Raw genomic sequence first — 72,089 nt, 5'->3', positions numbered from 1 at the left:
TGATCATCTGTATATAACCTGTGTGAACAGGGTTCAGAGAGGAAAAATCCATGTGTGCATACAGGGTAGAACAGCTTTTGTGCAGATAGCCCAAGAGGAGTGGTGGAACTCCCCAGTCTTGTAGACACAAGAGAACAATTATGGAAACAGGAACACATGGGCTACTTGCACAGTGAACAAGTCTGTATGATCATGTTCACACACCACCAAGAAACCTGAAGACACAAAAGAGAATAGTAAAACCAAAAACACTCAGTTTGAAAAAATGTTGCAGTAATCCGCAAGTGCTAGTAAAAGATGTAAAAAACAGGGTATTTGGTTGATACGTTTTTTGCAAAAAATGTATACTAAGATGCTCTACCAATCTTCACGGTATACCCTTATCAGAGCAGTCCTAACTAATGTATGCAATCCCTATCTGATGTATTTAAAAACCTGATCATCTGTATATAACCTGTGTGAACAGGGTTCAGAGAGGAAAAATCCATGTGTGCATACAGGGTAGAACAGCTTTTGTGCAGATAGCCCAAGAGGAGTGGTGGAACTCCCCAGTCTTGTAGACACAAGAGAACAATTATGGAAACAGGAACACATGGGCTACTTGCACAGTGAACAAGTCTGTATGATCATGTTCACACACCACCAAGAAACCTGAAGACACAAAAGAGAATAGTAAAACCAAAAACACTCAGTTTGAAAAAATGTTGCAGTAATCCGCAAGTGCTAGTAAAAGATGTAAAAAACAGGGTATTTGGTTGATACGTTTTTTGCAAAAAATGTATACTAAGCTGCTCTACCAATCTTCACGGTATACCCTTATCAGAGCAGTCCTAACTAATGTATGCAATCCCTATCTGATGTATTTAAAAACCTGATCATCTGTATATAACCTGTGTGAACAGGGTTCAGAGAGGAAAAATCCATGTGTGCATACAGGGTAGAACAGCTTTTGTGCAGATAGCCCAAGAGGAGTGGAGGAACTCCCCAGTCTTGTAGACACAAGAGAACAATTATGGAAACAGGAACACATGGGCTACTTGCACAGTGAACAAGTCTGTATGATCATGTTCACACACCACCAAGAAACCTGAAGACACAAAAGAGAATAGTAAAACCAAAAACACTCAGTTTGAAAAAATGTTGCAGTAATCCGCAAGTGCTAGTAAAAGATGTAAAAAACAGGGTATTTGGTTGATACGTTTTTTGCAAAAAATGTATACTAAGCTGCTCTACCAATCTTCACGGTATACCCTTATCAGAGCAGTCCTAACTAATGTATGCAATCCCTATCTGATGTATTTAAAAACCTGATCATCTGTATATAACCTGTGTGAACAGGGTTCAGAGAGGAAAAATCCATGTGTGCATACAGGGTAGAACAGCTTTTGTGCAGATAGCCCAAGAGGAGTGGTGGAACTCCCCAGTCTTGTAGACACAAGAGAACAATTATTTGGAAACAGGAACACATGGGCTACTTGCACAGTGAACAAGTCTGTATGATCATGTTCACACACCACCAAGAAACCTGAAGACACGGGTAAAGAGCCCTCCCTACTTCCTCTTGTCGTCAGGACCCGTTGAAGTGCTGTGTGCACGAAACAGCCGTCATCCGTTTGTATCCCTCTCTGCTGTACCACGTCATGTCCAAATAAAAGTTTGACACTTCAACACCGGTGAGTGCGCTCCATTTTTTTGCTTTTTTCATGTACTGTTGTTAATCTTCATATGGATGCAGCACCCGGGATGTGGGGGAAATATCATTGCGGCTACACAGTAAAGTAGGGTCAGAGGCCTTAGGGTCTAACGAATTGCAGCGGTGTGGAGGTGTTTTTTTCCTTTCTTTTTTGCTTCATAATGCGCCAGCTGTTTTTCAGAATTTTATCAACCATGTATTTTCTGATTTTATTGGGCGCTTTATGGTGGTGTATTTAGATGGTATCCTTGTGTTTTCATCAAACAAGTTCACATGGATCATGTACGTGTGGTTCTCCAGAGGTACAGGAGAACTCGCTCTTTGCGAAACCTGAAAAATGCACATTTTTTGTCCAAGAATTGACCTGTCACGATCTTTGTTTGGATCTGTGGCAGATCTGGTTTCCTTCAGATTAAAGCGTTTTTTCCTTTCTGGTCATTGGGGGTTAATGCAGTTTTCTCCCCCCGGTGGCCGCTGGTGATATTGCATTGCATTGCATTGCTGTTGGGTCAGCTGATGTTTGTTACCACTCCCACCTTCCTTTAAAAGGTCACCTGGTGCATCAGCTGACTGTTGGTTATACAGGTCCTTTGGATACCAACCTTTCTGGAATTGCTGCTTGCTAAGTGCTTCGGTTCTGCAGCTGAATCTTCATTCTTGGTGCCTTACTCTGCTGCGCGGTGCATTGCAGCAGAGAAAGCTAAGTGTGCTGTTATTGTGTCGTCCCTTTGTTGTGTAACTCTCCTTGTGTTGTATTAGTGCAGCGGTGGGACCAGTGCTCTCACCTGCCAGTTCCCTACATAGTGATTGGAGCAGGGCAAGTGAGGGACAAGGTATCCTGGTCGGCGACGGGTTGAAAGAACCCGTATAGGGACGGTAGTAAGATCAGGGCACAGCCTCAGGTGAGTGCAGGAGGTGCCCATTCCCCGTTCCCTACCGTCAGGGCCCACCGTTGTTAAAGTGTCCCCGGTGTACCCTTGTGTGTTCCGTTTCGTATGGACCCTGGGAAGGTACGGGCTATTGTGGATTGGGTGCAACACAGATTTAAAGGGTCTTCAATGTTTTCTGGGGTTTACAAACTATTATAGGAAATTCATTAAGGGGTTTTCACAGGTGGTCTAGCCACTCTCGTATCTGACTTGTAAGGGGGCTGATCTAAAAAACTGGTCAGCTCCGGCTGTGGAGGCGTTTGTTCTATTAAAGAAATGCTTTTTGTCTGCCTCTGTTTTGGTCCTGCCTGATCCATCTCAACCGTTCATCGTTGAGGTGGATGCGTCGGAGGTGGGGTGGGGGCGGTGTTGTCCCAAGGACCCGCCACTTTGCCCAACTTGAGGCCCTGTGCTTTCTTCTCGAAAAAATTCTCCCCGGCTGAGAGGAATTATGATGTTGGGAATTGGGAGCTTTTAGCTATCAAGTTGGCCTTTGAAGAATTAAGGCACTTTTTAGAGGGGACTGTTCATCGGATCACAGTGATTACGGACCACAAGAATCTGTCTTATATTGAGTCGGCCAAGCGTTTGACTCCCAGACGGGCTAGTTGGTCGCTTTTTTCACGATTTAATTTTTCTATCACTTTTCAGCCTGGTTTCAAGAATGTCAAGACGGATGCCTTATCGCGCAGCTTGGATCCGATATCACCTCCTGAACCTCCTTCCTCCATTCTTCAGCACGGGGTGATGGTGGTAGTGGTGTCCTCAGAATTGGAGCAGGAGATTCATGAGGCTCAGTCTCTTGCTTCTCCAGCATTGACTGACAACAAGTTCTTTGTTACGGTCCAGTACAAGTTGAGAGTGCTCCAGGAGTTCCACGATTCTGCTCTTAGTGGGCATCCTGGAATCTCGGCCACTCGTAGAGCTATGGCTAGGCTAATTTGGTGGTCTTCTATGTGTAGCACAACAGGGTCCTGGTCATCACAGTGGTATTGCTTTCCTCTTGGCGAGAGTGATGCTACGTTTGGAGGCAAGAAAGGATATCTGCATCCAAGGATCACAAACATGCAACGCATTTCATACTCCAGGCCACCAGGGGGAATTTTTGCTCCTATTTATTAGGTCACTCCTCATATATATGACTGGAAGTTTGTAGGGAAAGTTAGTTCCTGACAGAGCTCCAGACAGGAGTTCTGTAGAAGTCAGTTCCAGACAGAAGTTAGTTGCTGGCCGAGCTCAGCTCAGTGAGTTCCAGACCGGAGTCTGAGAAAGACAGAAGGTTAATGGAGCTGTGCATGCCCTCAGAGCTGCAGCTCCCAGAAAGAGACATTGAAAGGCAGAATTGCATTGCAGTGAGCGTGAAGGAAGTTGAAGCAAAGGAGAGGATACCAGAAGGGGACCAGCCCCGCTCAGGCTGCCTCCTTCTGAGGCGCAGAATCCCGGAAGCCGGACCACTGAGGGAATAAGGACCTCTACGCCTTATTTCAGAGACCGGCAGGACAGCTAATTGCAGGTTACCAGTCCGCACCTACACCCAAGAGGCACGGTGACACCTACAGAGCCGGATTATCTAAGAGACACTATAAAACAAGCTCAAGTCACCAGTCATATGGGTTTTGTCCTAAATGGGGGACAGACAGAGCACATCTGTGAGACCCTTATGTGAAGCCATAGGCAGTAAGGGACTACACCACCGCAGTGCAAGGGAAGGCTACTGATTTCCACCTGGACAAGGGAACTCTGGACTTGCCTCCAAACCATCTGGACTCTGCCTGCCCTGTGATCTGGTGCCCTGGACTGTGGATGCTGAAGTCTTCAGTAAAGGTAAAGAGACTGCAACTTGACCGAATACCACAGGTGGCGTCATGAACATAAATTTTATCCCTTTAAAGACCTTTCCCTTTTATATGGACATCCCAGGGCCATGGACCGGGTCAGCCACCGTGACATCCCCCAGTGAACATCTGACCCGGTACCGAGTACTCCACGGCCCTTGGGGGGGGGGGCGATGCAACTTGGCGTCATGAACAGGATCTACTAAACCCAGTAAATTGGGTCATGTGCGCCTAGAGACTGTACCAGAACTGTGTCTGAACCGTACTTTATTGTGAGACTGTGTATTGCAAAAAGACCACCAAAATTGCCACCAAACCCGCCGCCATTACAGCGCCACGAGGAGCACTGGAGAAGAAGGGCGTGCCATCGTGGGTGGGAACTAACTGAGAAGCACGAAAAATAGTGGCCGCCCAGTATCTCTGTACCCTGAGGACATGTCCGTCAGCAACAGAGATTAGCCTTCTGCTCCTAAATGGCGGGAGGAGACCAAGAAGAAGAAACCGGCCCTGAAGGAGAGAGCGGGAAAGAGACCAGGATGGAGGGAGCAGTGTGGAGGACGCCATGGTCAGCAGCCTGGAACCAGAGCGTAGGGTAGAAGCGGAGGACTCCCCCTGCCACCGGGAAAGGAGCCGCGGCCAGATCCCACCAGTCGGCCCTGAATTCCTGCAGTCCGGAGTGGAAGCTCTTATCGACCAGCTCCTACAGATGCAGCTGGGTGCCAAATCCAGACTGCACCCACAGAGGATTTTCAAGAGTCCTCCGACACCGATGGAGAAGACCGGCACCAGAGATACCGCAGCGGCAGGTAAGGACGCCAACCCTGCCCCAGTAGCCGATGAACTTTTGATAGGGAGGTGGCACTGCAACGGGGCCTATGGGTCCAGCCGGATCCAAAACTTGGGGCAATGGGAGCAGCCTATGGGGCTGGAGCAGTTCCTTAAGGCCCCAATTCAACCCACCAACCAACCTTGGGAGGTATACGCGGAAAAGACTGTTTACCGCTGGGTCAATCCCGGACCTGATCTCATGGAGTTCCCTGGGAGGAGGAAGAGCGAGGGGGAAACTCTGGAAGTCCTAAGCTGGGAAGAGTACCAATGCCGACTCACCAGTAAATGGGAGACAGAAGAAGAGGAATACCAGGCCCAGCGTAGAGCCTTTGACAAGCGGGACCTGCAAACTAAGGCCCAGAGCCGAAAAGACTATCAGGCAAACCAGGCCCCACTGAAGCAGGGCACTGTGATAGCTTTCAGACTACAAAAAGGCTGGGGGTTTATAAAGGAATCCGGTCTCTATGCCGAAATCTTTGTCAACAGGAGGGACCTGGAGTCCCACCTTTGGTAAGGACACCCAGAAAGGGATCTTTACCCCAGAGACCGTGTCATGTACACTTGGCACTTTGGCGCAAAAGGGTGGTACGCTTTAAACGTACATAAGTGTAAAGACTCTACGTCAAAGCCGTCCAGCTCAAAGACACCAGCCATGCCACCTCGTGCTGTAACAGCGCCCCCTTGTGTCAAAGCGGCCACAAGCACTACCACACCCACAGTAACTCCTGTTACTCCCACCACAGCAACCAAGGTGTGCACCATTACCACTACAGGTACGGTAGTGATATCCTTACCCGCTCCTATGCGTACTCGGTGTACCCAAACCAAACTAGTTACCACGAGCAGTTGCACACAGACCCGCATAGTAGGAACTGATAAAATTTACATCATCCCTGGAATCAGACTAGAACCTGATATGCACAAGCGCAGCGTTCAGGTGCTACTCCAAGAGCCATAAGAAAAGAAACTTTGAACAAAATGACTGTACATAGTTAACTGTTTGCCTTTTGCTGCTTAAACCTGACCAGGGTTATTCCTTAAAGGGGTCCTCAGTTTTTAAGAGGATCCTATGTTTGCACAAGTTGCCTTAAAGAACTGTGAACCATGAACTGAGAATCATCAAAAACTTTCCACTGTATATAGTTTGCAGTATATGAAAACGTGGAAACTCCAGCTCCAATAAAATGGCAAAATTCTTTATTAGTCCAACTTCATTAAAACGGACATCCTTACAGAGTAAACAGGGCGCAGGTGGTTACATGAATATAGGCAACGCGTTTCGATCACACAGGATCTTATTCATGCCCATATAAAACCCACATTCTGTCTTGCTTATATAGAAAAAATGGACCTATCACACACTCTATCAGAATCACATGATAAATTGTAGCAATAAGAGCTTTACAATTTCACCTTACTGAATATGGAGAATATTCTCAGAATTTGATTGATTTTTGTTTGCAGGTTATATCTTTTCTTATGAAACACAATGTTTTCACGTTTGAGGATGAGATATATGTACAGACATCGGGAGTTCCTATGGGGGCTAAATATTCCCCATCCTTGGCAAACCTTACTATGGCCTTTTGGGAACAAGAATATATTTATTCGGCCAATAACCCATTTATTGATTGCATCTCCTGGTATGGCAGATACATCGATGACACCCTCATTATTTGGGGGGGCGATGTGTCTGCCATACCGGGATTTGTGGAGTATATCAATGCTAATGATTTCGGTATAAAATTTACACATGTCTGGGACCCACAAAATATTTCTTTTTTGGATCTTGATCTCTCTGGCACAAAGGATGAATTTATTGCAAGTAAAACGCATATTAAACCGGTAAGTGGGAACACCATCTTACATGCTGCTAGCAGTCATCCAGCCCACACAATAAAAGCCATACCGGTTGGTGAATTTATTAGATCCAAACGCAATTGTAGCAAGGAGGAAGATAGATTAAGGGAATTTAGGGAATTGAAGAAAAAGTTTAGTGCCCGTAAATATCCACATTGGTCGTTAAATAGAGCCACAGAAATAGTGAATAAAAAATGTAGAGATGATTTACTGACATCAAATAGAAACAACCTTTCTGCGAGACGTAATTATAATAATAAGCCTCATGTGTGTCTCCAGTATAGTTCCCAGTTTGGACAAATTAGGAATATTATCAAAAAAAGATTACCCATCTTGTATGAGGAGGATCATATTCTTATGGATATCTTAAAAGATGGGGTCAATGTGGTAGCCAGAAAAGCTCAAACTATTGGGGACATTATTGCTCCAAATACAATCACAGCTAAACCAAAAATGAACACATGGTTAGAATATAAGGGTTTCTTTAAATGTGGCACTACAGCGTGCAGTACGTGTGCACATTCTCTAACTGGGAACACTTTCACCAACTCAGAAAAAAATAAAAATTATAAAATAAACAATTTTATTAATTGTCATACAAAAAATGTAGTATACAAAGTAGAATGTGTCATGATCTAGTTCTGAGATTATGTTCAGCTCTCTTGTCTCTGGACTGGTCATGTGGGAGTTAATCCTCTCTGCCTCACCCTGGAGCTGGCTGAACTATTTAAGTCCTCTGCAGCCATTGGGCCAGTGTCAGCTATAGTTCATGCTGCACGGTTTGAGCTCCTGACCTGATCCCTGTTATTGTGTTCCTGTTTGCCTCTGACTGCCTACACCCGTTTATGACTTGTTCTGACCTCTGGCCTGTACCCCGACTCCGTCTCCGTCTCACGTTTTGGTTACCACGTTCCCGGTAGGTTCTGACGTCTTGCTTGTCCCCGACGATTCTCTGCTCGCCCCTTCTGTACCGCGCTGCTATCTCCGTGTATGACCTTGGCTTGTTTCATGTCCCTTTCATTACCTGTGACACCTGTGTTGTTGTTCAGTGTTGCTGCGCTGTGTGTGCAACCTCCTTTCCTTAGCCAGCACCCCCTGGTGGAGATTGCTCTATACTGCACTGCAGCAGCACATCACAGAATGTACAGCCTGTCAACTATCGTATATAGGCTGTACAACACGTAAATTAAAAACGCGCATCACAGAACATATTAGGGATGCTAATATTGCTAACTTTACTACTAGGAATGTATCCATGGTTTCTAAACATTTTAGTACAGTACATAGGGGGGATATCACAACCTTAAAAGTTCAGGGTATTGAGAAAGTTTACTCACATAGTCGTGGGGGTGATATAAAAAGGCGGTTATTAACCAGAGAAGCCTTTTGGATGTACAATTTAAACACCCGTTTCCCTGTAGGTTTGAACAAAAGGAATGAAATTTCATACCACTATTGCTGATATCTTTCATATGTATTTTCTAAATGTAATTTTAGTGCATCTTTCCATTCTGTTGTGCGATAAAATGCATGCAGTCGCGATCTGTAGGACCTTTTCATTTATCATGTGACTCTGCCAGATTGGCTGTATACCTGTTTTTTTTGTTTTTTTCTGAAGGTTAGAACAAAATGAATGACATTTCATATCACTACGTTTGATATTTTATATAAGTATTCTTTATATGTATTTTTATTGTACCTTTCCATTCTGTCTTGTGATAAAATGCATGTAGTTGCGATCTGTAGGAATTTTCTATTTATCATGTGATTCTGATAGAGTGTGTGATAGGTCCATTTTTTCTATATAAGCAAGACAGAATGTGGGTTTTATATGGGCATGAATAAGATCCTGTGTGATAGAAACGCGTTGCCTATATTCATGTAACCACCTGCGCCCTGTTTACTCTGTAAGGATGTCCATTTTAATGAAGTCCTGGTCATCACAGTGGTATTGCTTTCCTCTCAGGGAGAGGGATGCTACGTTTGGAGGCAAGAAAGGATAACTGCATCCAGGTATCACAAACATGCAACACATTTCATACTCTAGGCCACCAGGGGGAGCTTTTGCTCCTATTTATTAGGTCACTCCTCATATATATGACTGGTAGTCTGTAGGGAAAGTTAGTTAGTTAGTTCCTGACAGAGCTCCAGACAGGTGTTCTGTAGAAGTCAGTTCCAGACAGAAATTAGTTGCTGGTTGAGCTCAGCGAGTTCCAGACCGGAGTCTGAGGAAGACAGAAGGTTAACGGAGCTATGCATGCCCTCTGAGCTGCAGCTCCCAGAAAGAGACATTGGGAAGCCTACTGATTTGCACCTGGACAAGGGAACTCTGGACTTGCCTCCAAACCGGCTGGACTCTGCTTGCCCTGTGATCTGGTGCTCTGGACTGTGGATGCTGAAGTCTTCAGTAAAGGTAAAGACTGCAACCTTGTGTCCTCGTTCTTCTCTGCACCTCTCACCATACCACCATCTACACACCGGGAAGCCCTGGGAACATTCTTCACCTGTGGGAAGGTATATACCATCTAGCTGCCATAACATCACCCCAGCAGACCTCTTAAAGCAGCGTCGGTCACCCTGACCGAATACCACAGGTGGCGTCATGAACATAAACGTTATCCCTCCGACACGAGAGGTGGTGTTACCATCCACCTCTCGTGTCTCCCCTTTTCCTCATAGTTTGTAAGCTTACGAGCAGGGCCCTCACTCCTCTTGATATCTGTTTTGAACTGTATTTCTGTTATGCTGTAATGTCTATTGTATGTACAAGTCCCCTCTATAATTTGTAAAGCGCTGCGGAATATGTTGGCGCTATATAAATAAAAATTATTATTATTATATTATCCCTTTAAAGACCTTTCCCTTTTATATGGACGTCCCGGGGCCATGGACTGGGTAAGCCACCATGACATCCCCCAGTGAACATCGGACCTGGTACCGAGTACCCCACGGCCCTTGGGGGGCAATCCATATGGCTTCCGATGTCACCGTGTTTGTGTCTTCCCAGGATACTTGTGCCCATGCTAAAAGCTCTCATAACTGGCCGGCCAGGGAATTGGTGCCATTGCCAATTCCGGATAGACCTTCGACTCATTTATCCATGGACTTTATCACTAATCTCCCTCCTTCCAATGGCAAAACTGTGGCCTAAGTAGTGGTGGATAGATTCAGTAAACAGGTGCATTTTCTACCTTTGGTGGGACTACCTAATGCTGAAGCACTTTCTAGGTTGTTTGTTGAGCATGCAGTGTGACTGCATGGTATGCCTTTGAATGTGGTTTTAGATGGGGGCACAATTTGTGTCCAAATTCTAGAGGGCTTTTTGTCAAAGGTTAGTTATTACTTTGGCCTTCTCCTCGGCCAATCATCCCAAAACTAATGGTCAGACGGAGAGGACCAATCATTCTCTTGAACAAATTTTGCGGTGTCTTGCCACATCCCAGCAGGACAATTGGTGTTCTTTGATACCAGTGGCTGAGTTTGCCTTTAATAATCATATTAATCAGCCCACGGGCACCTCTCTGTTCTTTTGTAATTATGGCTTTGATCCCCATTTTGGCGAGTTTTCCAGGATAGACTCGGGGTGTCCAGGGGCTGATTTGGCCATTCAGCAGCTGGGGGAGGTGTGGGGCAAGGTTCAGAGGAACATTGGGAAGCTCAAGACAAACAGTTTGCGGATAAGCGACAATCTACAGGACCCATATTCTTGGTGGGCGATAAAGTATGGTTGTCTACCAAAAACATTCGGCTGAAAGTTCCTTTCGTTAAGCTAGGTCCCAGGTTTATAGGTCCATATGAGGTAATTGAAGTTGTCAATCTAGTTGCCTTTTGCTTATGTTTACTTCCGTCTCTTCGGATCCCCAATGAGTTCCATAAATCTCTCCTAAAGCCATTTGTACCTTCCTCTGATGGGTCTCCATCCCCTCCACCTTCGGTTTCTGTCAATGGGCAGATGGAGTATGAGGTGAAACAGATTGTGGATTCACGCATGGTACACAGTTAGCTGCAGTATTTGGTCCATTGGAGGGGTTACGGTCCTGAGGAGCGATCCTGGGTCCCAGCACGATCGGTTCATGCCGAATGATTGGTTTGGACGATTGGATTGTGCTCTTTTATGATGATGATCGGTTGCGCTCTGTTATGATGACTGTCGGTTGTGCTCTTTTATGACTGTCGGTTGTCCTCTGTTATGATGACTGTCGGTTGCGCTCTGTTATGGTGACTGTTGGTTGTGCTCTGATATGATGACTGTCTGTTGTGCTCTTTTATGATGACTCTTTTGGTTGCGCTTTTTTATGATGACTGTTGGTTGCGCTCTGATATGATGAATGTCGGTTGTGCTCTGATATGATGACTGTCGGTTACACTCTTTTATAATGACCGTCGGTTGTGCTCTGTTATGATGACTGTTGGTTGCACTCTGTTATGATGACTGTCGGTTGCCCTCTTTCTCCTAATGAAGCTCTGCCCACTCCTCAGTTTCAGCTTCGGATATGATGATGACAGATGGGAGATGTCACATTCTGGTGACACTGAACAATCAGCGCTGAGCGTAATTATTTATATTACAAAAAGTGACAATAAAAATGTTACGTTTTATAAATCAGGAAAAAAAAAGAGTTTTACCCAAATACATAAAATATAGAACAGTGTAAAGAATCTTCCTGTCTGACCTGTGAGGTTTGCTCCATTAAAACCTTGAGAATTCCATAACAAATCCATTAAAAAAAAAAAAAACCGAAGAGGGGACTAGAATGGAGTCTGTATGAGGAGCTCAAGGAATCCACTCCAATTGAGTAACTTCAGTACTGAACCGTCTACAGTGGAGTGGCTAAAATGAGGATCACAAAAAATCCCCTCCGATCTAGACGCAACCAAACTAAAATCTCTACTCAACACTAGATATATGACTGTTCTGTGCGCACAGGACCTGTGGTGATGTCACAGTCATGTGATCAGTCACATGGAGAGGAGGAGCCAGTCTCCATTTTGCAGGAAGTGTAGGACGCAGCTTCTTGTGAGAGAAGAGGTCTGCAGGGTTCAGCGTTCAGTGCAGCGCCTATCCGCCCCGCTGAGCTGCGTTAAGGTCCGGAGAGGAGCGGCGCTTCGCTTGTGTGCCTTTTATGTAGTGAATAGGAGAGATTGTGGGTAGATTACAAGAATACCCATGCGACAGCATCTGCCTCTTCTTCATTGGAACATATCCAGGTGAAGTGTCACTGGATGCGCTGCTGATAATAGAATTAAAGATAAAGCTATGACCACCGACCCAAAATAAGTGAAAAAAGCAGGGTGGGACCAATAAGGTAAAATTTAACTTTTTAATAATTGTATTTAAAAATGGTGTTCTCCACTTGCCAGAATGATTGCGATGCCACTCATTAGATGCAGATTTTATCCATATGATATGGAAATGCCCTATTATTCTTCATTACTGGAAAGAGGTGACGACATTATTAACATCTCTGTTGTCAATCCCTGTCCCTCTTGAGCCACTGACCTGCTTATTCAGAGTGTGGGATGCGGAGACCTGGGACCACTATACTGGGATTTTTTTTTACGAGAGACACTCTTTATGGCACGGAAGGTATTGGCACTATGGTGGTTGGGTGGTTCTTGCCTATCTCTTAGAGCTTGGGTTGAACTTGTGAATTCAGTTATCCTGTATGAATGTACATTGTATTAAAATAGAGGATGTCCAGGCAAATTTGGGAAGATCTGGGGTAGATGGAACTCCTCTTACAATTCTCTATAGATCCATACTAATTAGATATTAGTACAGGAAGCTGGATTTATGGTTTAGGGGGCATCGCATGAAGGACAAATAATGCGGAGTTTTCTTTTAAGCGGCGCACTAGTAGTTATTGTTAGGGTTGAGCGACTTTTCTTTTTATAGGATTGGGTCGGGTTTCAAGAAACCCGACTTTTTCAAAACTCGGGTCGAGTGAAATCGGCTGATCCTATAGAAAATGTCGGGGTCGGGGTCGGCCGAAACACGAAACCCAATGCAGTGCATTGGGTTTCTAATGGATCCCAGGGTCTGAAGGAGAGGAAACTCTCCTTCAGGCCCTGGGATCCATATTTAAGTGTAAAATAAAGAATCAAAATAAAAAATATTGATATACTCGCCCTCGGACGCGCCCTGGTTCTCACCGGCAGCCTTCCTTCCTAAGAATGAGCGCCTGAAGGACCTTCGATGACGTTGTGGCTTGTGATTGGTCGCGTGAGCGGTCACATGGGCGTCACGCGACCAATCACAAGCCGCGACGTCATCTAAGGTCCTTCAGGCGCTGATTCTTAGGAAGGAAGGCTGCGGGTTAGAACCAGGGCGCGTCCGAGGGTGAGTTTATACCTATTAGGAATATATTCACCCTCGGACGCGCCCTCGGACGCTTCCTTCCTAAGAATTAGCGCCTGAAGGACCTTAGATGACGTTTTGGAAAAGGACCACTGAAACACCCATTGGGTCCGCACATATGTATTAACCCCCAGTCTGGCAAGGATCTCAACTTTCAGCTTCCCATAGTCCAGGGCATTGTCCCGACTGAGGTCCAGGTAGGCCTGTGCCTTTCCCGTCAAGAAGTTGGACACCACTTCAGCCCACTGAGTCACCGGCAAGCTCTCTCGCTCTGCAGTGCTCTCGAAGATGATGAGGAAGGCCTCCATGTCGTCTTCAGGCATCATCCTCCTCAGCGCTGACCGGACTTTGTACTAAGCCTCTGACCGGTATGCTGTCGCTTGTGGACCTGCCTCTCGCATAGCCACAATCTGCTGCATCAACAATTCAGTTGTCTGCTGCTGTTGCTGCCGTTGCTGCTGCTCCAGCTGTTGCAGCTGCAACTGCAGCACCTCCTGCTGTTGTGCTTGAGACACGGCCAACTGTCTTAGTATTTCCTCCATCTTGTCCCCAGGCTTAAGGTGCAGTGTTGCTGGCCTAACCAACAACATGTAGCTCACTTTGTGGTATGCCTCAGTTCACACTGCTCCGCATTCTCCAACTATATGTAGTGCAACGGTGTCCACGCTGCACAGTGTCGAGGCAGTGACCTAAGCAAGTTCAAAACAAAACGTGTTTAATGTCCAAAAACTCACACCGTACACAGCATGCTGTATCCTCCGGATCGAAGCCGGGAAAACAAAAGACAGTCCGGGACCCATTGCTGTGAGCATCCACGCTGCCGGGTGCTAGACCCTTTGGCTCCTCTGACCCTGTGTTACCTCACCTGACACACCCCAACTATTCCTGCAGGATTTTTTTTCCTTTAGCTCCACTCTGTGGCTATGGGACACTTATAAGATCTGGGCTGGAGTAAATGGACTGGACACCACTACCTTCCAGCAGTTCATTTAAAAAATAAAAGCCCATACTGGTTTTCCTGAACAAGCTCCTTGGTCAAAAATAACTTGACCAGGTTGAAACTTACTTTTATTCTGCCTTGTGACCCACAGACACACTGCTGTGACCACAAGGCACTCCAGCGGATCTAATAAGCTTCTCAGCGCATCCTGGGGGACACATAGCGACCCTCACATATGACTCCGGTCACTGCCTCACAATCCATAGACTTGTATGGGTTAGTCTCATCCGATTTATAGAAGAAACTGGTTCATGATGACATTTATGGTATTTCACACGCAACTTCGGTCAGTGAAAAAAGTCACTCATCTGCACTGCCCAATTGAATAACATTGGTCTGAGTGTTGTCCATTTTTTTTCACGGACATCACTCGCACCAAAAATACTGTTGTGTGAACAAGCACCTAGGGCTTGTCCAGACAGCATTTTCAGTCAAGTGTGATGCAACAAAACATCGGATCACACTCAGATCAATGTTACAATGTTATTCTATAGGCCGATTTTTTTTTTCCTCGGATTGAGTGATTCAAGGAAAAAAATTGCAGCGTCCACGATTTTTTCCCTTCACCCATGACAGCAGACCTGAGAGAGAAGGATCCGCCTAGTCAGGACAGGAAACCTACTGAAAATAAAAGTGCGGTACCTCTCCATCGCTTCAGTTGGGTTTCTTGTCCTGACGGGGACCATTGTGCTGAAAACTCGGTGGTTTGAAGATTTTCTTATCCACTCACCCACGCCTGTCCCGGCAATGGAAGAAAAGGCAGAGTGCCTGTATGCCGGCCTTCAGGTGGTAGAAGCGCTGTCCACAGGTCCTGTGGAGCCTCGACGTATGTATGGGTGCGGAGCTGTGCACTCATGGGCCCAGAGACCTGTTATGACCTGGTGGTTAGGACAAGAATGGACCTGATGGTCAAGAGCACCCGGAAAGACCTGATAGCTACAAAAATACAGGACAAGCTTTGGGAAGTGGAAACTCTGCTGACCGCAATCCCTAATCCTATCACACACACTAGAAATAGCCGTGGATTGCTCCTAATACTCCCTATGCAACTCGTCACAGCCTCAGAACTAGCTAGCCCTAAAGATAGGAAAATAAAGCCTACCTTGCCTCAGAGAAATTCCCCAAAGGAAAAGGCAGCCCCCACATATATTGACTGTGAGTAAGATGAAATCACAAACACAGAGATGAAATAGATTTAGCAAAGAGAGGCCCGACTTACTGAACAGACAGAGGATAGGAAAGGTAACTTTGCGGTCAGCACAACAACCTACAAAAAGCCACGCAGAGTGAGCAGGGAAAAAAAACCTTCCGCACCGACTCACGGTGCGGAGGCGCCCCTCTGCGTCCCAGAGCTTCCAGCAAGCAAGGCAATATTCACAATAGCAAGCTGGACAGAAAAAATAGCAAACAAGAAAATAGCAAAGAGGAACTTAGCTTCTGCTGGTATAAACAGGTAACCAGAATGATCCAGGAGCGAACTAGACCAATAGTACATCATTGACAGCTGGCATGGGGCAAAGATCTAAGTGGAGTTAAGCAGCCCACTAACGACTTAGCCTCGTCACCTGTGGAAGGAAACTCAGAAACACCCACAGCCACCAGAGGAAGTCCATGGACAGAACCAGCCGAAGTACCATTCATGACCACAGGAGGGAGCCCGACAACAGAATTCACAACAGAGACCCTTCTGTGGCCGCTGTGCCACTCTCACTCCTTTGCCTACTGACCGCTACTCTATAGTGAGCTGGGCTTCCGGGGGCACGCATCGCTGACGTTGCATGAGAAACATGCTGGGAATGGGCATGCCCGTGTGATGTCAGGGGGGTTGTGCCGGGGCCAAGTTGGCGGCGCCCATGTTGAAGAAGTCATCCGGGACGCGTAGATACTGGGCGCGTCCCGGCAAGGCGGCTGAAGGGGGAGGGGCGTAGATCATACCGGAGAAGGCGGGAAGTGTAGTGGATCCCTCTTATAGGGAGGGATGGCTCGTTGCTCGGGTCCAGCACCCGAACACTCTAATTTGCTCGACCCAAACAATGAGCATCCGAGCATTTTAGTGCTCGCCCATCACTAGAAAGCACCCCTTTAAGTTTGGAATCAGTCTGTTAAAGAGGTCATTACCGTGCTATTTGAGTGTCAGTGGTTACTGTAGTTTTGTCATTGTATTCATGAACCAGCAGGCTCAGACTGGAAAGAGACAGAGGTATAGGGGAGTGTGTGTTGTAAAACAGGGAATTATATGACCGAATAAAACTGAATCTATAGTAACTGATATAACAATACCTATACTGTGTCTGGGGCTCTCATCTATGGAAGTCCTGGCTGGAGGGGTCATTCTGTGACTCCCATGCCTGTATTCTTTATCATTTGCGTTCCGAAAATCTTGGCAAACGTAATTGAGCTATTCTTCAACCTCTTGGCTATCGGGTTATAAGTAGCATGCAATGAATTAACTCTTAAAACTTTCTGCTCTGTCATCTCCCAGTGGGGGAGATAGTAAGGTCAGTGCAAGCGGACTCAGGAATATCCAAGGTGAGGAAGGTGTGTGAGAAAGAGCAATCAAAAGTTTGCACCTCACTGTGGGATCTTATCTTCTTTGATACCTGACTACAATTTCCCCACAGCAAATCCACAAACTGATAAGTAAAGGTGAAGGAACAGAGCAAGGAGCATTGTGGATTAGGTATTACTGTAGTGTGGTGGCAGTGAGTGTTGCACAGAGTAATTTGTATCTATCAGTCATTCTCCTCATTAAGCTAATCCTAGACATGCATCCTGCCCAGATGCAGAAAAACAGGCCCAAGCACGGATACTTCTTTTTCCAAACATAACACTTTTCATTTAAACTAGAAAGCTCCATTTTGGTCTCTTCTGTCTATAAAACTTTGTTCCAGTTATGGCTTGTCCAGATGATCTTTAGCAAACTGTTGATGGGCAGCAATAATCTTAAAGAGAGCAGTGGCTTTCTCTTTGCTATCCTACCGTGCACAACATTGTTATTCAGTATCTTTCTTATAGTGGGTTTGTAAGCATTACCATTAGCTAATGGGAGAGAGGCCTTTAGTTGCTTAGAGGTTACCTTGGGTTTCTTTATGAAATCACCAAGTGTTACGCACATTGCTTTTTTGTTGATTTTTGTTGATTGACCACTCTGGGGTAGGGTAAAAATGACCTTGAATTTCCTCATTCATAGATAATCTAAACTGGTTAAAGATGGTTCGGTGACCTTCTACAACTTGATGAGCCTCAACAATTCTTCTGAGAAATCTCCTATATTTGTGTCATGATACATTTCCACAAACTTGTATTGTGAAAGTAAGACTCCGATACAGTTGATCCCTGTCCTTTCAGTATAACAGGTCCATCACTTACACCTGATTGTCATCTCATTGATTGAAATCAACAGAATCTAATTTGAGTTGGGACTTGTGACTCTTGCAATAAGTAATGGCAGCTTTGTGTGTGTTTAATGTGTGGAATGGTTGAGGGTGCATCCTGTGTTCAGTCTGTAGCCTGAGTGAGGGGCGAGTGTGAAAATGAGCTGTAGAGTGACGTAGGTCCAATGCCACGCTACGGCAGAGGTTGAGTGAAGGCCTGACTGCGATAGTGACTATAATCTGATTGTGTGTTATATTGTGGGCAGAATGGTTCAAGTGACTGGATGTAGTGATCATGTGAAGCAGATAACATATTCTGGAGATTTCTTACATGGGATCTTTATATCTGCTCATCTTATCTCCATTCAGGTCATTAAAATATTGGAAGTTATCAGTAGAGATTTTCAACATAACAACATTTTCCTGATTGACCTGTCAAGAATGGATACGGACAGGGACAAGACGGCAGACATGATATTACACCTCACCCTAGAGATACTCTTCCAGCTTACTGGAGAGGTGAGAGATTCTGATGACGTCACTTTACATCATTCTGATCTATAGGAATAACAGATGGACAGAGCTGGAGAGGTGAGGACTCTGGAAATGTCTGTAGTGAGAGTTATTAATGTGTCTTTCTATAACCAGGATTACTCAGTAGTGAAGAAGACCTCTAATGAGCTCTATCGGGATCCTGTGTCTGAGGGCTGGGGAAGACCCCCGAGTGCCATCATGGGACCTCCACTTTACCCCCTGATATATGAAGACATCAATGACCGGAAGATCCTAGAACTCACCTACAAGATGATTGAGCTGCTGACTGGAGAGGTGACACTGCTGGGAATGCTGGGACATTATACAGTAACGCTATGAAGGAATCAGGGGGATGACAATATCATTGTATGTGTCAGGTTCCTATAAGGTGTCAGGATGTCACCGTCTATTTCTCCATGGAGGAGTGGGAGTATTTAGAAGGACACAAAGATCTGTACAAGGACGTTGTGATGGAGGTTCCCCAGAACCTGACCTCACTGGGTAATAGACAGGACTAAATGCAAAACTCTTATGATTATCTGCATGTGAAGGATGAATTCAATCACTGTATGTTTCCTCCAGATCTATCCAGTGAGAGGACAACACCAGAGAGATGTCCCCATCCCCTTCTACTGGACTGTAAACCAGAAAATCCCAATGTTCCTCAAGATTATCAGGTAGATGAAGAGAAGGTGTCATGAAATCTTCCCTATGATGTGTAGATGTCTGTGAAGATCGTTTGTTCAGTCTTGTTTTATCCACCAATACAATATATTGAAAGGCCGATTTAATTAGAAACACCGGTCTTTTCTAAACTGAAACTTATTAGACATATGACCTTGGCGTACAGTATGAAATTTAATGATTCGTTTTGAGAACGTGAAGAATACGCAATCTGAATAGCTTCACACAAGGTTATCATTGCTAGATTGTTTTTTGTTTGTTTTTTTACATACAATGATGTCAAGAGTATACTGAGATTAGTGTGATAATAGAAAAGCATCCACTAATATTAGATCTCGAGGATAAAAGCAACTCATCAACAAAGATATTGAGAATTGTTCTTAGAACAGGTGGTGCACGGTCATGCAAATTACAGATGAATACTAATCTGTCCGGATGCAATCATCGTTCCTGAGCACAATTAGGCTGTAGCAGATGACCAGTTCCAGTGCCATTGCTTTCCAACAACACAGAAACAAAAGAACTGCATTGGGCAAAAGAAAGTAACAGTGATTTTCCAGAGCAGTGGAAAGTGTTGTCCGCTTGGATGAGATTTCTGTTGCAACATGCTGATGGGAGGGTCAGAATTTCATGTTCTCTTGTCAGATGTCAACATGGCTGGCTGGTGTAGGTGGAGCAATTGTGTGGAGAATATTCCCTGAACACATCCTCTGCTATATGTGGATGGTTGTCTGGACACTACGGCTTACCTAAATATTGTGTCTGACCAAGTTCATCTCTTCATGTTAGTTGTTGACTACAGTATAAGTACAATGACCCAAGTCACAAGGGTCATGTAACCATGGATTGCTTTTAGTATAAGGGTCACATGGACCAAGGTGTTGCACTGTGACTCTAAACACCAATAAAATGTGTTCCTCATGGTATGTTTTGATAAGTTGTGCAGAAGTTTTCCTATGTGGCTACATATAATCAGGTGACACAGACACTCCAGATGTAATCTATAGACAAACTATTGCTTTAATGTTATGAAAATAAACTCAATCCTACTGAAGAACTCGATGTAACAGATACAATATAGAAAGCACGTACAGAACTTGTCACTCACATCTGTTTCCAATAGAGACACATACTTATTAGTTTACCGTGGCAACAAATATCTTATATATCCTATATCATGATACAGAAGAACGAGACTTTGATGAAGACAGAATTTTTCAGTGAATCAGAACCAGACTTTGATCTAGACTTAATATTTCAGGGAATAAAAATACCAAACTATTTTGGAACAACTATAGAAAAAAACAAGTGAAAAACACTGATTATTGGACGATGAACTCGGGCTCAGATTCCAGTATTAAAGAGGTTTTCCCACGATGTGGATATTAATATTATGAATATTGATCAAAATTTTAATAAATAGAATAATAATTTCCACAATTGGATGTGTTCCAGTTCCTGTGCTGAGATAATCTTATAAATGTGCCCCTGCTGTGTACTGTGTAATGGCCGTGTCTGACCATGCTGGAACATGGTCTGATCATACCACAGCTCCTGGGCAGGGGAGGAGGCAAAAGAAACTATAAAGACATTTAAGCAGGGGATCGCAGATTATGCTTTCTTTGAGGTAAAACATTGCTTAAAAGCAGGCAGTGAAATGTTTTTGCCTCACAAAAAGAATAATTAGCAATCCCGTGATGTAATGTCAGTATACTCTTTGCTTCCTCCCCTGCCCCGCAGATGTGGTATGATCAGACCATGTTCCTGCACGGTGAGACACAGCCATTACACAGTACATAGCAGAGGCACATATACTGTACGTCAGGGCCGTATTTAGAGTTTCTGCTGCCCTAGGCACTTTTAGCGCTGCCTCCCCCTCTGGTGAGTATGACACTATCGGCAGTGACTTTGGGAAGAATCACTGATGTGAAAGTTGCCGTTTGCAGCAGATCAGGCAGTTTTTCTGCATCTGACACGTAACGGATCACTTACGGCAACACTGCGTTTGGTTTCATTCATTCCTTATGGGATTTGCGGTACTTGATGTGATCTGGGAAATGCGGTGCCACACCTCCCAACTTTTGAAGGGAAAAAGGTCTAAAGGTTGCGGCGCACTATGTGCGCCGCGGCAAATTTTAGGCCACGCCTCTGACCACACCCATTTCACAACTAATCACACCCATATCCAAGTCCCAACCACACCCATTTAGCACTGCTGATCACACTGTTTCATATACATTAAAACAAAAAAAAAATATGGCCACGCAGTGCTTCATACTGTACAATGGCTATGCAGTGCTCCACATACTGTATAATGGCCCTACATGATGTTCCATACTGTATAATGGCCACACAGTGCTCCATACTGTATAATGGCCACGTCTGTCCTGTGTCCTTGTGTGTACCACATTGAGAATGGAGAAAAGAAAGAAGACCAAAGAACTGTCTGAGGACTTGAGAAACCAAATTGTGAGGAAGCATGAGCAATCTCAAGGCTACAAGTCCATCTCCAAAGACCTGAATGTTCCTGTGTCTACCATGCGCAGTGTCATCAAGAAGTTTAAAGCCCATGGCACTGTGGCTAACCTCCCTAGATGTGGATGGAAAAGAAAAATTGACAAGAGATTTCAACGCAAGATTGTGCGGATGTTGGATAAAGAACCTCGACTAACATCCAAACAAGTTCTAGCTGCCCTGCAGTCCGAGGGTACAACAGTGTCAACCCGTACTATCCGTCGGCGTCTGAATGAAAAGGGACTGTATGGTAGGAGACCCAGGAAGACCCCACTTCTTACCCCGAGACATAAAAAAGCCAGGCTGGAGTTTGCCAAAACTTACCTAAAAAAGCCTAAAACGTTTTGGAAGAATGTTCTCTGGTCAGATGAGACAAAAGTAGAGCTTTTTGGGCAAAGGCATCAACATAGAGTTTACAGGAGAAAAAAAGAGGCATTCAAAGAGAAGAACACGGTCCCTACAGTCAAACATGGCGGAAGTTCCCTGATGTTTTGGGGGTGCTTTGCTGCCTCTGGCACTGGACTGCTTGACCGTGTGCATGGCATTATGAAGTCTGAAGACTACCAACAAATTTTGCAGCAGAATGTAGGGCCCAGTGTGAGAAAGCTGGGTCTCCCTCAAAGGTCATGGGTCTTCCAGCAGGACAATGACCCAAAACACACTTCAAAAAGCACTAGAAAATGGTTTGAGAGGAAGCACTGGAGACTTCTAAGGTGGCCAGCAATGAGTCCAGACCTGAATCCCATAGGACACCTGCGGAGAGATCTAAAAATGGCAGTTTGGAGAAGGCACCCTTCAAATATCAGGGACCTGGAGCAGTTTGCCAAAGAAGAATGGTCTAAAATTCCAGCAGAGCATTGGAAGCAACTCATTGATGGTTACCGGAAGCGGTTGGTCGCAGTTATTTTGGCTAAAGGTTGTGCAACCAAGTATTAGGCTGAGAGTGCCAATACTTTTGTCTGGCCCAATTTTGGAGTTTTGTGTGAAATGATCAATGTTTTGCTTTTTGCTTCATTCTCTTTTGTGTTTCTTCATTTAAGACAAATTAAATGAAGATAATAATACCAAAGAATTTGTGTTTGCAATCATTTTCAGGAAGAAACTGAGTATTATCTGACAGAATTGCAGGGGTGTCAATACTTTTGACCATGACTGTACTGAGCCCGAGTGACGGGCGAGACACCCCATGTACTGAGCCCGGGTGACACTGTAATATGTAAGTAACATCAGACTGTATTGTGGGGACCATTCACTTCTATGGGAGGGTGTTAAAGGGAACCTGTCACCCCCAAAATCGCGGGTGAGGTAAGCCCACCGGCATCAGGGGCTTATCTACAGCATTCTGGAATGCTGTAGATAAGCCCCCGATGTAACCTAAAAGATGAGAAAAAGACGTGCCGGGCCTCTCTGACCTTTCCCGGCACCTGCGCAATGCAGTACTTTACTCTGCCCTCAACAGGGCAGGCAAAGTACGCCTGCGCCGGAGCTGCGGCGTGAAGACCAGTAGAGGACGTCATCTGATGAAGATGGGAGGCGCCGGACCCGGACCAACAGCGGGAACGCCCCTGGGTGAGTATAATATAACGTCTTTTTCTCATGTTTTAGGATACATCAGGGGCTTATCTACAGCATTCCAGAATGCTGTAGATAAGCCCCTGATGCCGATGTGCCTACCTCACCCGCGATTTTGGCGGTGACAGGTTCCCTTTAAGGAGGAGGAGGAGGTGAGCTGTTGGATCTGGTTGCCGGGGTCTACCTTCCTGTGGTTGTTACAAGTATCCTCCGCTCACCTTTCGGGGTGTTGCGCTCCTCGTCCACTTGTCTCAGGAGATTCGGTTGAACGCTCGGTCCGGCGCTGACATCCTGCAATATAATGGAAATGGCGGCTGAAGCTGCAGCACAAGGAGACTCCGGAGAACGGCGGGGACAGAGCGCTCTGTAGCCGTGGACACGTGCAGTATAGCACGCGGCTGCCGGTCATGTGACGCCTGCACTCACTTTCTCCAGAGGAGCGGCGCTATAGGTCAGAATATCAGAGTAGAAGCCTCGCTGTCTGATCACCGGATATTTCCGCGGGAGGACGGCGCTGATCCGCGCGGGTGACACCGGCACAAGCGACTGCGGACGCGGGATCTCCCAGTGTGGATGGGACTCCGCGGAGGATGGGGGTCGTCTGCCGTTATCTGCTCCATCTGCGCCCAACAGAGAAGACAAACATGTCCGATAACTCTACAGGACCGTGACAGCTGCAGAACATCGCCCCCTCCCTCCCTGCAGAGCTTCATCATCGCCCCCCCTCCCTCCCTGCAGAGCTTCATCATCGCCCCCCCTCCCTCCCTGCAGAGCTTCATCATCGCCCCCCCTCCCTCCCTGCAGAGCTTCATCATCGCCCCCCTCCCTCCCTGCAGAGCTTCATCATCGCCCCCCCTCCCTCCCTGCAGAGCTTCATCATCGCCCCCCCTCCCTCCCTGCAGAGCTTCATCATCGCCCCCCCTCCCTCCCTGCAGAGCTTCATCATCGCCCCCCCTCCCTCCCTGCAGAGCTTCATCATCGCCCCCCCTCCCTCCCTGCAGAGCTTCATCATCGCCCCCCCTCCCTCCCTCCCTGCAGAGCTTCATCATCGCCCCCCCTCCCTCCCTGCAGAGCTTCATCATCGCCCCCCCTCCCTCCCTGCAGAGCTTCATCATCGCCCCCCCTCCCTCCCTCCCTGCAGAGCTTCATCATCGCCCCCCCTCCCTCCCTCCCTGCAGAGCTTCATCATCGCCCCCCCTCCCTCCCTGCAGAGCTTCATCATCGACCCCCCTCCCTCCCTGCAGAGCTTCATCATCGCCGGGCATGGTACCGGTCATTAAGGTCATGAATATGCGCATATTCATGACCTTATTGAGCAGTATCACATGACCGCTCACTCAGTCAGGAAGAAGGCGCTGCGGCGGGACAGAGCGCCAGAGGGATGTCGGCGGCTGCGGCGCGCGCAGTGTGTGGGACAGGCAGCTGAGCTGAGTGACAGGTGAGTATGAGGACGGACGGGGGCTATGTTCTGCAGGGAGGCGGGGCGATGAAGCTCTGCAGGGAGAGAGGGAGGGAGGGAGATGAAGCTCTGCAGGGAGGGAGGGGGGGCGATGATGAAGCTCTGCAGGGAGGGAGGGGGGGCGATGATGAAGCTCTGCAGGGAGGGAGGGGGGTCGATGATGAAGCTCTGCAGGGAGGGAGGGGGGGCGATGATGAAGCTCTGCAGGGAGGGAGGGAGGGGGGGCGATGATGAAGCTCTGCAGGGAGGGAGGGAGGGGGGGCGATGATGAAGCTCTGCAGGGAGGGAGGGAGGGAGGGGGGGCGATGATGAAGCTCTGCAGGGAGGGAGGGAGGGGGGGCGATGATGAAGCTCTGCAGGGAGGGAGGGGGGCGATGATGAAGCTCTGCAGGGAGGGAGGGGGGGCGATGATGAAGCTCTGCAGGAAGGGAGGGGGGGCGATGATGAAGCTCTGCAGGGAGGGAGGGGGGGCGATGATGAAGCTCTGCAGGGAGGGAGGGGGGGCGATGAAGCTCTGCAGGGAGGGAGGGGGGGGGCGATGAAGCTCTGCAGGGAGGGAGGGGGGGGCGATGAAGCTCTGCAGGGAGGGAGGGGGGGGCGATGTTCTGCAGCTGTCACGGTCCTGTAGAGTTATCGGACATGTTTGTCTTCTCTGTTGGGCGCAGATGGAGCAGATAATGGCAGACGACCCCCATCCTCCGCGGAGTCCCGTCCACACTGGGAGATCCCGCGTCCGCAGTCGCTTGTGCCGGTGTCACCCGCGCGGATCAGCGCCGTCCTCCCGCGGAAATATCCGGTGATCAGACAGCGAGGCTTCTACTCTGATATTCTGACCTATAGCGCCGCTCCTCTGGTGAAAGTGAGTGCAGGCGTCACATGACCGGCAGCCGCGTGCTATACTGCACGTGTCCACGGCTACAGAGCGCTCTGTCCCCGCCGTTCTCCGGTGTCTCCTTGTGCTGCAGCTTCAGCCGCCATTTCCATTATATTGCAGGATGTCAGCGCCGGACCGAGCGTTCAACCGAATCTCCTGAGACAAGTGGACGAGGAGCGCAACACCCCGAAAGGTGAGCGGAGGATACTTGTAACAACCACAGGAAGGTAGACCCCGGCAACCAGATCCAACAGTCACAATAGGAGATGTCACAGCTCACCTCCTCCTCCTCCTTAAAGGGAACCTGTCACCGCCAAAATCGCGGGTGAGGTAGGCACATCGGCATCAGGGGCTTATCTACAGCATTCTGGAATGCTGTAGATCAGAGGTCCCCAACTCCAGTCCTCAAGGCCCACCAACAGGTCATGTTTTCAGGATTTCCTTGGTCTTGCCCAGGTAATAATTGCATCACCTGTGCAATGCAAAGGAAATCCTGAAAACATGACCTGTTGGTGGGCCTTGAGGACTGGAATTGGGGACCTCTGCTGTAGATAAGCCCCTGATGTATCCTAAAACATGAGAAAAAGACGTTATATTATACTCACCCAGGGGCGTTCCCGCTGTTGGTCCGGGTCCGGCGCCTCCCATCTTCATCAGATGACGTCCTCTTCTGGTCTTCATGCCGCAGCTCCGGCGCAGGCGTACTTTGCCTGCCCTGTTGAGGGCAGAGTAAAGTACTGCATTGCGCAGGTGCCGGGAAAGGTCAGAGAGGCCCGGCGCCTGCACAATGCTGTACTTTGCTCTGCCCTCAACAGGGCAGGCAAAGTACGCCTGCGCCGGAGCTGCGGTGTGAAGACCAGAAGAGGACGTCATCTGATGAAGATGGGAGGCGCCGGACCCGGACCAACAGCGGGAACGCCCCTGGGTGAGTATAATATAACGTCTTTTTCTCATCTTTTAGGTTACATCGGGGGCTTATCTACAGCATTCCAGAATGCTATAGATAAGCCCCTGATGCCGGTGGGCTTACCTCACCCGCGATTTTGGGAGTGACAGGTTCCCTTTAACACCCTCCCATAGAAGTGAATGGTCCCCAAAATACAGTCTGATGTTACTTACATATTACAGTGTCACCCGGGCTCAGTACATGGGGTGTCTCGCCCGTCACTCGGGCTCAGTACAGTCATGGTCAAAAGTATTGACACCCCTGCAATTCTGTCAGATAATACTCAGTTTCTTCCTGAAAATGATTGCAAACACAAATTCTTTGGTATTATTATCTTCATTTAATTTGTCTTAAATGAAGAAACACAAAAGAGAATGAAGCAAAAAGCAAAACATTGATCATTTCACACAAAACTCCAAAATTGGGCCAGACAAAAGTATTGGCACCCTCAGCCTAATACTTGGTTGCACAACCTTTAGCCAAAATAACTGCGACCAACCGCTTCCGGTAACCATCAATGAGTTGCTTCCAATGCTCTGCTGGAATTTTAGACCATTCTTCTTTGGCAAACTGCTCCAGGTCCCTGATATTTGAAGGGTGCCTTCTCCAAACTGCCATTTTTAGATCTCTCCGCAGGTGGTCTTCTTTCTTTTCTCCATTCTCAATGTGGTACACACAAGGACACAGGACAGACGTGGCCATTATACAGTATGGAGCACTGTGTGGCCATTATACAGTATGGAACATCATGTAGGGCCATTATACAGTATGTGGAGCACTGCATAGCCATTGTACAGTATGAAGCACTGCGTGGCCATATTTTTTTTTGTTTTAATGTATATGAAACAGTGTGATCAGCAGTGCTAAATGGGTGTGGTTGGGACTTGGATATGGGTGTGATTAGTTGTGAAATGGGTGTGGTCAGAGGCGTGGCCTAAAATTTGCCGCGGCGCACATAGTGCGCCGCAACCTTTAGACCTTTTTCCCTTCAAAAGTTGGGAGGTATGGCGCCGCATTTCCCAGATCACATCAAGTACCGCAAATCCCATAAGGAATGAATGAAACCAAACGCAGTGTTGCCGTAAGTGATCCGTTACGTGTCAGATGCAGAAAAACTGCCTGATCTGCTGCAAACGGCAACTTTCACATCAGTGATTCTTCCCAAAGTCACTGCCGATAGTGTCATACTCACCAGAGGGGGAGGCAGCGCTAAAAGTGCCTAGGGCAGCAGAAACTCTAAATACGGCCCTGGGAAAGGACCAACAGGGATAGTAAGTCCAGGCTTGGGACTGCAGAGGAACAAGGTCCAAAACATAATACACAAGCAATGAAACAGAGCAGGTGCTGGCTTTATATACAACTTTGGCAGGAAGCAAGATGGCCGACGTGAAACATCAAGATCCATGTTAACTAAGGGCAAGTCTAAGGGCAAGAGAAACAGATTCCAGGACTAGATACTGACACCTATTTGGACTGGATGTTAAGCCTATTGGTTGAGAAAACTCCCTCATGTTTAAAGGACACATGATTGTTTTTACCAATACTGGACCAGTTTGATTGGCAAGAAACATTCCAGTTGATGACGATTGACGTAGAGCCCCTGAACACCTGCATCGAACAAGATGCCAGTGTACAGGCAGTAAGACATTGCAGGATAATAATACCAAGGACAAACTGCTGGAATTTATATGTAAATCCTTATGCTTTGTTTTGCGACATAATTTCTTTAAATATGCAGAACACTGCTATACCCAGGCAGTTGGTACCGCAATGGGTACGCTAGTGGCCCCAACTTTTGCAAATATATTTTTGAAACTATATTTTTGAATATTTTGAAACTTTACCCCATGACCTTGGAACTAAAAAAGCACAAAATAATGTGTCAGTGGGGAGTTCTGCTCATTTTTTTCTACTCTTTTAGTTTTTGAAGATTGGATTGCTGCACAGTTGAGCACCACCATGTCTGTCATTCTCTTTTAACCAGCATTGCATACTGCAGTGGTATATACTTGCAACAATGCCTGTCTACTGATCTTTTGAAATGGATGTAAAGCTAATCACACTACATGTTGTCTAGCTCTCACAATTTTCTGGTTATGGAAACTGCTGATAAGAATTAGGAGCTGACAGGTTGTATTTATACAGGATACATGCAGCTATGTGATGACTACTGCTGTTATGTCATTTTTAGTTCTCATGTTAATTTTAGATCTTTGTTGTTCTTCTAAATCATTTCTCTATTTGTCTGTGACTGTTACAATCTTTGTTTCAGGGAAAAGATGTGACCCATATTAATACTACAGAGACATATGTGAGGGGTGATGAGCAGTGTAAAGAGGAGATTCCTACAGATAATTGCACAGGTGAGTAGAGATCAATAAATGCAGAAGAGTCACACATTATATTGTCAATGGCTTTTTAGAATTTGTATGTTGAATATATTTAGGGTTTGCTTTACATGTAGATTTTACACTTTAAGATTTAAGGTATATTATGCCATAATTGCTTCTGAGCTGATGTAGAGGAGAACCTTCTGTAGTCACAGGACACTGTGCTCAGTGGATGCCTCTAAATATACTTTTGAACTTTTTTTGAATTTTGGAACCTTGGATATAGAATAATACAGAAGAAAATGGAGTTTTTGACAATTCTTCTTTATGATTTTGTACCTACCCCGACTGCCTGCTTCTTGACCTGGCTACCCAACCATTTTCTTTTCCTCTGGTTCACTCTTCCAGACAGCAACTCTTCCATTTAAGAAATCCAGTGGATCCCATTTTAAAACCAGATACTTGTACTGAGTTAAGGGGTGAAGGGTTGGGTTTCCCAGGAATTTCTGTCAGATGGAATGGCTCACACCAAATCTGTGAAAAGTAGCCTTTCTTTAGCTTATTGTCTCTGACGTAACTATTAGTGATGAGCGAGTATACTCGTTGCTCGCGTTTTCTCGAGCACGCTCGGGTGGTCACCGAGTATTTATGACTGCTCGGAGATTTAGTTTACATCATCGCAGCTGAATGATTTACAGCTGCTAGCCAGCCTGAGTACATGTGAGGGTTGCCTGATTGCTAGGGAATCCCCACATGTCATCAAGCTGTCTAGTAGTCGCAAATCATTCAGCTTCGGCAACAAAAACTAAATTTCTGAACACTAACAAATACTCGGAGACCACCTGAGTGTGCTCTGGAAAACCTGAGCAACGAGTACACTCGCTCATCACTAGTCTACTATATAATTGTCTAAGGGTCACTTCCGTCTTTCTGTTCTTCTGTCTTTCTGTCTGTCACGGATATTCATTGGTCGCGGCCTCTGTCTGTCATGGAATCCAAGTCGCTGATTGGTCTCGCCAGCTGCCTGTCATGGCTGCCGCAACCAATCAGCGACGGGCACAGTCCGGCAGAAAAATGGCCGCTCCTTCCTCCCCGCAGTCAGTGCTCGCTCCGTACTCCCCTCCAGTCAGCACTCACACAGGGTTAAAGGCAGCGTTGACCGCGGTGTAACGCACTCGGTTAACACTGCTATTAACCCTGTGTGACCAACTTTTTACTATTCATGCTGCCTATGCAGCATCAATAGTAAAAAGATGTAATGTGAAAAATAATTAAAAAAAAAAAAATAGTTACATGCTCACCTTCCGGAACCCCCGGATCGAAGCGGCCGGTTACCGATGCTCCTCGCGACGTCCCGGTGACCGCTCCATGCATTGTGGTCTCGCGAGATGATGATGTGCGGTCTCGCGAGACCGCTACGTCATCATCTCGCGAGACCGCAATGCACTCTTCAGACCAGAGCGTGCGATGAGCATCGCTAACCGGCCGCTTTGATCCGCTCCGGAAGGTGAGTATGTAACTATTTTTTATTTTAATTCTTTTTTTAACAGGGATATGGTGCATACTACGTGACTGGCCAATATACTACGTGACTGGCCAATATACTACGTGACTGGCCAATATACTATGTGACTGGCCAATATACTAAGTGACTGGCCAATATACTACGTGACTGGGCAATATACTATGTGACTGGCCAATATACTAAGTGACTGGCCAATATACTACGTGACTGGGCAGTATACTATGTGACTGGCCAATATACTAAGTGACTTGCGAATATACTACGTGACTGGCCAATATACTATGTGACTGGCAAATATACTAAGTGACTGGCCAATATACTACGTGACTGGGCAGTATACTATGTGGCTCTGTTCTGTATACTATGTGACTGGGCAATATACTATGTGGCTGGGCAATATACTATGTGGCTGGGCAATATACTATTTGGATGGGCAATATACTATGTGGCTGGGCAATATACTATGTGGCTGGGCAATATACTATGTGGCTGGGCAATATACTATGTGACTGGCCAATATACTAAGTGACTTGCGAATATACTACGTGACTGGCCAATATACTATGTGACTGGCAAATATACTAAGTGACTGGCCAATATACTACGTGACTGGGCAGTATACTATGTGGCTCTGTTCTGTATACTATGTGACTGGGCAATATACTATGTGGCTGGGCAATATACTATGTGGCTGGGCAATATACTATGTGGCTTGGGCAATATACTATGTGGCTGGGCAATATACTATGTGGCTGGGCAATATACTATGTGGCTGGGCAATATACTACGTGGCTGGGCAATATACTACGTGGCTGGGCAATATACTACATGTCTGTGCTGTATACTACATGGCTCTGTGCTGTATACTACGTGACTGGGCAATATACTATGTGGCTGGGAAATATACTATGTGGGTGGGCAATATACTATGTGGCTGGGCAATATACTATGTGGCTTGACAATATACTATGTGGCTGGGCAATATACTATGTGGCTGGGCAATATACTATGTGGCTGGGCAATATACTACATGGCTGGGCAATATGCTACGTGACTGGGCAATATACTACATGGACATGCATATTCTAGAATACCCGATGCGCTAGCATCGGGCCACCATCTAGTAACTATATAACTGGCCATATGGTTCTTCTCCATGTGGTGTTCGATCACATGCAAGACCTGGCCAAGCTGGTCCACAATCTTATAGTATGGTTTCAGCATAACAAAACTGGTTAGACCCAAGCCCCTGTTGCGCTTTCCTTGATTTTTTTCTGAAGTCAAAGTTAACCTGACCGATCTTCAGGTGACCATAGGAATTCTTTTTAGGCTCTACCGACATTCATTTGGTTCTGAGAACCAGCTTGTGCGATTCTTAATTTCCCTCCTGTTATGTAACCCTCAGGCTTGGGCTTTTTCTCTGCCTCCTGATGCTTCAGAACTCTCCAATGCTGACTCCTAACTTGGAGAATTAGGGCTCCTGTATGACAACCTTGACCGTATAGCTTTGGCAAAGTACTGTAGAGGATTACTATGCAGAGATTTGGCAAAGAGCCACAGACTTACGGTGGAATGACCAGACTCTACGCCATTGGTTTCGTACTGGCAGATCAAATTAAGGACATTTTAGTGCAGTTCTCACTACCTTAACTCTCTCAAATCTTCCGTATCCCTAACAATCCAACTAGATAGGTGTTTGCGAGAACGTAGATAGGAACAAACCGTTGACTGCACCTCCAACAAAGTTTTCTCTACCTATTGTCATTACTGAGGAGCCCATTTAAATTTGGATGACTCACTCCCATCAACATCAAGAGGGAAAACTGCTTAGTCAAGTACTGCAAGAGTCTGAACGGCAGATACATGCCCGCCAAAGGCAATGGTCGCCAGAGACATGCCAGCATTTAGGTGGGCCCATAGATTCCCATCTAAGTGCACAGGTATTTCCCTATGATTCAGCAAAATTATTGCTTTCAGTTTGTTTATCTTAAGTAAAAAAAAAAGATCTGAGAGGGTAAAGGCCTTTAATAATTGTGGCTCTGCAGCAAACTTTGTTAATGCCAAAGTGAGCTAACATAGAAAAATTAAAAAAAAACGCAACATGAAGAGCAAACTCACCAAAACCTTGTCAGATGACAAATGCACTCGCAGGGTGCAGCAGGCCCCTGATAATAAATGCTAAAGCAGCACAGGTGCACAAAGTGGCAAAAGATCTTGGTTTACCCCTACTAAAATGTTTTCCTATAAATGTCACTGTTACACATCTCATCCGTGGTGCGGTGAAGGATATCACTAAGGAGGTGTCCCTACTTGTTGGGGCTTTATATTTTGAAGCTATGTTATTTCATGTCCTTGAGAACTTGTCTGCAGCTGCTGTGGTCTTCGGCATGCCTTAGTTACATAAACATAACCTGGTTACTGGCGCCAGGGTGATACTGTACAATAGAACCCTGAGTGTCAGTATTAACCCCTTCACGCTGCAGCCCTTTTTCGTTTTTTGCATTTCTGTTTTCCGCCCCCCTTCTTCCTAGAGCCATAATTTTTTTATTTTTCCATCAACATGCAGGGTTTGTTTTTTGCGGGACGAGTTGTACTTTTGAACGACACCATTGGTTTTACTGTGTTGTGTGCTCAAAAACTGAAAACAAAATTCCAAGTGCGGTGAAATTGCAAAAAAAAAGTTTGTTGTTGTTTTTTTTGTTTATTATACCCGATAATCCTCATTTTCCGAGACCTGTAGCGACTCCATATTTCCTGATCTGGTGCTAGGTGAGGGCTTATTTTTTGCATGTCGAGCTGACGTTTTTAATGATACCATTTTGGTATGGATATGATCTTTTGATCGCCCATTATTGCATTTTAATGCAATGTTGTGGCGACCAAAAAAGCGTAATTCTGTCGTTTTGACTTTTTTTTGCTGCGCGTTTTACCGATCGGATTATTTCTCTTTATAGCTTGATAAATCGGGCGATTCTGAACGCGGTGATACCAAATATTTTTATATTTTATTTTTTCTTAATCGTTTTATTTTGAATGAAGCAAATTGGGGGAGTGATTTGAACTTTTATTTTTTAATTTTTTTTAATATTTTTAAAAACATTTTTTTAACTTTTTGCATGCTTCAATAGTCTCCATGGGAGACTAGAAACTGCAGTTGTCCAATCATCTCTGCTAGACACAGGTGAAGATCAGATCACCTGTATGTAGCAGAAATGCGGGATTAGTGACGCGCTTCCTGTGCGATCACAGTAAATGCCGCGGTCAGAGCATTAAATCCCACTGTTCAAAACAGCTGACATTTCCTGGGAAAGATTGGCTCAGCGCCGGAGACCACATCAAAGGGAGTAATACGATATGCGCAGTACATGTACAGTGCATGTCGTGAAGGGATTAATATAAGTCTTTATCTGTGAATCTAAGTATTTCAAATTGTGGAGGTATTTTCTTTATCTGAATCTGAAAAAAATATGCCAACACAGATTATCCCATTGATCTGTTGCCAAACTTCCATTTCCCCAAGGGTAAATTATATAATTTTTCTGGTCCAGAACATGAGGCCATGAAAGATTATATAACAGACAGTGCAGAGCATCCACATCAGCCGTAGATGCAAGTTTTTGGAAAAAATTTGTTGGTCTCAGACCACGTATTGACTATCAAGATCTTAAAGGGAAGGTGCCATAAAAAAAAAATTTCAACGATTGAAAAACTGCAAAGTGTGTATATATATATATATATATATATATATATATATATATGTATGTGTGTGTGTGTGTTTTTAATGTAGTGAAATATGAAAAAGTAATTTTTAAATATTTGGTACTTCCACTATTAAACACTAGGGGAGCCGCTGCTGAAATTTGCCATAAAAACCTAGTAACATAGTAACATAGTAACATAGTTAGTAAGGCCGAAAAAAGACATTTGTCCATCCAGTTCAGCCTATATTCCATCATAATAAATACCCAGATCTACGTCCTTCTACAGAACCTAATAATTGTATGATACAATATTGTTCTGCTCCAGGAAGACATCCAGGCCTCTCTTGAACCCCTCGACTGAGTTCGCCATCACCACCTCCTCAGGCAAGCAATTCCAGATTCTCACTGCCCTAACAGTAAAGAATCCTCTTCTATGTTGGTGGAAAAACCTTCTCTCCTCCAGACGCAAAGAATGCCCCCTTGTGCCCGTCACCTTCCTTGGTATAAACAGATCCTCAGCGAGATATTTGTATTGTCCCCTTATATACTTATACATGGTTATTAGATCGCCCCTCAGTCGTCTTTTTTCTAGACTAAATAATCCTAATTTCGCTAATCTATCTGGGTATTGTAGTTCTCCCATCCCCTTTATTAATTTTGTTGCCCTCCTTTGTACTCTCTCTAGTTCCATTATATCCTTCCTGAGCACCGGTGCCCAAAACTGGACACAGTACTCCATGTGCGGTCTAACTAGGGATTTGTACAGAGGCAGTATAATGCTCTCATCATGTGTATCCAGACCTCTTTTAATGCACCCCATGATCCTGTTTGCCTTGGCAGCTGCTGCCTGGCACTGGCTGCTCCAGGTAAGTTTATCATTAACTAGGATCCCCAAGTCCTTCTCCTTGTCAGATTTACCCAGTGGTTTCCCGTTCAGTGTGTAATGGTGATATTGATTCCCTCTTCCCATGTGTATAACCTTACATTTATCATTGTTAAACCTCATCTGCCACCTTTCAGCCCAAGTTTCCAACTTATCCAGATCCATCTGTAGCAGAATACTATCTTCTCTTGTATTAACTGCTTTACATAGTTTTGTATCATCTGCAAATATCGATATTTTACTGTGTAAACCTTCTACCAGATCATTAATGAATATGTTGAAGAGAACAGGTCCCAATACTGACCCCTGCGGTACCCCACTGGTCACAGCGACCCAGTTAGAGACTATACCATTTATAACCACCCTCTGCTTTCTATCACTAAGCCAGTTACTAACCCATTTACACACATTTTCCCCCAGACCAAGCATTCTCATTTTGTGTACCAACCTCTTGTGCGGCACGGTATCAAACGCTTTGGAAAAATCGAGATATACCACGTCCAATGACTCACCGTGGTCCAGTCTATAGCTTACCTCTTCATAAAAACTGATTAGATTGGTTTGACAGGAGCGATTTCTCATAAACCCATGCTGATATGGAGTTAAACAGTTATTCTCATTGAGATAATCCAGAATAACATCCCTCAGAAACCCTTCAAACATTTTACCAACAATAGAGGTTAGACTTACTGGCCTATAATTTCCAGGTTCACTTTTAGAGCCCTTTTTGAATATTGGCACCACATTTGCTATGTGCCAGTCCTGCGGAACAGACCCTGTCGCTATAGAGTCACTAAAAATAAGAAATAATGGTTTATCTATTACATTACTTAGTTCTCTTAGTACACGTGGGTGTATGCCATCCGGACCCGGAGATTTATTTATTTTAATCTTATTTAGCCGGTTTCGCACCTCTTCTTGGGTTAGATTGGTGACCCTTAATATAGGGTTTTCATTGTTTCTTGGGATTTCACCTAGCATTTCATTTTCCACCGTGAATACCGTGGAGAAGAAGGTGTTTAATATGTTAGCTTTTTCCTCGTCATCTACAACCATTCTTTCCTCACTATTTTTTAAGGGACCTACATTTTCAGTTTTTATTCTTTTACTATTGATATAGTTGAAGAACAGTTTGGGATTAGTTTTACTCTCCTTAGCAATGTGCTTCTCTGTTTCCTTTTTGGCAGCTTTAATTAGTTTTTTAGATAAAGTATTTTTCTCCCTATAGTTTTTTAGAGCTTCAATGGTGCCATCCTGCTTTAGTAGTGCAAATGCTTTCTTTTTACTGTTAATTGCCTGTCTTACTTCTTTGTTTAGCCACATTGGGTTTTTCCTATTTCTAGTCCTTTTATTCCCACAAGGTATAAACCGCTTACACTGCCTATTTAGGATGTTCTTAAACATTTCCCATTTATTATCTGTATTCTCATTTCTGAGGATATTGTCCCAGTCTACCAGATTAAGGGCATCTCTAAGCTGTTCAAACTTTGCCTTCCTAAAGTTCAATGTTTTTGTGACTCCCTGACAAGTCCCCCTAGTGAAAGACAGGTGAAACTGCACAATATTGTGGTCGCTATTTCCTAAATGCCCAACCACCTGCAGATTTGTTATTCTGTCAGGTCTATTAGATAGTATTAGGTCTAAAAGTGCTGCTCCTCTGGTTGGATTCTGCACCAATTGTGAAAGATAATTTTTCTTGGTTATTAGCAGAAACCTGTTGCCTTTATGGGTTTCACAGGTTTCTGTTTCCCAGTTAATATCCGGGTAGTTAAAGTCCCCCATAACCAGGACCTCATTAGTGTACAACTAGCTCACATTACGACTGCAGTAAATGTGGGCAGATACTGCTCACGTGTGTGACATCACTCCTTTCCTCCCCTTCTGGGTGTTTGCAAAAGGATGAGAAAGGATGAAGTTTAGGATCACGGTGCGGAGACATTTTGTTGGTGACTGCCAGTGATACTGACAAGTAGACAGTGTCCCCGAGAATGGATGGCAGGACGGATTCTGTTAGTTGCTAAAGGTACCGTCACACTAGACGATATTGCTAGCGATCCGTGACGTTGCAGCGTCCTTGCTAGCGATATCGTCCAGTGTGACAGGCAGCAGCGATCAGGCCCCTGCTGTGCTGTCGCTGGTCGGGGAAGAAAGTCCAGAACTTTATTTGGTCGCTGGACTCCCCGCAGACATCGCTGAATCGGCGTGTGTGACACCGATTCAGCGATGTCTTCACTGGTAACCAGGGTAAACATCGGGTAACTAAGCACAGGGCCGCGCTTAGTAACCCGATGTTTACCCTGGTTACCATCCTAAAAGTAAAAAAAAACAAACACTACATACTTACCTACAGCCGTCTGTCCTCCAGCGCTGTGCTCTGCACTCCTCCTGCTCTGGCTGTGAGCGTCGGTCAGCCGGAAAGCAGAGCGGTGACGTCACCGCTCTGCTTTCCGGCTGCTGTGCTCACAGCCAGTACAGGAGGAGTGCAGAGCACAGCGCTGGAGGACAGACGGCTGTAGGTAAGTATGTAGTGTTTGTTTTTTTTTTACTTTTAGGATGGTAACCAGGGTAAACATCGGGTTACTAAGCGCGGCCCTGCGCTTAGTTACCCGATGTTTACCCTGGTTACCAGCATCGTTGGTCGCTGGAGAGCTGTCTGTGTGACAGCTCTCCAGCGACCAAACAGCGACGCTGCAGCGATCCGGATCGTTGTCGGTATCGCTGCAGCGTCGCTAAGTGTGACGGTACCTTAAGGCTCACTGTATCATAAGATGAGGTTAGATACATGGAGAGTAGCACGTGCACAATTAGTTCCAGCATGTGTTACATGCCACTTATCTAGATACAGAGCTCAATGTATTGTATCACATGATGGGATTAGAACAACTGGTCTGGGGTTATCCCAGATGATGGGATTAGATATATACGGGTCTAGGGCGTATGACCCATGCCCATGATGGGATTAGATGCTGGGCCTGGGAGCGTATCACCCATGCCCATAATGGGATTAGATACATGGGGCTGGAAAATATTCTCAGCCTAAAAACCTCAATTGCATTTTTCTTTGCAATCAGAATATCGTGGTCTATACGGATATCTCCATATTGCACTATATTAAAAGATAAAATAAAGATTCAAACAATTACAATAAACAAGGACATAGTTTCGGTAATGGTACAACCTGTACAATACAGTGAGCACATTATTTATGGTGATCCGTAAATGTTGTGACCCTAATGGTTCAGTTGCACTTTTTAATAACACCATTTGTTTTATCACGTAATATACTGGAAAGTAGGACTAGTGTGGTAAAAGAGCAATTCCGCAAATGTTTTGGAGGTTTTCAGTTACAGCGTTCATTTTACGGTAAATATGATATTGCAATATGGCTATATTTCGTGTCCCCCTGGGACTTGTATTTCCGTTCAGACTGGGAGATATAAAGTTAACGTCTGTCAGTGTTTGTTCTCCGCTGTGTGGTCTGGGTGGGCTTGCAAGCTATTTAACCGACCTTGGTTCGGATTGCGATAACTTTCCATTTTCACGATTTTGTCCCTACACCAACCTCTACCGAACCATTCTCTTGCCTCTGGTTTGCTCCTCCAGACTGCAGCTTTTCTGTGGAAGAAATCCAGAGGATCCGGTTTTAAGACCATTTCCTTGTAAAAAGGATAAAGGCCGTGGTTCCTCTGGAATCTGAGCACAAGCCTCTCTCTGGCAAAGTCTGCTAAAGGCCTGCATCCTCAGACATACGTATTAGTTGAACTGGCCACTTGGATCCTCGCTTGAGGTGGTGGATCAGATGCAAGACTTATCCAAGTTTGTACACGATCTTGCAGTATCGTTTCAGCATCCTGATAACAGTCAGGCCTAAGCCTCTGCAGCACTTCTCTTGATTATTTTCTTTTAAGCCAGGGTTAACCTCACTGACCAATTTTTCAGGTGACTGTAGGAACTTTCTTTCCTTTAGAAAAAAGTTGTCACCTGTATTTCAGGCTCTGCTCACAAATTGTCTTTTTCTGCTTGTGGGATTCATCATATTCCTGCTGCTGTGTGACCTCCTTTTCTCTTCCCCTCCTTTTTTTTCTCCTTGTAAACCTTTCAGCGGTCATGGTCTTTCTTATAACTTGGTTACATAAACATAACACGGTTATTGACTGCCACCAGGGAGACACTGTTTTTCCAAACAATTTTTTTAACATTTTCAACCAAAACAAGACATAGAGAGAGCAAGGTTAGCATAAATGCAATGACATGAAACATTCATGAAGCATAAAAGTAAAAATAGAATAAAATAAAATAGCAAAACAATTAATACAGTAAATTCTTTTGGAAATATTTCCAGCCAGCGAGACCATTTTTTCAAAAAGGAAGGAAAGCAGCCATTCAGTAACGCCAATTTTTGTTCATAGGATTTATGCAAAGCCAGTTTGTCAATAATGTCTTGTGAAGAAGGCATTTTAGAAGATTTCCATAAAAAGCAATAGCATTCTTAGAAACTAAAAGCAGATGTATAACAAGTTTCCTAAAAGGTGGAGTCAATTGATCTGCATTCAACGAAAGCAGGGCCAACTGAGGAGACAGAGAAAAATCCGAACGTTTTAATATAATAGAAATAAAAGAAGAGATTTCTTCCCAAAAAGGTCTAATACATGGACAAAACAAAAACAAATGGGAAAGGCTACCATAACGTCCACAATCCCTCCAGCAGAGAGGGGAATTGGAAGGATTAATAAATGCTAAGCGAGACGGTGAATAATACCACCTAGAGATAAGCTTAAAATAAGACTCATGAAGAGCCATGGACATGGCGGCAGAATAAGTTATGGACATGGCCAGTCCCGAATCATCTAGAGCTACAGAAAGATTCAAAGTAGATTCCCATTTGATCATGTATGGGGATTTTATAATTTTCAAATCGTTATTAAACCACTGGTAGATATATTGAGTAGACCAAAATATGCTATGATTGGAGTTGCATAAGATATTAGTCCCCGGCTCCGATAAAGGAGAGCGACCAGTCACCAGTGGCCTCAAAATATCCTTTAAAATAGTAAACTGCATGAAAGCCGATGAGGGAACACCAAACCTATCTTTAAAGTGGGTAAATGAAACAAACTTGTTTCCATCAAAGATGTCATGTAGTTTAGAGATTCCCCAGGAAGCCCAATTTGAATCCAGATCAAACGAGAAAACAGTAGCCAAAAAAGAAAGGGGAAGTCTCAGCATAAGTTCCATCCTAGCGAAACCGCTTTTAATTTTGAGAAATTTCCACCATGCCACAAGAACAGCTACAAAAATGGGATGATCAGACTGAAGCAAAGACTTAGAGGTGAATAAATTCATAATAATATTACAAGGTGGAGAATTTCTATTAAAATATAATTCCAATTCCACCCATGAAGGAGTATGATCTGCAGACCACCAATATAGAGAAATAATAGGCCGAAACATTAGGAAGACCCATACCCCCACACAATTTATGTTTATACAGTTGACTAGAGGCTGTACGAGATCTCTTATTGCCCCAAACAAACAGATTGAGGTGTGCCTGCAAACTGGTCAAATAGGAAGTAGAAACAAGTAAAGGAAGGGACCTGAAGACATAGAGGATCTTGGGAAGAATTATTGATTTTACAATAAGGCACCTTCCCCACCACAATAATACTTTATCATCATAAAATCTAAGCTCTTTAGAAATGGAAGCAATAAGAGAATCCAAATTTCTGGGAATCAATGGGCTAAGGTTTCTAGAAAACCTCAGACCCAAATAAACAATATCGCTCTTCTCCCAACCACAGGGCAAAATATCCTTTATACTCCAGATTTGAGAATCAGTGAGGTTAAATTGAAAAATTTTCAACTTGGACTCGTTTATTTTAAAGTACGAAAAAAATGAAAAATTTTTAAGAAGGGTTTGTAAATCTGGAATAGAATGACAAGGATTTGTTAGGGACGGGAGAATATCATCAGTAAATAAACTGATTTTAAATTCCTTACGATCCGTGCAAACTCCCTTTATGCAGGGATTATCTCTAATGAGCTGGGCTAATAGCTCTATGACAAGTGCAAAAAGCAATGGAGAAAGGGGGCAACCCTGCCGGGCACCATTAAAGATTGGAAACGGGGAAGAAAAGTGATTTATTAATGTCAATTTTTGCCTGTGGATCGGAATATAAAGCCATAATTTTATTTATAAAGTCCAAATCAAAGCCAAATTTTTGTAGCGAACATTTGAGAAAAGTCCAAGTTAAGCGATCAAACGCTTTTTTTGCATCAAGGGAAATGAAAGTGGAGTTAATTTTTCAGGAATTAATTAATTTAATAATATTTATCAGCTTCCTGGTACCTTCAATGGATTGCCGGTGCTTGATAAATCCAATCTGGTCCGTGGAAATTAATTTGGGCAAAATAAGGTTAAGGTTGTTAGCTAAAGGCCCCTTCACATTAAGCGACGCTGCAGCGATACCGACAACGATCCGGATCGCTGCAGCGTCGCTGTTTGGTCGCTGGAGAGCTGTCACACAGACAGCTCTCCAGCGACCAACGATGCCGGTAACCAGGGTAAACATCGGGTAACTAAGCGCAGGGCCGCGCTTAGTAACCCGATGTTTACCCTGGTTACCATGCTAAAAGTAAAAAAAAACAAACACTAGATACTTACCTACCGCTGTCTGTCCTCCAGCGCTGCGCTCTGCTTCTCTGCTCTCCTCCTGTACTGTCTGTGAGCCGGAAAGCAGAGCGGTGACGTCACCGCTCTGCTTTCCGGCTCACAGACAGTACAGGAGGAGAGCAGAGCACAGCGCTGGAGGACAGACAGCGGTAGGTAAGTATGTAGTGTTTGATTTTTTTTACTTTTAGCATGGTAACCAGGGTAAACATCGGGTTACTAAGCGCGGCCCTGCGCTTAGTTACCCGATGTTTACCCTGGTTACCAGTGAAGACACCGATCCAGCGATGTCAGCAGGAGTCCAGCGACGAAATAAAGTTCTGGACTTTGTTCAGCGACCAACGATCTCCCAGCAGGGGCCTGATCGTTGGTCGCTGTCACACATAACGATTTAATTAACGATATCGTTGCTACGTCACAAATAGCAACGATATCGTTAACGATATCGTTATGTGTGAAGGTACCTTAAGACTTTGGAATAAATTTTGAGATCAGTATTAATTAATGAAATGGGACAGTAATGAAGTATTTGATCAGGACTAGTATGAGGGTATGTGCACACGTCAGGATTTCTTGCAGAAATTTTCCTGACAAAAACCGGACATTTCTGCCAGAAATCCGCATGCGTTTTTACCGCGATTTTGATGCGTTTTTGGTGCGTTTTTGGTGCGTTTTTCCCAAATGCATAGAATTGCGGGAAAAACTCAGAAAATCCGCAAAAATAATGAACATGCTCATTTTTTTACTGCGATGCGTTTTTTTCGCGGAAAAAAATGCATCCATGTGCACATAACATGCAGAATGCATTCTAAATGATAGAATGCATAATGTATGCATTTTTAATGAGTTTTTATAGCGTTTTTACCGCGAAAAACCGCAAAAAAAAGCAAAAAAACCTGAACATGTGCACATAGCCTGAAGCTTGGGAATAAGTATAATTGTGGCATCCAAATTTTCCCTAAGGAAAGAACTAACGGACGTAGCGGCATTGAAAATTTGAACTAAAAGGGGGGACAAGAATTTCACGGAATGATTTATAATAATTATTGCTATAACCATCAGGACACCAGGGTGATACTGTACACTGGAATCCTGAGTGTCAGAAGAAATGTAGGTCTTTATCTGTGAATCTGTCTAAAGCCATACCTAGTGGTTTACCTGAAATAATAGAAATTGTGAAAGTCTTTTGTATGTCTGAATCTGAAAAATTACCTCCACATAGAGGTTATGTTTGTTCCAGTAATCTGTTACTACACTCCCATCTCATGAAGAATAAATTATATAATCTTTCTGGTCCAGAACATCAGGCCATGATAGATTATATAACAAACAGTCTGCAAAAGGGTATATCAGACCGCCCATGTCATCAATAGGCCCAGGTTTCTATTTTGTTGATAAAAAAAGATAGTGATTTTAGCTCATGTATTGACTATAGGGAACTTTAAAAAAAAATACTGTAAAGAATCAGTATTCTCTATCACTCATCCCTGGTCTTTATAACCAGCTGACTGGGAGCCTGTTGGTTTACCAAACTTGATTTAAGGGTGAGTATAACCTGATCCATATAAGAGAAGGAGATAATAATAATAATAATAATCTTTATTTCAGAATAATCTATATTTTTATATAGCGCTAACATATTCCGCAGTGCTTTACAGTTTGCACACATTATTATCTCCAATGGGGCTCACAATCTTAATGCCCTATCATTGTCTTTGAAGTGTGGGAGGAAACCGGAGAACCCAAAGGAAACCTGCGCAAACACGGGGAGAATATACAAACTCCTTACAGATGCTTTAACATTTCTGATGCAAATTATTATCGGAAATGTATTAAAAATGTTTCAAAGATTTCCAAACTTCTGGCTGACTTGACTAAGAAGGGGTCAGAGATGAAATCCGTGCCTTCAGTGAATTAATAGAAGTTTTTTTTATCTGACATTGTATTGATTCAGCTTGATCTTGAGCAATTTTTGTAATGTGGAGTTTGATGCCTCTGAATTTGGAGCTAGAGTGGTGCTATCACAAGGTACCTTGTCTCTAAGTCAACCTTAAATGGTGGAGTTATTATGTAATGTGTCAGACAGAGTGGGTCTCGGCAAGTCTGTCAATGTAGCTTTTATGAGCCTGCGGCCCCTGACAGACATAGCAAGGTGTACATGACCAGTCTGGGCTTATCCCGTGTGATTTGCTTTGTGTTTGCACCTAACAAAGTGAATGAAAAGGAATCACATAATAAAACTGATTACATTCATCTTTATGAATCTCTTCTAATAATGTAGCAGGAAATGATTGGTGACAAACACTATGAAGCATGAACCTACAGAAAAGAAGTATAAAATACAGAAGTGAAAATTTGAAAGAGCACAACCTGGTGGGCTATCACCATAAACTGTTAGCCCCTATTTTGTGGTCTAATGCGTTAGTCTGTCGATAATTGAATTAGTAACATAGTAACATAGTTAGTAAGGCCGAAAAAAGACATTTGTCCATCCAGTTCAGCCTATATTCCATCATAATAAATCCCCAGATCTACGTCCTTCTACAGAACCTAATTGTATGATACAATATTGTTCTGCTCCAGGAAGACATCCAGGCCTCTCTTGAACCCCTCGACTGAGTTCGCCATCACCACCTCCTCAGGCAAGCAATTCCAGATTCTCACTGCCCTAACAGTAAAGAATCCTCTTCTATGTTGGTGGAAAAACCTTCTCTCCTCCAGACGCAAAGAATGCCCCCTTGTGCCCGTCACCTTCCTTGGTATAAACAGATCCTCAGCGAGATATTTGTATTGTCCCCTTATATACTTATACATGGTTATTAGATCGCCCCTCAGTCGTCTTTTTTCTAGACTAAATAATCCTAATTTCGCTAATCTATCTGGGTATTGTAGTTCTCCCATCCCCTTTATTAATTTTGTTGCCCTCCTTTGTACTCTCTCTAGTTCCATTATATCCTTCCTGAGCACCGGTGCCCAAAACTGGACACAGTACTCCATGTGCGGTCTAACTAGGGATTTGTACAGAGGCAGTATAATGCTCTCATCATGTGTATCCAGACCTCTTTTAATGCACCCCATGATCCTGTTTGCCTTGGCAGCTGCTGCCTGGCACTGGCTGCTCCAGGTAAGTTTATCATTAACTAGGATCCCCAAGTCCTTCTCCCTGTCAGATTTACCCAGTGGTTTCCCATTCAGTGTGTAATGGTGACATTGATTCCTTCTTCCCATGTGTATAACCTTACATTTATCATTGTTAAACCTCATCTGCCACCTTTGTATTACAGTTTGTATGGAAATCATATAAAGTGCTGTATACAGAAAAATACATAATAATATAATTATAATGCAGTATTATTTAAAAATAATAACACTGTTTTATTTTTGGCAGATGACTGTACCGGGACCTCAGAGGGACATGTGATATTCTCAGATTTTGCAGATGATAATCATAGTATTACATCTCATACATGTGAAGAACATGTAATTTTCACAGCTACACCTCATGCTCATCTCACAAAAAAATTGACACCTGATCCTTTTCAAAAGGTTCTCTCTTCTGCTCCATCAAAGACAAATACACAAAATGAAAGTCATGGAAGTGCTGTTAAAAATGAAATGGCTTATGTAGGGGAAAAATCATTTTCATGCTCAGAATGTGGAAAATACTGTAGTAGTAAATCAAGCCTTGTTACACATCAGAGAAGTCACACAGGGGAGAAGCCGTATTCATGTTCAGAATGTGGGAAATGTTTTGCATACAAATCACATTTTGTTAAACATCAAAGAGTTCATACAGGGGAGAAGTCATTTTCATGCCCAGAATGTGGGAAATGTTTTAAATGGCAAACAAATCTTGTAACACATCAAAGAATTCACACGAGAGATAAGCAATTTTCAAGTTCAGTATTTGGACAAAATTATAGTGAGAAATCTATACTTTTAAAAGATCAGAGTAGTCACACAGGAGAGAAGCTGTTTTCATGCTCAGAATGTGGGAAATGTTTTCATCGAAAATCACATCTTGTTACACATCAGATAATTCACACAGGGGAGAAGCCATTTTTCTGTTCAGAATGTGGTAAATGTTTTAATCTGAAAGCAAATTTTGTTAGACATCAGTTAAGTCATACAGGGGAGAAACCATTTTTCTGTTCAGAATGTGGAAAATGTTTTAATCTGAAAACAAGTCTTATTAAACATCAGAGAATTCACACAGGGGAGAAGCCATTTTTCTGTTCAGACTGTGGGAAATGTTTTAGTCAGCAATCAAATCTTGTTGCTCATCAGTTAACTCACACAGGGACAAAACCATTTTCCTGTTCAGAATGTGGGAAAGGTTTTAGGAATAAATCAGATCTGTTTATACATCAAAGAACTCACACAGGGGAAAAGCCATTTTCATGTTCAAATTGTGGGAAATGTTTTAGTCTGAAATCAAATCTTGTCAAACATCAGAGAACTCACACAGGAGAGAAACCATTTTCATGTTCAGAATGCGGAAAATGTTTTAATCGGAAATCAACCCTTGTAACACATCAGAGAACTCACACAGGGGAGAAACCATTTTCATGTTCAGAATGTGGGAAATGTTTTAATCGGAATTCAAATCTTGTTACCCATCTGAGAATTCACACAGGGAACTAGACGTTTTTTTAAATTCTTTTATTGACAACATGCACTAGAAAAACATACTTTATAGTAAAGTCACTCATCTACAAAAGGAAGGGTAAACAATATAGTGTACAAAATGATTATTAGAGAATGTATACAGTTACCCATAACCATTTGTTATTAAAAATAATAATAAGTATAAAATAATACACCTATATTTGAACAAAGCATGTATTTTTTTTATTTGTATAATACATTTTAAAAGGGTGGTCTGTTGTTGCGCTCTTTCATCCTATTTGCCATTGACCATGGAGACATTATGATGCTATACTGTTATGACCTGGTGGTTAGGAGCACCAGGAATTACCTGATAATTAAACCTCATACAGGACGAGCTCTGGGATGTGGGAGCTCTGCTGATCGCAAGCCCTAATCCTATCACACACACTAGAAATAGCTGTGGAGCGCTTCTGACCAGACCTAGGCGCCTCATCACAGCCTAAGAACTATCTAGCCCTAGAGATAGAAAATAAAGCCTACCTTGCCTCAGAGAAATTCCCCAAAGGTAAAGGACGCCCCCCACATATATTGACTGTGAGTAAGATGAAAGTCACAAACGCAGAAATGAAACAGGTTTCAGCAAAGGGAGGCCAGACTTACTAAATAGACAGAGGATAGGAAAGGTAACTTTGCGATCAGCACAAAAACCTACAAAGACCACGCAGAGTGTGCAAAAAAAGACCTCCGCACCGACTCACGGTGCGGAGGGGCCACTCTGCATCCCAGAGCTTACAGATAGCAAGACAAAATCATGAAAACCAGCTGGACAAGAAAACAAAGAACAAAATAAGACTATAAGGAACTTAGCTTCTGCAGGAGAAGGCAGGTCACCAGAGAGATCCAGGAGCGAACTGAACGAATGCAAAAACATTGCCAGCTGGCATGGAGTAACGATCTGAGAGGAGTTAAATAGAGCAGCCAACCAAAGGATAAACCACGTCACCTGTGTAAGGAACCTCAGAAGCAGCAGCTTCACTCAAAGCCACCAGAGGGAGCCCATAGACAGAACTCGCCGAAGTACCATTCACAACCACAGGAGGGAGTTCGACAACAGAATTCACAACAGTACCCCCCCCTTGAGGAGGGGTCACCGAACCCTCACCAGAGCCCCCAGGCCGATCAGGATGAGCCAAATGAAAGGCACGAACCAGATCGGCAGCATGAACATCAGAGGCAAAAACCCAGGAATTATCTTCCTGACCATAACCCTTCCACTTGACCAGGTACTGGAGTTTCCGTCTCGAAACACGAGAATCCAAAATCTTCTCCACCACATACTCCAACTCCCCCTCGACCAACACCGGGGCAGGAGGAACAACGGAGGGAACCATAGGCGCCACATATCTCCGCAACAACGACATATGGAACACATTATGGATGGCAAAAGAAGCTGGAAGGTCCAAACGAAATGACACAGGATTAAGAACTTCAGAAATCTTGTATGGCCCAATGAAACGAGGCTTAAACTTAGGAGAGGAAACCTTCATAGGAACGTGGCAAGATGACAACCAAACCAAATCCCCCACACGAAGTCGGGGACCAACACAACGCCGGCGGTTACCGAAACGCTGAGCCTTCTCCTGGGACAATGCCAAATTGTCCACCACATGAGTCCAAATCTGCTGCAACCTGTCCACCACCGCATCCACACCAGGACAGTCCGAAGACTCAACCTGCCCTGAAGAGAAACGAGGATGGAAACCAGAATTACAGAAAAAAGGAGAAACTAAAGTAGCCGAGCTGGCCCGATTATTAAGGGCGAACTCAGCCAAAGGCAAGAAGGACACCCAATCATCCTGATCAGCAGAAACAAAGCATCTCAGATATGTCTCCAAAGTCTGATTAGTTCGTTCGGTTTGGCCATTAGTCTGAAGATGGAAAGCCGAAGAAAAAGACAAATCAATGCCCATCTTAGCGCAAAAGGACCGCCAAAACCTCGAAACAAACTGGGAACCTCTGTCCGAGACGATGTTCTGCGGAATGCCATGCAAACGAACCACATGCTGGAAAAACAATGGCACCAAATCAGAGGAGGAAGGAAATTTAGACAAGGGTACCAAATGGACCATCTTAGAGAAGCGATCACAAACCACCCAAATGACCGACATCTTTTGAGAAACAGGGAGATCAGAAATAAAATCCATGGAAATATGCGTCCAGGGCCTCTTTGGGATCAGCAAGGGCAAAAGCAACCCACTGGCACGAGAACAGCAGGGTTTAGCCCGAGCACAAGTCCCACAGGACTGCACAAAAGAACGCACATCCTGTGACAAAGAAGGCCACCAAAAGGATCTAGCCACCAAATCTCTGGTACCAAAGATTCCAGGATGACCAGCCAACACTGAACAATGAATCTCAGAGATAACTCTACTAGTCCATCTATCAGGGACAAACAGTTTCTCCGTAGGACAACGGTCAGGTCTATCAGCCTGAAACTTTTGCAGCACACGCCGCAAATCAGGGAAAATGGCAGACAAAATTACCCCTTCTTTAAGAATACCCGCCGGCTCCGGAACACCCGGAGAGTCAGGCACAAAACTCCTTGACAGGGCGTCAGCCTTCACATTCTTAGATCCCGGAAGGTATGAAACCACAAAATCAAAACGGGAGAAAAAGAGCGACCATCGAGCCTGTCTAGGATTCAACCGTTTGGCAGACTCGAGATAAGTCAAATTCTTGTGATCCGTCAAGACCACCACACGATGTTTAGCTCCTTCAAGCCAATGTCGCCACTCCTCGAATGCCCACTTCATGGCCAACAACTCCCGATTGCCCACATCATAATTGCGCTCAGCAGGCGAGAATTTCCTAGAAAAGAAGGCACAGGGTTTCATCACCGAGCCATCAGAACTTCTTTGCGACAAAACAGCCCCTGCTCCAATTTCAGAAGCATCAACCTCAACCTGAAAAGGGAGCGAAACATCTGGCTGACACAACACAGGGGCAGAAGCAAAACGACGCTTCAACTCCTGAAAAGCCTCTACAGCCGCAGAGGACCAATTGACCACATCAGCACCTTTCTTAGTCAAATCAGTCAATGGTTTAGCAATACTGGAAAAATTAGCGACGATAAAAATTAGCAAAGCCCAGGAACTTCTGTAAGCTCTTCGCAGATGTCGGCTGCGTCCAATCGTAAATGGCCTGGACTTTAACAGGGTCCATCTCGATAGTAGAAGGGGAAAAAATGAAACCCAAAAATGAAACCTTCTGAATTCCAAAGAGACACTTTGACCCCTTCACAAACAAGGAATTCGCACGAAGGACCTGGAACACCATTCTGACCTGCTTCCCATGAGACTCCCAATCATCCGAAAAGACCAAAATGTCATCCAAATATACAATCATGATTCTATCCAGGTACTCTCGAAAGATGTCATGCATAAAGGACTGAAACACAGATGGAGCATTAGAAAGCCCGAATGGCATAACCAGGTACTCAAAATGGCCCTCGGGCGTATTAAATGCCGTTTTCCATTCATCAACCTGTTTAATTCGCACAAGATTATACGCACCACGAAGATCTATCTTGGTGAACCAACTAGCCCCCTTAATCCGAGCAAATAAATCAGACAGTAGCGGCAAAGGATACTGAAATTTGACTGATCTTATTAAGAAGGCGGTAATCAATACAAGGTCTCAAAGAACCATCCTTCTTGGCCACAAAGAAGAACCCTGCTCCCAATGGTGACGACGACGGACGAATATGACCCTTCTCCAAGGACTCCTTTATATAACTCCGCATAGCGGCGTGCTCTGGCACAGATAAATTAAACAGACGGCCCTTAGGAAACTTACTACCAGGAATCAAATTAATAGCACAGTCGCAATCCCTATGAGGAGGTAGGGCACCAGATTTGGGCTCTTCAAATACATCCCGGTAATGTGATAAAAACTCAGGGACTTCAGAAGGAGTGGATGGCGAAATTGACAGCAATGGAACATCACCATGTACCCCCTGACAACCCCAGCTGGACACAGACATAGATTTCCAATCCAACACTGGATTATGGACCTGTAGCCATGGCAACCCCAAAACGACCACATCATGCAGATTATGCAACACCAAAAAGCGAATATCCTCCTGATGTGCAGGAGCCATGCACATGGTCAATTGAGTCCAGTACTGAGGCTTATTCTTGGCCAAAGGCGTAGCATCAATTCCTCTCAATGGAATAGGATACTGCAAGGGCTCCAAGAAAAAACCACAGCGCCTGGCAAACTCCAAGTCCATCAAATTCAGGGCAGCGCCTGAATCCACAAATTCCATTACAGAATAGGACGATAGAGAGCAAATCAGAGTGACGGACAAAAGAAATTTAGACTGTACCGTACCAATGGTGGCAGACCTAGCGAACCGCTTAGTGCGCTTAGGACAATCGGAGATAGCATGAGTGGATTCACCACAGTAAAAACACAGCCCGTTCCGACGTCTGTGTTCTTGCCGTTCAGCTCTGGTCAAAGTCCTATCACACTGCATAGGCTCAGGCCTATGCTCAGAGGATACCGCCATATGGTGCACAGCTTTGCGCTCACGCATGCGCTGATCGATCTGAATGGCCAAAGACATAGACTCATTCAGACCAGCAGGCGTGGGAAATCCCACCATGACATCCTTAAGGGCTTCAGAAAGACCCTTTCTGAAAATTGCCGCCAGGGCACATTCATTCCACTGAGTAAGCACAGACCACTTTCTAAACTTCTGACAGTACACCTCCGCTTCATCCTGACCCTGACACAAAGCCAGCAAGATTTTCTCTGCCTGATCCACTGAATTTGGTTCATCATAAAGCAATCCAAGCACCAGAAAAAACGCATCAACATCACGCAATGCAGGATCTCCTGGCGCAAGGGAAAATGCCCAGTCTTGAGGGTCACCACGTAACAAAGAAATAATGATTTTTACCTGTTGAACGGGGTCACCAGAGGAGCGGGGTTTCAAAGCTAGAAACAGTTTACAATTATTTTTGAAATTCAAGAACCTAGATCTATCCCCAGAAAATAAGTCAGGAATAAGAATTCTAGGCTCTAACATAGGATTCTGAACCACAAAATCTTGAATGTTTTGCACCCTTGCAGTGAGATGATCCAAACAAGAGGACAGACCTTGAATGTCCATATCTACACCTGTGTCCTGAACCACCCAAAGGTCTAGGGGAAAAGAAAGACAAAACACAGTGCAAAGAAAAAAAATGGTCTCAGAAGTTCTCTTATCCCTCTATTGAGATGCATTAATACTTTGGGCCAGCTGTACTGTTATGACCTGGTGGTTAGGAGCACCCGGAATTACCTGATAATTAAACCTCATACAGGACAAGCTCTGGGATGTGGGAGCTCTGCTGATCGCAAGCCCTAATCCTATCACAACAACTAGAAATAGTCGTGGAGCGCTCCTGACCAGACCTAGGCGCCTCGTCACAGCCTAAGAACTATCTAGCCCTAGAGATAGAAAATAAAGCCTACCTTGCCTCAGAGAAATTCCCCAAAGGTAAAGGAAGCCCCCCACATATATTGACTGTGAGTAAGATGAAAGTCACAAACGCAGAAATGAAACAGGTTTCAGCAAAGGGAGGCCAGACTTACTAAATAGACAGAGGATAGGAAAGGTAACTTTGCGATTAGCACAAAAACCTACAAAGACCACGCAGAGTGTGCAAAAAAGACCTCCGCACCGACTCACGGTGCGGAGGGGCCACTCTGCATCCCAGAGCTTCCAGCTAGCAAGACAAAATCATGAAAACCAGCTGGACAAGAAAACAAAGAACAAAATAAGACTATAAGGAACTTAGCTTCTGCAGGAGAAGGCAGGTCACCAGAGAGATCCAGGAGCGAACTGAACGAATACAAAAACATTGCCAGCTGGCATGGAGTAACGATCTGAGAGGAGTTAAATAGAGCAGCCAACCAAAGGATAAACCACGTCACCTGTGTAAGGAACCTCAGAAGCAGCAGCTTCACTCAAAGCCATCAGAGGGAGCCCATAGACAGAACTCGCCGAAGTACCATTCACGACCACAGGAGGGAGTTCGACAACAGAATTCACAACACTATACATAAGGACAATTGCCAAGGTAACCTTTCAATACCCCTCTTGTCTCATCCAATTATTAGAATGACTAATTTAGATGAGACCCAAGGCGTACCTAGAAATTGAGGCATCAAAGAAAAGTCTGAATTGAAAACTCCTTCAAACCACTCACCCCTAAACAAAACAATGATTTGACATGGTTATGAAGTGTATAACTTTGAAAGACAAAGAATAGAAGAATATATTGTGGCAGGCACACAAAAATAGTGATTCGCCATAGTGTTTCACCCAGTATTATAGACCTTCTACGGCATCCACTCAGTGCAACACCCCTCAAGATGGCTTTCATTGAAGTTAAATGCCTCCCACATAATATAATGTCCCCACAATTCCAACTACACATTTTACCCCAACTTTAACCCCCACATGCACATGCCTTCTGTGCACAATGATGCCCACCTCAGTTCCACCACACAGTATGATGTCCCTCATAGTGCCCCTCATATACATTATTGATGCCCCCACGGTGCCAGTGAAGCAACCATAGTTCTCCCAATACCTGATGAAGATGCCACAGTGTTTCCGAAACAGCATGATTCCCCCAGTATGTTCCACAATTCAGTATGAGGCCACCGTTGCACTCCCAATACAGTATGAAGCCACGAAATTGGTCCTGAATACTGTACATTTTGGTGTCCCTCCTCCTCATGCAGGAGACTGTGCTGCTCCAGTCTGTGCTATGTGAGGACTGAGGCACCACATAGAAGGCACAATGATATTGCTTGCAGCTCCAAAGCTTAAACACCCAGGCTGAATGATGGAGCAACAATCTGATCGTTCCCTGTTCCACAAATGTATGCAACTGAATCTATGTCCTCAAGATTCAGATACCATTAGACTAGAGAATGTTCAGCACTGGATGAGAATAGTTGAGAACCAAATAAGTTGCCTTGGCAACTGTCCCAATAATATACAATAAGTTTTGTGTTATATATTCACAAAAAGTACAATTGGAGAATGCCAGAAATATAAGGAACAAGAAATGTAGTCAGGGTCCGGTTTGTCAGTTCGAGCTGTTACATTTGATACAGAGCAATAATTTGTAATCTGTGTCATATTCCTAAACCACATCATTCCTATCAGAGTAGTGTGCATCTGGGAATGCCGGAAGGTAAAGATATTCTCAGTAGTGATGAGCGAGTATACTTGTTGCTCGGGTTTGCCCGAACAGGCTCAGGTGGTCTCCAAGTATTTGTGAGTGCTCGGAGATTTAGTTTTTGTTGACGGCAGCTTCATGTTTTGCGGTTGCTAGACAGCTTGAACACGTGGGCATTCCCTAGCAACCAGGCAGCCCCCACATGTATTCAGCCTGTCTAGCAGCCGTAAATCATGCAGCTATGTCAACAAAAACTAAATCTCCGAGCACTCACAAATACTCAGAGACGACTCGAGCATGCTCGGGCAAACCCGAGCAATGAGCATACTGGCTCATCACTAATTCTCAGGTCTCCAGGCCAGTGGTCACAGATTACTGACCTGGCCGAGCGATCACAATCCTTCAAATCATTTCACCCATCTCTGCTGAGTACTTCTCTGCTCCTCTGCCCTGATATTCAGTAACTTAATCATGTCCAATGAGTATATATGTCTGGTTTTAATATCAATGTACAATAAAAAAAATATATATTGTGGTTTTGACTAGCCAGTAAAATCTATGTAAATACTTTTGTAAATCTGCCTATAGAAGGAGCCTCTGTGCTTTGAAAGCTTACAAATATATATATTTTTTTAGTTAGCCAATAAAGATATCACTCATACATAAAAGTATTTATGTTGTTTGAATATTGTGATAAACAATTGTAACCCACATCGAATAAAGATTTGTATTTGTGTTTTTCAATTGATTTGATATCTATTTATTATAAGTTTGGAAATTTTGTAGGAATGATACAGTGATGAAATAACTGCATTTGAGAGTAGAAAAAGCATGTGAGTTAATGGTTTGGGTATAATGAACGTCAGATAATAAGTTGCAAACCCTGAAATCTCTGCAATGCTTTCAGATAACTTGATTGAGCCCACTCAAGGACAGCTTGCACCTTAACAGGGCCCAACCGAAACCCAGATGCAAAAACCAAATGTCCCAAGAACTGGACCTGCTCAAATAAATGGTTTTATGACTTAGGATCTGTCTAATATGATCATGCTGCTCCTCCTGAAAACGCGAGTTAATGAATTCAATACGTAACATTCCTACTTTTATACATTCTCGACCTTCATAGAAAGTGACTGAGAAAGAGGAGAGTTATCAATTGCCGAAACATGAATGGGAAGGCTGAGCGTAGAGGCATCATAACTACAGTTTACATCAAAATCATGATCAATTATATTTAAAGCAGAAACTGAATAAACAAATCCAGGCGTAAAGATAAAAACAGAGTTAGTTTCCAGAAATACTTGTAAACTAAACCCAGTTGCCTGTACAATAGATCATCTCAGACTCTTGAATCCTGTACCTTTACACTTTAAAGTCTTTTTCTTTCTCTTTTAGAAATTAATTTTTATATTTGAAAATTTGAACCATGACGTGACCCGAACAAGCACAGTATAAACAAAACGAAGCAGATTCTCGGAGTTCCATACCCCCTCTGGAATCTCTGCAAGCACCAATTTGCACAGATTCACCAGTTTCAACAGATAATGAGGAAGATGCCACTGAAACACCTTTAAATGTGTCCCTGTTTGTCAGGTGTCTATCTAAATGACAAGCAAGTGTCATAGCTTCCTCTTGGGTCTGCTCCCAGGAACTGTAGACTAGCATATCCTTAATCTGATCCGAAAGACCCTGGCAGAACAACAATGTACAGCAGGGTTATTCTAGGATGTCTCTACTGCCCAGTGTCTAAACTTTAAACAGTAGTCCTCAGCGTTACCAGATATAAAGAGGGCTCACCATAAACAAAAGAGGTAAGACAAAGGCATAACAAGTCACAGTTTAAGGTCAAAGTCCCGGGAAGGTAGCAGATCAAGACTAAAGAACAAGGCAAATGGGTGGTCAAAGGCAAGGTCTATGGTTGGACAGCAAAGATCAAATAAAAGAGCACCGAGTACACTCAACTTGAGCTAAGCTACAACTGGCACTAATTACAGGCAGAGAGCCAGCTAAATAGCCAGGTAATCACTAGAATAGCAAACACAAGGAGGAAACCTTAGCATATCCCACCCCTGATTGAATTGCTGAGTTATCAATCAACACACTAACAGCTCAGCATGCCCCAGCCTCCGATTGGATGGCTGAGCTGTCTATAACCATAGTAACAGCAGACCCGTATCTCCCAAATTGGATGGCTGAACTGTCACACACTGCCTCCAGCCATACCGGTATCATGACAGTAACACCTCTTTCCCAGGAAATGTGATTGAAGGCACTGACAAGATGATAAGTCTTCATACAAAGAGCCAGTACCCTTGATTTCTCTTCAGATCTGTATCCCCTCCAATCAACAAAATATTGGACATAATTTTGGAGCCTCCGAGAATCCATGAACCTCTGCACCTTATACTCCAAACCTCCAGCGACAGAAATGGGGAGGCAGAGACAAGGCAGACAACACTGATGGAACAAACTCTTTCAACAAAAATCTGTGGAATAGAGTTAGAGGAAGTCTTGGTCTAAATGCCATCAGATTAACTACTTCCAGAATCTCATATGGACCAATAAATTTAGGACCAAACTTCATTGATGGTACTTTCAGCTTAAGAAGGTAGGTCCCTTCACCTACTTTGAAAATGGAACCTGCTGAATGTTTCCTATTTGCCTTCCATTTTTCTCTAGGCGGATCTGAAGCGTCATTTTGCTACAAAGGATATAAAATTCTAATGAGATTTTCTGAGTACGTCAATGGCCTACATTTTTTTGGGGACTTATACTTCCAGCTCCTGAGCTGTATTTTTATATTTTTTATATGTCCTTGTCTTTATGTTGTTTTTATATGCAGTTTATCTAATAAAGTGATTATTTTAGAAAAAATGTTTTTACCTGTTTTGAATACCTTCTTTTGGGTTTCTCTTAGTATGAGGAAGACACCTGGATGCATTGTTTCTGCTGGAAACAGTGTTGTCAAAGTATTACTCCACTTGTACGGTCTTGCAATAAAACATACAAAACCAAAGATAAAATGGATTTTGGAAAAAACAAAATCCAGCTCACCATACCGACATTCCCAAGAGCTCGGAGCACGGAACCGCTGTGTCAGGGCGTAGACGAACAGGAAAGAGAAGGAGATCCAGCTCAACGAAATAGTGAAAAATCCATAGTTTATTTCACTTAAAATATAGTGAAAGGACAAAACATCAGCATACAAAAAAATAATTTAAAACCAAGGTCGACGCGTTTCCGGTGACTAAGCACCATTAATCATGATACCTGGTACAAGACATGTCTATACTTTTATACTAGTATCCGGTTATCGCTCCGGTGCTGCAATTGGTGGAATTGTCTAATCAAGCAAAAATAGACACACATGATAATGGAAGCAAGACAAGCTTGATAGAAGCACAAAAACAAATGTTTGAGTTAAAAAAAAAAGCAGAGAAAACAGAAATAGCATAAGATACAAAAACTATATACAAAATGAAAAATGAAATAACATTACCATAATCATTGAATAAATCCCAAAATATAATGGTAAAATAATATGTACAGTGTCATATGTTGTGAACCCACATAACAATATAAAGCTTGAGTTGCTAGATATTATTTGTAAACCCTCGGAATACTAATAAAATGCCCTAGTACCTTTATACATAGCGGGTTCACAAACAACTATGAAAACAGCCAAAATAGGTTGGAGCGAGTAGGTAAAAGCACAGCTGCAGACGCCGTGACAATGTAACAGCAGTCGGCAAACAGGGGGAAACAAAAGGGCAGATTGATAACTATTAGCCTCACAAAAGAGTCGATAATTATGCGGGAGATATAAACTACAAATTTATTAACTAGATGTCAAAAAAGCGACTTCATTGTTTGCAAACCCTCGGAATACTAATAAAATTCCCTGATACCTTTGAAAGTAGCGGGCTCACAGACAACCATGGATGGAAAAACAAAACAATGAATGGCAGAGATCTCCCAAACAGGGAGTTGAAACAGCCGAAATAGGTAGGAGCAAATAGGTAAAAACACAGCTGAAGATGCCGTAACAATGTAACAGCGGCCGGCAAACAGGAGGGAACGGAAGGGAAAATAGATAGCTATTAGCCTCACAAAAAAGTTATTGATTATGCAGAAAGTATAAACTACAAATTTGGTTACTAGATGTTAGAAAAACAACATCCTTATTTGTGAACCCTCAGAATACTAATAAAATTCCTTAATATCTTTGAAAGTAGCGGGCTCACAAGCGCGTTGACCTTGGTTTTAAAATATTTTTTTGTATGCTGATGTTTTGTCCTTTCACTATATTTTAAGTGAAATAAACTATGGATTTTTCACTATTTCGTTGAGCTGGATCTCCTTCTCTTTCATAAAATGGATTTTACAGGAAAAATATTAGGAAACATTCTTTCCTGTATACTGTATGACTTGTATATAAGGTAAAAAATAGTAAAACACCTACTATCCTTTAATAGCCGGGCCATCTCTCACCATATTTCCCCATCGCCTGTGACTATAGTAGATGACATAGTAGAGGGAGAAACAAAACTACACCCACCAGTAAATGTCTTTTTAGCATTTTATTACCTTATCTGGTCATGAGGTGTATGTGACATGGTCAGACACATCCTGTTTAATTTATGAAGGAGGGACTCTGAAACTCACCAAGCCTATGCGGACAATGCAAGAACTGCAAACAATTAGAAGGAAGAGGAATTCTGATATATCCTGTATTAGACATAAAGGAGGGCCTCATACACATGTTCAAATTGTTAGATAGCGGGACGCCTGGGCTCATGAAGCCTATGTTTTTCTCCCATTTTTAAGGAGTGGGACTCCTAGACTTGTAAAACCTATGCACTGAGAGGAAGGTTTCCGAAAATTAGAAGGAAGGACTGCAATTCACCCTGAAAGACACATACAGGAGAGCCTCAGAAATGTTTTATTTTACCAATTTTATGGCGTGTGACTTTTAGACTGGTAAAGCCTCATACACATCCTGGTAAAATTGTTGGGCTGTGGGACTCCTATGCACTAAGTGCAAGGTCTGTCAAAAATTAGAAGGAGGGACTGCCATACACTCTGGAAGACATGTAGAAGAGGGCCTCAGAAAACCTTTTCTTTCCCATTTTTTAAGGAGTGGAATTCCTGGACTGTTAAAGGTTATGCAGTAATAATAATAATCTTTATTTTTATATAGCGCTAACATATTCCGCAGCGCTTTACAGGTTGCACACATTATCATCACTGTCCCCGTTGGGGCTCACAATCTAAATTCCCTATCAGTATGTCTTTGAAATGTGGGAGGAAACCGGAGTGCCCGGAGGAAACCCACGCAAACACGGAGAGAACATACAAACTCTTTGCAGGTGTTGTCCAAAACTAGAAGGAAGAAGGACTCAGATACATAAAAACACAAAGGAGGTCTTTAGAATACAATTCTTTCCGATTTTGAGTGGGACACCTACATTGGTTAAGCCTTTGCATTAAGTACAAGAGCTGACAAAAATTCGAAGGAAGGACTGCAATACATACTGGAAGACACGTACAAGAAAGCCTCAGAATTTTTTTCCAGATTTTTAAGTCTAGGATTTTTACTCCTAGACTTGTAAATAATAATGAGAGAATTCGTTTGAAAATGGTCGGCAAACATAAAATCAGCATGATTATGGCACATTCGGATTCGTGATTGGCAACACGAGCAAAATTTTATAGAATTGGAAAAAATCAGAAACATCCAGAAAAAAGTGAGGGAAAATATTTGCGTTGCCACTAAAGTTTTTTTTGGCACCTTGACTATAATATTGATGGTGTATGATGAGCGTGGGCCACATGTTTGATGAGGGAGAGGTAGGGAGTAGGGTTGAGCGACTTTTAGTTTTTTAGGGTCGAGTCGGGTTTTGCGAAACCCGACTATCTCAAAAGTCGAGTCGAGTGGAATCGGCCGATTATCGCAAAAAGTCGGGGATCGACCGAAACACGAAACCCAATGCAAGTCAATGGGGGAGCATAGTCGGCAGTGAGTGGAGGCCAGGAAAACATGTAGAGTGCCCATTTTAATGGCAAAAAAATACATTCTTGTTACTGAAGCTTGTAAATCTTAATTTACCTTATAGAAATAGTAAGGCATTGGAAATTGGGGCTCATTTGGCTAAAGTTGTGGGGGGGTAGGGCTGGTTCAAGTATTTAGTGGGCCCAGGAAATCTGGACCACGTCACGGCAGTGGAGCAGGGAGAGGTAAGTATTTGAACTTTGCAAGTGCTGTGATCCTGAGCAAGCAGGGGGGGCCCACTCGTTGGCATTGGCACTGACACAGGGCCCCTCAAAGTACGGCGGTGTGTTTGCACGGCGGGGGCGCCTCCCACCGGCAGCGACACTTTTGCATACTATGAGGGGCCCTGTGCCAGTGACGTCGGCAACGAGTATTCCTCCCCCCACCTGATGAAGGAACCTGCACTTTCATCTGCACCTTCCTCTTTGTCCCCGTGTAAGGTGATATGGTATGCGGGAAGGGGAACCTGACTTTCAGCAGGGTCACAATCTTGCTGTGTAGCGTGCACGGGGAATGTTGCGTTGTGGGTCAATGTACCAGCAGACTCATCTATCACTGGCTGGGCAATGGGCAGGATGAGGAGGAAACACAGATATAGGCCCACAGAATAAAGTTGGCTAAATGCAGTTCAAAATTGGTAACAGGACTAACCAGGGGGCATTGCTTTGTTCAGTGGAGTACAACTGTAATGAGAGGCTGACACAGTGAGTAGGCCCAAATCAGTAAGTAGGCTAAATGCAGTTCAAAATTGGTAACAGAAGTAAACAGGCGGCACTGGTTTGTTCAGTGGAGGAGAACATCATGGAGCGGCAGACACCGATAGTAGGCCCCAACCCAACTAGTAGGCCAAATGCAGTCTAACATTAACAACTACTTAACGAGAGCCTGAAGATAGAAGCTCAGGAAAGGCAACCAGGAGAACACCTTGGAGCAGCAGACACTGTTAGTAGGCCCCAACCAAACTAGTAGCCCCACTGCAGTTTTAAAATTCCGATAGGCTGAAAACCTGATAATTGCAGGTCATTTTTTTTAAAGAGGACAGCTGTATTGAGTGGCGCAGCCAGACACTGCAAGTAGGCCTTACACCACAAAGTTGGCTCGACGCAGGTTTAAAAAAGGTTACATGGATGCACGGTCATCATTGGTGTGCTCAGTGGAGGACAATTGGAAGGAGGGACTGCAGAAAGACTTAGTAGGCCTAAAATAACAAAATAGGCTCTATGCAGCTTCGATTATATGGCAACCTGGAGAACACATTGGAGTGGGAGACACCATCTCTACAAGCCAGACCCAACTTGTAGGCCTAATGCAGTGTTGTTTCAACAACTACTTAACGAGAGCTAGAAGATAGAAGCTATGGAGAGGCAACCTGGAGAACACCATGGAGAGGCAACCTGGAGAACACATTGGAGCGGCAGACACCGACTCTACAACCCAGACCCAACTTGTAGGCCTAATGCAGTGTAGTTTCAACAACTACTTAACAAGAGCATGAAGATTGAAGCTATGGAGAGGCAACCTGGAGAACACCTTGCAGCGGGAGACACCGTCTCTACAACCCAGACCCAACTTGTAGGCCTAATGCAGTGTTGTTTCAACAACTACTTAACAAGAGCATGAAGATTGAAGCTATGGAGAGGCAACCTGGAGAACACCTTGGAGCGGGAGACACCGTCTCTACAACCCAGACCCAACTTGTAGGCCTAATGCAGTGTTGTTTCACCAACTACTTAACAAGAGCATGAAGATTTAAGCTATGGAGAGGCAACCTGGAGAACACCTTGAAGCGGGAGACACCGTCTCTACAACCCAGACCCAACTTGTAGGCCTAATGCAGCGTTGTTTCAACAACTACTTAACAAGAGCATGAAGATTGAAGCTATGGAGAGGCAACCTGGAGAACACCTTGCAGCGGGAGACACCGTCTCTACAACCCAGACCCAACTTGTAGGCCTAATGCAGTGTTGTTTCAACAACTACTTAACAAGAGCATGAAGATTGAAGCTATGGAGAGGCAACCTGGAGAACACCTTGGAGCGGGAGACACCGTCTCTACAACCCAGACCCAACTTGTAGGCCTAATGCAGTGTTGTTTCACCAACTACTTAACAAGAGCATGAAGATTTAAGCTATGGAGAGGCAACCTGGAGAACACCTTGAAGCGGGAGACACCGTCTCTACAACCCAGACCCAACTTGTAGGCCTAATGCAGCGTTGTTTCAACAACTACTTAACGAGAGCTAGAAGATAGAAGCTATGGAGAGGCAACCTGGAGAACATCATGGAGAGGCAACCTGGAGAACACCTTGGAGCGGCAGACACCGTCTCTACAACCCAGACCCAACTTGTAGGCCTAATGCAGTGTTGTTTCAACAACTACTTAACAAGAGCATGAAGATTGAAGCTATGGAGAGGCAACCTGGAGAACACCTTGCAGCGGGAGACACCGTCTCTACAACCCAGACCCAACTTGTAGGCCTAATGCAGTGTTGTTTCAACAACTACTTAACAAGAGCATGAAGATTGAAGCTATGGAGAGGCAACCTGGAGAACACCTTGGAGCGGGAGACACCGTCTCTACAACCCAGACCCAACTTGAAGGCCTAATGCAGTGTTGTTTCATCAACTACTTAACAAGAGCATGAAGATTTAAGCTATGGAGAGGCAACCTGGAGAACACCTTGGAGCGGGAGACACCGTCTCTACAACCCAGACCCAACTTGTAGGCCTAATGCAGTGTTGTTTCAACAACTACTTAACGAGAGCTAGAAGATAGAAGCTATGGAGAGGCAACCTGGAGAATACCATGGAGAGGCACCCTGGAGAACACCTTGGAGCGGCAGACACCGTCTCTACAACCCAGACCCAACTTGTAGGCCTAATGCAGTGTTGTTTCAACAACTACTTAACGAGAGCTAGAAGATAGAAGCTATGGAGAGGCAACCTGGAGAACACCATGGAGAGGCACCCTGGAGAACACTTTGGAGCGGCAGACACCGTCTCTACAACCCAGACCCAACTTGTAGGCCTAATGCAGTGTTGTTTCAACAACTACTTAACAAGAGCATGAAGATTGAAACTATGGAGAGGCAACCTGGAGAACACCTTGCAGCGGGAGACACCGTCTCTACAACCCAGACCCAACTTGTAGGCCTAATGCAGTGTTGTTTCAACAACTACTTAACAAGAGCATGAAGATATAAGCTATGGAGAGGCAACCTGGAGAACACCTTGGAGCGGGAGACACCATCTCTACAACCCAGACCCAACTTGTAGGCCAAATGCAGTGTTGTTTCAACAACTACTTAACAAGAGGATGAAGATTGAAGCTATGGAGAGGCAACCTGGAGAACACCTTGGAGCGGGAGACACCGTCTCTACAACCCAGACCCAACTTGTAGGCCTAATGCAGTGTTTTTTCAACAACCACTTAACGAGAGCTAGAAGATAGAAGCTATGGAGAGGCAACCTGGAGAACACCATGGAGAGGCACCCTGGAGAACACCTTGGAGCGGCAGACACCGTCTCTACAACCCAGACCCAACTTGTAGGCCTAATGCAATGTTGTTTCAACAACTACTTAACAAGAGCATGAAGATTGAAGCTATGGAGAGGCAACCTGGAGAACACCTTGCAGCGGGAGACACCGTCTCTACAACCCAGACCCAACTTGTAGGCCTAATGCAGTGTTGTTTCAACAACTACATAACAAGAGCATGAAGATTTAAGCTATGGAGAGGCAACCTGGAGAACACCTTGGAGCGGGAGACACCGTCTCTACAACCCAGACCCAACTTGTAGGCCTAATGCAGTGTTGTTTCAACAACTACTTAACGAGAGCTAGAAGATAGAAGCTATGGAGAGGCAACCTGGAGAACACCATGGAGAGGCAACCTGGAGAACACCATGCAGCGGGAGACACCATTTCTACAACCCAGACCCAACTTGTAGGCCTAATGCAGTGTTGTTTCAACAACTACTTAACAAGAGCATGAAGATTTAAGCTATGGAGAGGCAACCTGGAGAACACCTTGGAGCGGGAGACACCGTCTCTACAACCCAGACCCAACTTGTAGGCCTAATGCAGGGTTTTTTCAACAACTACTTAACAAGAGCATGAAGATTGAAGCTAGGGAGAGGCACCCTGGAGAACACCTTGGAGCGGCAGACACCGTCTCTACAACCCAGACCCAACTTTTAGGCCTAATGCAGTGTTGTTTCAACAACTACTTAACAAGAGCATGAAGATTGAAGCTATGGAGAGGCAACCTGGAGAACACCTTGGAGCGGCAGACATCATCTCTACAACCCAGACCCAACTTGTAGGCCTAATGCAGTGTTGTTTCAACAACTACTTAACAAGAGCTTCAAGATAGAAGCGAAGGAGAGGCAACAGAGAGAACACCTTGGAGCGGAAGACTCAGTATGTAGACCACAACGAAACTTGTGGCCCTAATGCAGTTTTATAATTCTGACAAGCTGAAAATCCACCATTTTTTTTTAGAGGAGGACAGCTATATTAAGTGGCGCAGACAGACACTGCTAGTAGGCCTTACACCACAAAGTAGACTCACTGCAGGATGACAAAAAGTTACATGGGTACACGGTCGGCATTGGTGTGCTCAGCGGAGGACAAATGGAAGGAGGGACCGCAGACAGACTTACTAGGCCTAAAATAAAAAAATTAGGCTCAAAGCCGTTTCAATTATCTTGCAGGGGTACACAGGCAGCATTGTTGTGTTCAGCGGAGGACAATTGGAAGGAGGGACCGCATACAGACTTAGTAGGCCTAAAATAAAAAAAAATTAGGCTCAAAGCAGTTTGAATTATCTTGCAGAGGTACACAGGCAGCATTGGTGTGGTCAGCGGAGGACGATTGGAAGGAGTGTCTGACACAGTTAGTACTCCCAAAAAATAAATAGATGTTAATGTCTCGCAAAACAACAAAACCAAAAAACAAAAGGGTGGCATACTTAGGTACAGGGGTGGGCTCCTCTGCTGAGTTTCAAACATAGTAATTTGGCGCTAAGTATTTACTGGTGTCAATATAGGACACTGACCCTGACTATTTTAACTAGCATCATACATGTCAACAAATTGGTATTGTCAGTGCCAGGTATTGAAGGATGTCAGCGCATAGACTAAACATTGGTGGAGCTGTGAGAGATAATTTTGCAAGTGGTAGAGCACTGTTTGAGCTGGGGGGGAACTCTCTTGTGGCCGGCGGTACAGGCCCAGGGCCCTTCATGTTACAACGGTGTGTCTGACGTTGGGTGCGCACCACCACCGCCAGAGACACTTTATTGTACTATGAGGGACCCAGTTGCAGTGCCGTCGACGAAAAGCGGGCACATCCACCTCTTCAGACAAACGGAACTCTCATGAGTGCTTGCGCCAAGTGGCGCGACCACGGCCCCGTGGGGGGAGTTAGCCCATTTAGGGAGGTGTAAACATGTTGTATGCTGGACAAACAGCTGCTGCAAATTAAGAGATTGGAACAGTCAGTAAGACGAGTCCACAAGCAAGACCTTTTTATAGGAAAGCTAGGTGTCAGTCGGGAAAGGTGGGGCAAAATAATTCGAAATCCATGAGTGGTTCATTTTAATGAAGGTTAGATCATCAACATTTTGGGTAGCCAGACGAGTCCTTTTTTCGGTCAATATTGAACCAGCAGCACTGAATACTCTTTCTGATAGCACACTAGCTGCTGGGCAAGCAAGCTCCTGCAATGCATATTCTGCCAATTCAGGCCAGGTGTCTATTTTGGATGCCCAGTAATCAAATGGGAATGACGGTTGAGGGAGAACATCGATAAGGGATGAAAAATAGTTAGTAACCATACTGGACAAATGTTGTCTCCTGTCACTTTGAATTGATGCTGCAGTACCTGTCCTGTCTGCGGTCATTGCGAAATCACTCCACAACCTGGTCAGAAAACCCCTCTGTCCAACGCCACTTCTGATTTGTGCAACTCTAACACCTCTGCCCTGTTGCCCCCTGCAGCTCGTGTGAGAACCATCACCGGCGCTGTGTGCTGGGAATGCCTGAATCAAACGGTATACAAGAGTTGCTTGTTTGGTTGCTAATATTTGTTCGAGGTTCTCATGTGGCATGATATTTTGCAATTTGCCTTTATAGCGAGGATCAAGGAGGCAGGCCAACCAGTAATCGTCATCGGTAATCATTTTAATAATGCGTGGGTCCCTTTTGAGGATACGTAAGGCATAATCCGCCATGTGGGCTAAAGTTCCAGTTGTCAAATCTGCGGTTGTGCTAGGTTGAGGGGCAGTTTCAGGCAAATCTACGTCACTTGTCTCCCTAAAAAACCCTGAACCCGGCCTTGCAACGCCACCAGTCGCTATTGGCCCCGGAGAAGCTTCCTCATACAAAAAATACTCATCCCCATCATCCCCCTCGTCCTCCTCCTCTTCGCCCGCTACCTCGTCCTGTAGACTGCCCTGACCAGACAATGGCTGACTGTCATCAAGGCTTCCCTCTTCCTCGGCTGCAGACGCCTGCTCCTTTATGTGTGTCAAACTTTGTATCAGCAGACGCATTAGGGGGATGCTCATGGTTATTATGGCGTTGTCTGCACTAACCAGCCGTGTGCATTCCTCAAAACACTGAAGGACTTGACACAGGTCTTGTACCTTCGACCACTGCACACCTGACAACTCCATGTCTGCCATCCAACTGCCCTGCCTGCCCGTGTATGTGTATCCTCCCACACATACATAACAGCACGCCTCTGTTCGCACAGTCTCTGAAGCATGTGCAGTGTGGAGTTCCACCTTGTTGCAACGTCGATGATTAGGCAATGCTGGGGAAGGTTCAAAGACCGCTGATGGTTCTGCATACGGCTGGAGTGCACGGGCGAACGGCGGATATGCGAGCAAAGTCTGCGCATTTGGAGGAGCAGGTCGGGTAAGCCCGGATAACTTTTCAGGAAGCACTGCACCACCAGGTTTAAGGTGTGAGCCAGGCAAGGAATGTGTTTCAGTTGGGAAAGGGCTATGGCAGCCATAAAATTCCTTCCGTTATCACTCACTACCTTGCCTGCCTCACGATGTACAGTGCCCAGCCATGAGTTTCTTTCTGCAAGAACTCGGACAGAACTTCCGCGGTGTGTCTGTTGTCGCCCAAACACTTCATTGCCAATACAGTCTGCTGACGCTTGCCACTAGGTGTCCCATAATGGGACACCTTGTGTGCAACAGTGGCAGCTGCGGATGGAGTGCTCGTGCGACTGCGGTCTGTGGACGAGCTCTTGCTTCTGCAGGAGGACGAGGAGGAGGAGGAGGGGGGGCGAACGCCTACAGCCAACTGTTTCCTAGACCGTGGGCTAGGCAGAACTGTCCCAATATTGCTGTCCCCTGTGGACCATGCATCCACCACATTAACCCAGTGAGCCGTGATGGACACGTAACGTCCCTGGCCATGCCTACTGGTTCATGCATCTGTTGTCAGGTGCACCTTTGTACTCACAGATTACATAGTTACATAGTTACATAGTTATTAAGGTTGAAGGAAGACTATATGTCCATCTAGTTCAACCCATAGCCTAACCTAACATGCCCTAACATGTTGATCCAGAGGAAGGCAAAAAAACCCCATGTGCAAAGAGTAAGCTCCACATTGGGGAAAAAAATTCCTTCCCGACTCCACATACGGCAATCAGACTAGTTCCCTGGATCAACGCCCTATCAAGGAATCTAGTGTATATACCCTGTAACATTATACTTTTCCAGAAAGGTATCCAGTCCCCTCTTAAATTTAAGTAACGAATCACTCATTACAACATCACATGGCAGAGAGTTCCATAGTCTCACTGCTCTTACAGTAAAGAATCCATGTCTGTTATTATGCTTAAACCTTTTTTCCTCCAACCGCAGAGGATGCCCCCTTGTCCCTGTTTCAGGTCTATGATTAAAAAGATCATCAGAAAGGTCTTTGTACTGTCCCCTCATATATTTATACATTAAAATGAGATCACCCCTTAGTCTTCGTTTTTCCAAACTAAATAGCCCCAGGTGTAATAACCTATCTTGGTATTGCAGACCCCCCAGTCCTCTAATAACCTTGGTCGCTCTTCTCTGCACCCGCTCCAGTTCAGCTATGTCTTTCTTATACACCGGAGACCAGAACTGTGCACAGTATTCTAAGTGTGGTCGAACTAGTGACTTGTATAGAGGTAAAATTATATTCTCCTCATGAGCATCTATGCCTCTTTTAATGCATCCCATTATTTTATTTGCCTTTGTAGCAGCTGCCTGACACTGGCCACTGAATTTAAGTTTGTCATCCACCCATACACCCAGGTCTTTTTCATTGACGGTTTTGCCCAGAGTTTTAGAATTAAGCACATAATTATACATCTTATTACTTCTACCCAAGTGCATGACCTTACATTTATCCCCATTAAAGCTCATTTGCCATTTATCAGCCCAAGCTTCTAGTTTACATAAATCATCCTGTAGTATAAAATTGTCCTCCTCTGTATTGATTACCCTGCAGAGTTTAGTGTCATCTGCAAATATTGAAATTCAGATTGCCTGAGTGCATGGATGATGCGGTCTTTTACATGCTGGTGGAGGGCTGGGATGGCTTTTCTCGAAAAGAAGTGTCGACTGGGTAGCTCGTAGCGTGGTTCTGCGTAGTCCATCAGGGCTTTGAAAGCTTCGCTTTCAACTAACCAGTAGGGCATCATCTCTAATGAGATTAGTCTAGCAATGTGGGCGTTCAAACCCTGTGTACGCGGATGCGAGGATGAGTACTTCCTTTTCCTAATGAGAGTCTCATGTAGGGTGAGCTGGACTGGAGAGCTGCAGATCGTGGAACTAGCGGGGGTGCCGGTGGACATGGCAGACTGAGAGAGGGTTGGAGATGGTATTCTTGCTGGTGCCCTACATGCAGTGTTTCCTACTATGAAACTGGTGATTCCCTGACTGCTTTGGCCTGGCAACGAAATCTGCACATTTGCTGCAGGTGGTGCGGGAAATGGTGGGCTTACAGTGAGGGAAGGGATGTAGCGTTGCTGACTAGCTTCATTGGCCGAGGGTGCTACAACCTTAAGGGACGTTTGGTAGTGAGTCCAGGCTTGCAAATGCATGGTGGTTAAATGTCTACGCATGCAACTTGTATTTAGACTTTTAAGATTCTGACCTATGCTTAAGGTAGTTGAACATTTTTGACAGATGACTTTGCGCTGATCATTTGGATGTTGTTTAAAAAAATGCCAGACTGCACTCTTTCTACTATCGGATACCTTTTCAGGCATTGCAGACTGAGCTTCTTTAACCGGATGTCCACGCTGTCCTACAACTGGTTTTGCCACGCGTTTTTGGCCATATACGGGCCTGGCAGATGGAACCTGTTGCGATGTTGATGCCTTCTGCGGCTCCTCCTCCTCCGCTTCAGAGCTACTGCCGCCTGCACCCTGTTCCCCCAATGGCTGCCAATCGGGGTCAACAACTGGGTCATCTAACCTCCTCTTCTATCTTGTGTGCAACTTCGTCTGTGTCACCGTGTAAGCCGGTGGTATAGCGTTCGTGACAGGGCACCATAGTCTCATCAGGGTCTGATTCTGGATCAGTACACTGCGAGGGCAATGTTGTGGTCTGAGTCAAAGGAACAGTATAGTAATCTGGCTGTGGCTGTGCATCTGCGCACTCCATGTCCGATTCAACTTGTAATGGGCATGGCCTGTTATCTGTTTCACTTTCTAACCCAGGAACGGTATGTGTAAAGAGCTCAATGGAGTAACCCGTTGTGTCGCCTGACGCATCCTTCTCTGTTGTTCTTGGTAAAGAAGACAAGGAAGCGACTTGTCCCTGACCGTGAACATCCACTAACGACGCGCTGCTTTTACATTTAGCAGTTTCAGAAGAGGAGGCGAAAGAGCTAGAGGCTGAGTCAGCAAGGAAAGCCAAAAACTTGTTCTTGCTGCTCCGGCTTTAAAAGCGGTTTTCCTGCTCCCAGAAAAGAGAACGTTCGAGGCCTTATGTAGCCAGACGACGAACCTGGCTCAACAACTCGAGACTTAGGTACTATATTGCTTTTCCCACGACCACCTGATGCTCCACCACCACTACCATCATTACCAGCTGGCAATGACCGCCCACGGCCACGACCTCTTCCATCAGACTTCCTCATTGTTTGAAAAACGTAACCAAACTAACGGTATTTGTTACTGTAAAACCAGTTACAAGGTGAACTCAAACTTCTGTTGGATTTATATATCCCTTTATAGGTGGGTCAGACTGCAGGGAAAATCAGGCCCAATGTATAACAGTACACAGCTTCAGTGGCAGACAGATATGCCACTAACAGGAATGACGCTGATGCAGACACTAACAATTCATATCTCCCCCTTTTTATTTTTTCTGGGAGAATATTGAAGAAATGTGGCCCACTCTCATACAGTATATGTTCTGTGGCACAAAATTTGAGACAGGTGGCACACACAGGAGTGGCACTGAAGCAGAAATGCCAATCTTAATCTCCCACTATTTTTTTTTCAGGGAGAATTTAAAAGAAATCTGACCCAGTATTACACACTAGGTTTAATGTGGCACACAATTTGAGACAGGTGGCACACGCAGGAATGGGACTGAAGCAGAAATGCCAATCTTAATCTCCCACTATTTTTTTTTCAGGGAGAATTTAAAAGAAATCTGACCCAGTATTACACACTAGGTTTAATGTGGCACACAATTTGAGACAGGTGGCACACACAGGAGTGGCACTGAAGCAGAAATGCCAATCTTAATCTCCCACTATTTTTTTTTCAGGGAGAATTTAAAAGAAATCTGACCCAGTATTACACACTAGGTTTAATGTGGCACACAATTTGAGACAGGTGGCACACACAGGAATGGGACTGAAGCAGAAATGCCAATCTTAATCTCCCACTATTTTTTTTTCAGGGAGAATTTAAAAGAAATCTGACCCAGTATTACACACTAGGTTTAATGTGGCACACAATTTGAGACAGGTGGCACACACAGGAATGGGACTGAAGCAGAAATGCCAATCTTAATCTCCCACTATTTTTTTTTTCAGGGAGAATTTAAAAGAAATCTGACCCAGTATTACACACTATGTTTAATGTGGCACACAATTTGAGACAGGTGGCACACACAGGAGTGGCACTGAAGCAGAAATGCCAATCTTAATCTCCCACTATTTTTTTTTTCAGGGAGAATTTAAAAGAAATCTGACCCAGTATTACACACTAGGTTTAATGTGGCACACAATTTGAGACAGGTGGCACACACAGGAGTGGCTCTGAAGCAGAAATGCCAATCTTAACCCCTTTACCCCCAAGGGTGGTTTGCACTGTCCCTTTATGAGGTTAAAACTCTGGAACGCTTCAACGGATCCCAGTAAATCTGACATTGTTTTCTCGTGACATATTGTACTTCATGACAATGGTAAAAATTCTTTGATAGTACCTGCGTTTATTTGTGAAAACAACGGAAATTTGGCGAAAATTATGAAAATTTCGCAATTTTCCAACTTTGAATTTTTATGCAATTAAATCACAGAGATATGTCACACAAAATACTTAATAAGTAACATTTCCCACATGTCTACTTTACATCAGCACAATTTTGGAACCAAAATTTTTTTTGTTAGGGAGTTATAAGGGTGAAAAGTTGACCAGCAATTTCTCATTTCTACAACACCATTTTTTTTTAGGGACCACATCTCAATTGAAGTCATTTTGAGGGGTCTATATGATAGAAAATACCCAAGTGTGACACCATTCTAAAAACTACACCCCTCAAGGTGCTCAAAACCACATTCAAGAAGTTTATTAACCCTTCTGGTGCTTCACAGGAATTTTTTGAATGTTTAAATAAAAATGAACATTTAACTTTTTTTCACAAAAAATTTAATTCAGCTCCAATTTCTTTTATTTTACCAAGGGTAACAGGAGAAAATGGACCCCAAACATTGTTGTACAATTTGTCCTGAGTACGCCAATACCACACATGTGGGGGTAAACCACTGTTTGGGCGCATGGCACAGCTCGGAAGCAAAGGAGCGCCATTTGACTTTTCAATGCAAAATTGACTGGAATTAAGATGGGACGCCATGTTTCGTTTGGAGAGCCCCTGATGTGCCTAAACATTGAAACCCCTACAAGTGACACCATTTTGGAAAGTAGACCCCTAAGGAACTTATCTAGAGGTGTGGTGAGCACTTTGACCCACCAAGTGCTTCACAGAAGTTTATAATGTAGAACCGTAAAAACAAAAAATCATATTTTTTCACAAAAATTATCTTTTCGCCCCCAATTTTTTATTTTTCCAAGGGTAAGAGAAGAAATTGGACCCCAAAAGTTGTTGTACAATTTGTCCTGAGTACGCTGATAAACCATATGTGGGGGTAAACCACTGTTTGGGCGGATGGGAGAGCTCAGAAGGGAAGGAGCGCCGTTTGACTTTTCAATGCAAAATTGACAGGAATTGAGATGGGACGCCATGCTGCGTTTGGAGAGCCACTGATGTGCCTAAACATTGAAACCCCCCACAAGTGACACCATTTTGGAAAGTAGACCCCCTAAGGAACTTATCTAGAGGTGTGGTGAGCACTTTGACCCACCCAGTGCTTC

General features: G+C 44.4%; 1 protein-coding gene across 1 annotated transcript; it reads left to right on the top strand.

Annotated features, from left to right (window-relative positions):
• Positions 1 to 12,119: 12,119 nt before the first annotated feature.
• LOC138667015 (oocyte zinc finger protein XlCOF22-like) lies at positions 12,120 to 46,726 on the top strand. The gene is made up of 7 exons (XM_069755248.1): positions 12,120 to 12,451; positions 18,247 to 18,396; positions 18,526 to 18,705; positions 18,789 to 18,912; positions 18,994 to 19,088; positions 28,733 to 28,823; positions 44,955 to 46,726. The coding sequence occupies exons 2-7, from the start codon at positions 18,319 to 18,321 to the stop codon at positions 46,208 to 46,210; spliced, it is 1,824 nt and encodes a 607-aa protein (XP_069611349.1). The 5' UTR covers positions 12,120 to 12,451; positions 18,247 to 18,318; the 3' UTR covers positions 46,211 to 46,726.
• The last annotated feature ends 25,363 nt before the right edge of the window (positions 46,727 to 72,089 follow it).

The sequence above is a fragment of the Ranitomeya imitator genome, chromosome 2, assembly GCF_032444005.1.
Source record: "Ranitomeya imitator isolate aRanImi1 chromosome 2, aRanImi1.pri, whole genome shotgun sequence".
In the NCBI taxonomy this organism is placed as follows: domain Eukaryota; kingdom Metazoa; phylum Chordata; class Amphibia; order Anura; family Dendrobatidae; genus Ranitomeya; species Ranitomeya imitator.
The sequence above is the reverse complement of the archived record's forward strand: the minus strand, read 5'-3'. Positions and strand labels throughout refer to the sequence as shown.

Bases quoted from the DNA above. Each gene is read 5' to 3' on its own strand.
- LOC138667015 (XM_069755248.1), top strand. From the start codon at position 18,319: ATGGATACGGACAGGGACAAGACGGCAGACATGATATTACACCTCACC. The intron at 18,397-18,525 runs GTGAGAGATTCT...TTCTATAACCAG, and splicing joins TCTTCCAGCTTACTGGAGAG to GATTACTCAGTAGTGAAGAA. The intron at 19,089-28,732 runs GTAGATGAAGAG...TCTTTGTTTCAG, and splicing joins ATGTTCCTCAAGATTATCAG to GGAAAAGATGTGACCCATAT.